Source organism: Cinclus cinclus, chromosome 2 (genome assembly GCF_963662255.1).
Source record: "Cinclus cinclus chromosome 2, bCinCin1.1, whole genome shotgun sequence".
NCBI classification, from domain to species: domain Eukaryota; kingdom Metazoa; phylum Chordata; class Aves; order Passeriformes; family Cinclidae; genus Cinclus; species Cinclus cinclus.
In genome coordinates this window covers 90,832,289-90,893,398 of record NC_085047.1, presented here as the reverse complement: position 1 = coordinate 90,893,398, position 61,110 = coordinate 90,832,289, and the positions used below count along the sequence as shown (strand labels likewise).

The following is a 61,110-nucleotide window of genomic DNA, read 5'->3' as shown; positions in this document are numbered from 1 at the left end:
GGGTCATAGTAGAAAGACAGCACTGGGCTCTGTCTTTTAGGAAAGTATGTGCAGCTACACAAGATACTTACAATACTTTGGGCCAGGAAGTGAGCTTCAACACCAGATGTGTAATTGTCCAGGCTAATTGGTAGCTTGCTTCCTGGCTATGCTTTGCAACTGCTTTTAACTAATCCTCTTCATGACAATGTCCAGGGGCATTATACCAATGACAGTTCATGCCAAAGACAGCTCCCAAGAGAGCAATATGGATGTGGGGAGCTCTCCACTCGAGACTGGACTCCAGGAATAATATTTTCACCATGAGGGTGATGAAGCACTGGAACATTCTATCCTATCCACAAAGGCTGTGAAATCTCCTTGCCTGGTGATGTTCACAGTTTGGCCAAGCAAACCTTCTGCACTGTTAGAGCCACTCTGAGCAGATGGCTGGGCTAGCTGATCTCTAGTGGTCCCTTCCAACCAACATTTTTCCATGCGTCATCAGGCTTTGAACCCTCAGATGCTTTAAGTGCTACATTGTGGGGTCTGACATACACACATGAGAGTTCATGAAACAGAAGGTGCTGCCTTGGTGAACTGCTGCCAGCGTTCACCACCAGGAACTTGGAAACGGAAAAACCCAGCCTCTGTCAGGCCCCAAAGCCTGACACCAGAGTGGACAGGAAATCTGAGGCCACTGTGCTGCAGATGGATGTAACCCTGAGCAATGTGGATATGAGACAGGTCTCACCAGGTAGCTTTGGGGCTAGTGACCCTTCCCACCTCTGTGCAGCAAGGCTAGGCACACACAGGCTGAAGGAAGAGATGTACAGTCCGTGTAACATGAAAACCTAGAAGTCAGTTGTAACTTCAGGAGGAAGCAAAGAGTGTGGTCTACTGAATCCATGGTGCAGTCCAAAATTCCAGCAGGGCTACTGGGCTAGTTAAGTAAACAATTTTTGAGGATATTTTAAGCTTTCATAGTCTTCAACAGGGACAGGGACTATATTTATTAATGTTATGACATTCAATAATTATGTAGGATAAAATAGTCAAAAAATACGCTACCTAGCAATAAACTGGAAGTTTGGGGTGACAGTTTCTTTACGGTGAAAACGGGAGAGAAAAAGTTAACAGGAGGGTGTATGTTTTACACTCAGGATACTTCCTTTAGGAAAACCTAGTGACTTTGCCAATTCAGAAAATATCCAGAAGATTCAAGGTAATCTTTATGAAACAAACTATGGTTTCTTTTATGAACCTTAGAACTACATACAGACATATGCCTTTAGGAAAGGTATATGTCTCCTTTAAATCACGATAATAAGGAAGTATTTACATAGTCACAGGTAAAAGTTCAGTGATCCAAGAGAGCCTTACTGCTTTCCCACCTATCTCAAGCATTTATTTCAGAGAGGCAATACACAGTTTAATAACAAGGCCTTTATTGATGACACAGGAAAGCAGATGTTTTAAAATAACTAATTTTTCATAAACAGGAAAGAAAATGTTACTTCCTCTTACGTAGTTACATAAAATCTGTTTAAGTCACTAATGTACAAAAATAAAAAAAAAAAAAGTTGGCATACTTTGTACCATCAAGAGGACCTAAGTAGGTGTATTTTCTACAAGAAAGGGGAAAAAAAAACAAATTTGCATGGACAGAACTCAATAGTAGAAAACAATTAAATGTACGCTATAAAGAATTTTGATTATTTGTAAGCTGAGTCCTTGAGGATAGCTAAAGAAGTAGATCCTAGCAGGATCAAACCTTGCATATTTACACTCAGAGGTGTAAAAGTAATATTGCCAGTTAATTGAAATACACATTTTCAATATTGGTCTGAAAATCAATGAAGTCTAGAGGCTAAATTTTAAATGCAGATGTTCACATTTCAAATAAAATAATTCTTGCATCCTGTATAATTAAGGCAAAGTATGTTTTCATTTTAAAATACCTTCTATATAGTTTCTGCATAAAAAATATGAAATAAAATATAAAACTATATATATTTAATGGTATACTGTTATGTATGGTCCAGCAGAATAAGGCACAAAAAGTAAATAGAATGCAAAAGCATATATAGATGTTAATGTGTTATTTTAAGTGGAATATAGCAAAATTCAAGTAGTTCTGAGTACGCTCATTTCTTGCAATAGGAATACACTTTTTATATAAGTACCTCATGCTAAGCCTGATGAAACATTCACTATGTAAGCATAATCTATCATTTTTATCATTTTATGTACGTCATTTGTATAGTGGCTATATTTAGAAATCTGATAGTTTTCAAACCATCTAAAACAAGGCTCCTTAATGAAATGACTCAGCCTGATATCCAAGCATGAATTTTTCCATGAGGCAAAGTATACTGGTTTCCTGCCCAAATCACTTGAGCTGGGCAAGTTTTGTCTGCATGCTTAATACGAAGGTTAATATTTTCACTCACATAAATGACGATACACCTAAAGTCCCTAAAGTTCGGCACATTTGCTACGTTTATTTTCACAGGTGGTGTTCACAAGCAAATTTTCTCTCTCTGAAGAATTCCACAGAGAATTAGTGTACAGAATTGGCCACCTGCATCCGTACAATGGCATTATTGGTCAGAAATCTTTCAGGTGAGCTGGTATTTATTTTGGAAGTATGGTCTGTTTGTCAACAAGTAAGCATACAAATATGGAGAACAAAGAATTGTAATGTATTTTGGGTTGATAGAAGGCATGCATCAGCATTTGTTGTCTGACTGCAGCCTCAAAGCAGCAACTCCTCCCTCCCCCTCAAGTAGTATCTATAAGATTTTCACGAAGGAAGAGGAGAGCAGACGAAGTCTTCACTTCCTTCCCAAAGTTTCAGCTAATTTCTTCAGTCTTTTCTTCAGCTCTAGAGGAAACTTCTCATAACACTTTTTGCAGACAGGCTTCATATCAAACTCAACAAATTTATTCCTAAAATAACAAAAGCAAAAGAAACAGATGAAGTTTTAGCAGATGAGATAGTGAAAAAAAAAATTTAAAAAAATCATATTAAATGTGCACAAGCAAAAAATTAAGCCCCCAATGTTTACAAATATATTAAGTTACTTTTACAAGTTACATACACTGTAGACGGTGACTACGTGCCCATATTTATTAACCATGTAATTTAGAAAGCCTTTCAAACCTAATTGTAGACCAAACAAAAGATAATGGAATAACAAGTTAGTATTTCAAGTTGCAGTTGCGTGAAAGATGTGTTGGCTTTGACTGCCATAAGTTCATGCAAAAGTGCAAAAAGAAGCATCCTTAGGACTAACCAAAGAAGAAAGGAGCAGAGGTGGTGGTGAGAAGGAAAAGAAGTTTACAAACAGATTGGCTTTTTCTTTTTCTGCTTCTCTTTATCCTTTGCTTCACGTTCCCGTTTGGCAAGTCGTCGCTTAAATTCATCTGGCATTTTCTCGTAACAGTGCTTGCAGACAGGTTTTAGATCAATTTCAACAAACTTATCCCTTTAGAGTTAAACAAGAAAAAATAAAGAATGGAAAAGGAGAAGAGTTACAAAGACTAACTGAAGGAAGACCTGAAGAGACAGCTGAAAAAGATGGAAAGTATTAAGTGGAGCAAGAGGAAGAAAGCGGCACTTATTTCCTCAATGCTGTTTACATGTTTTTCATACAGTAACAGCTACACTATAGCAACATCTACACTTTGAAAAGAACCACTGATATGTGTTGAAGACATCACACTTATCCATAAACTTACTTGAGGGTTAACTTAGTGTTGCAAGTCGAACAAGCAAAACAGTTCACACACCATGCCTTATTCAGAGCAGACACAACTAGAGAAAAAAATAAATCATTAGCCTTACCAATTTAAATAAAAAAGGATTACAAAAATTTTAAGCTTACATATTCATAAGGTGTGAAGAACAGTCATTGATTCTTGTATCAAGTATTAAGGACTGTAACAATAACATGGCCAGACTGGTGAGGCACATTTTAGAGTGTAATGAAGCAGGACTGTGAAGCATTGATACAGCTGTCTCTGAGACAAGACTATCTTAACCTATTTCTGCCTCCTATTTTTCACTTCCACTTCATCTTATATGCAAGCTCATCTCAGGCAATGGGTCTGTGAGGCCAGGTTCCAACTTAGGAAATGTTTCCAGCTGAAGAGCAATCCAGAACAATTGTGTTTATGTTTTCATTCTGTTTCATTTCTCAGATCCAGTTCAGACTGCACTGCAATCAAATGTTACACTTGCCCAGCTGAAGAAAATAGTGTGAAGCCAGCAGCCAAACACTGCTGGTAAATCAGCACTACGAAGGTAAAAAAAATGGACTTTTTATTCTCTGCATTGAAGAGAAAGTAACTATTTCCTGATTGTTCTGTAGATAAATCAAGTTCCTGTTCTTTCTTTCAGTACAGCTTTCCAGTTTTCCCTGCCAATTTTTTCCTAAGTTAGAGAATGTGGGACAATATTTTTCTTTCAATGTTCTTCTCACAGTATTTTGTCAACAAGGAGAACCAAAGCGTTGTCATGCAGAGGGTTTTTCCTGCACTATGGGGCAAGCACATCCACAGATACACAGTTATTCCACTACTTTCCAGAATAATACTAGACAGGTGAAAGTCTTAGTTCCCAAGCAACCTCAGTAATGCAGTCACAGACTCCCTCCTGAAAAACTGCTGCTACAGATATTTCTTTCACCTGACACAGAACAATACTGGATACCAAATTTGTGACAGCTGACTCAAAATTTGTGTGCAGAAATGAAAGAAATGCAATTGAAGACATACACTGAAAAGAAAGAAGTACTGTATTATTTTCAGTTCAGAAACCAAAACTTACAATATGGGTGTTGGACTATATGGTGAAAGGTTTGAATCATACAGAGATGTAGTTATCAGAAAAGTTCAATTTCTGCTCATTCCAGTAGAAATTCCTGAAAATGAGGACTCTTTCCTCTAAAGCATTTTGGATTGCCATTCTGTAGGCATAGTGCAGTCCAGAAAATGTAGGGAAAGCATGTATACAGAATGTATGTCCTACCCTATAGTTACATGACTATAAACTAGTTTATGTCGCTTTTTGAATGTTAGAAGCTTCCTCCTACTTTGATAATGCCTTTGGCTTAGATGAGGCTAACATAGTATTTACTTTGGACAGGGTAAATAGGCACATAATGTCACATTGTTTCAGGTAGAATAATTTGCTTTTGGTGTTTTATCAGAGCTAGTTATCAAAAAACCCCTCAAACCCACCCCCTTCTCCCAAAAAAACTAATCAAACAATAACAAAACAAACAAATTACTTGCAGTTCTGTCTTTACAGGACATATATTTCTAAGCATAATCATTCCTGGTTTTGTGACATTATCATAAGCCTAGATTTTCAAAAGACAGGCGCTTGCAATAGATAGGTGAATAACTCCAGGATTCAAACTGACATAAGGGGAACAAGGCATTTAAAAAAAAATCCTAACGGTGCCCACCATTTTTCAGTATCTAAATATTATTTCAAATTTGGCTCATGATCCACAAATTCATTTGTGGAGATGCCTGTACACTCCTTCTCACCCTTGCATGTGTCCTTTATTGAAGGTGGTGTGGCAGGAAGCCACTTCTATGCATCTTCCAGCATCCTTGGCCTCTGCATGTCACTATGGGGTTTCACAGTTCTCTTTGGCCATGGGGTGGTCTTCTACCATCATGAAATGATGGTAGGTTTTCCTACCATTTGGTCTCTGACTAATTTGCTCTAATTTAATTTCTGGTCAAGAGAACATCTGTTTTTGTTTTAATGAAAAAACTGGGCTGCTTCTCCCTTACTTTCACTTTTAAAGAGAACTTCCATCAAAAAGGAACATTAAGGATACAGGAAAATGCTTACCATCTCCTTCAATCACACGGTTGCAATGGAAACAAACATCACCAAAAAGCTGAAGAGGAAAGAGAAGTAATAAATTTTTAATATAATGATTTTATTGAGGGTAACTTATCAAACTAGCAAAATAACTATATTTCAGCTGATGGGCACAGTCGCTTTCCTGTTTATTCTAGTGAGATAAAGAGAATGCTGCCAAGTCTGGTTTGATTTTCCACGTACATTTTGCATCATCTCATCACAAAAAGTCTTGATAATATTAAAGATGAAAACATTTATCTACCTTTGATTCTCAGTAAGTATAATTTTATTTTGTTTCAAGATTTCTCTAATTCCAAAGATTTGAAATACAAAAATCACGTGTCATATACATATTGTTACTAATCAGAAAATGTAACATTTGGACTTACATGCATGACTAAAATAATGTATTCCTGTAACTGTAAGAAAATTTTATCTTTATTAAATAAAAAGAAAGGAAGAAAATTTCAGACAAAAAATACTGATTATTTTTTCCAGGCTTAATATTTTTCCACAATATAACAAGAAGTGCCAAAAACTTAATGTATTTTTCCTAACTGTAGTAATTAGCCTAGAAAAAGACATCCACTCTACATACAGCTCTTGTCTAGTGTACAGACTTGGCCCATCCCAGCTACAACACCATTACTATGAACGTCACAGCATTTACAGTCTGCAAGTGTGCCAGCACCAATCATCTGCCCTTCATCACTAATGACCAATTAAGAATCCATCTGTAATTAGCAGACGCCATACAACTCCCAAGTGTAATCCCTCCTCATGTATTTATGTAAGCAAGGGAGGTGAATGTGACGTGACACAGATGGCTTCCAAAGAGAAATATGTCTGTGCATCGTGGGGCTGGACTCCCCATCCAGAGGCATCGGGAGAGGAGTGGTACTGCCACGTGCAACTTCTACATAAATGCAAGTGGTCACTAGAGGGTGTCTTCTGACAAATTCCGTTTTGGAAGTCTTTATCAACCTAATGACTGAGCAACAGCATATATCACATATAACACAGACACAGTGTCTTAGAGTAGCAGCTGCAAGGAAATGCGTGCCATTCATTGGGGCCTCAAAACACAGTTAGTGAGTGGAAAATCTTCTTTAACTTCTTAGGAGAGATTAGTTGTCATTAGCTGCTCTGATCCACAGACACGTCAAAGCCCTGTAACAGCTCTACTAAAGTACCACTAAGCTTGAAGAATAACTTCATACTGACTGTCCTGGCCAGCCTTTGTGCAATACCTGCAGTTTTCTTTTTTAGTGCCACATAGATTAATAGGGAAACCTGTATAAATTAAATGCAACAGAACATATGCTAACAGCCATTACCCTCAGAGGTGCCTTTAACAAAACGTAAGAATGGTTTTCCATCTCTGTCTAATAAAGCAAATTTGTGAGTTTACCAATTAATGGTATTTTTAAAAATACACAACCTTACCTGATTGTAGTGGGTTTCACAGTACGCCAAGCCTTTTCTCTCATAATGACGATGACCCAGGAATGGCTTTTCACATTTTGCACAAACAAAATGCTACAAAGAAAATTATAATACATTTTTTTATCTCTTGGAAGTGACATTATTTTTTCTGGAAAGCAAATTAACCATGTCCACTACTTGAACATGGCTGAAGTCTACTAAGCCATCTTAAAAAACAGAGTTACAACTTTTGTTCCTACATTTAGACCATTAAAATAGTATTTCTTTTAATGTCTTCAACATTTCAATGCAAAAGTTACAAAATAAAACCAAGCAATGGATTCTCATTTTTTATCAATGAACAGAATTAGGAGTTATTAAGTAATGTGCATTATCATTATACCCTTGTGAAGAAAGCATTTCCTAGAGAAGACTTTCAAAACAACAGAAGAAATAAACAATTTATTTAATTAAAATGGAAGATGTGGAACTAAATCTTGTATGTGGCCTAGAAATATGAACTCTCCCATGAGAGTATAAATGTGTACCTAAGGATATTAAGATGCTTAGTAATATGGTTGCTACAGATTTGACTGCCTTTCTACATGTACTGCTTTGAGCTCTGAAATTTTATTTTGTAAGGACCTCACTGGGCTTCCTTTGATTATTGATTTTAGTCAAATTACAGTCAAAGCTCTCTATAAAGTAACAAGTAACTCCTACTTCACAGTGGAAGACCAGCCACAATAAAGTTGAATAAGGATTTGGAGAAGGCGTTTACAATCATTGCTGCAAACTTTGAGAATCCTTTCATTTAAATTGATCAGCAAAATCACAGATAAATATGCTATGGTTTACATTTGTAAGAGAGATTGTATAGAATCTTCTGTTTACCTCCACGTGCCATTGTTTGCCCATAGCATTCACCACACGGCCTTCAATTGGTCTCCTACATGCCCCACAGATGGGGACACCCATTTTGTCGTGGCAGGGTAAACAGTACAGTTCTCCTTTCAGCTCACGAGCATCAGCAGTAAGTTCCTTCCTGTTCAGAAGTTAAGGAATTGAGAGCATGAATAACGGCCCTCAAAAATGCCAACTCTTGAGAGTTTCTACTCTCAAAGTCAAAAGTGAAGAGAAAAAAACCTATTTGCTTTAAAAATTATGTTTATACTGCAGTAATGCAGCAGCATCAAATATAACATCATCCAACACAGTTCAAGCCTGATCTCAGTAAGCTGAGAACAGGCTGCAAAGCAAGGTGCACCAAGTCTCTCTGGAAACAGCTATTGAGCTATTGTCATTTTGCTTAAGCAGCACAAATCTGTGTGAAAGCTGCTGCATATGTTTGGTTAATATTCTGGCACTTACCACCATATTATTTTCGATTTGCCTAACTGCAACTGAAAGTAAAATCCAGTCCTCTACACTAGTTACATTTTCTTTGTACCAAACTTCAGAGAAAGAGAACTACAGACCCACATGAGCTAGGCTTATTAATTTCCCATTGCAGAATCTTATAAACTCTACCTTTTAATAATTTGCATGGTTAGATACTGGGAACTGCTAAATCTTAAAAGTGACGGTGATCACAAATACTCAACTGATTGCCACTGATATAACACTACATACTGTTACTCAAATCAGCCTTCGCTATGGAATTGTAGCTTCCTTTGAAGCAGAAATGAACTAAGAATGCATCCTACAATGCTCCATGCTCCAATGCTAATCCTACATCTCTGTATCAGTGCAGGATGTAGAAATGTGCAGTTTCATGTGCTGCAGTTGTAGAAGATGATAAAATGAGATGGGAGAAGGCTTCTAAAAAAGACAGGTTTAAAAAGAAAGAACAAAGTTTGGATGCCGTTGAACTAAAAAAAAGACATAGGCAAGATAGTAATTCAAGCAACAAAACAGAACCACTTCTCTTCCCCTGCTAGTAGAAGAGTGAGCTATGATTTTACTATTATAGAAATGGTATCTGTGTCAATATTTGTATTTTGTAAGGTACTGCCTTGTCCTGCAAGTCCAGTCTTTCATTAGTCCCCAGCAGGTCAGCTTTTGTTTGAACCCCACCAAGCCAAAAGCAGTAACACACATCTGGCCACAAGACATCCAAACCCCACCCGCTCTTTTCAGTTGTACAGGACAAGTTTTCACTTTAAACTGATGAAGCAAGTAAGCCCAGCATTTTCCTGTTTCCCTTTGCAGAACTCAGGTTACCCGCAGTTTGCACAGTTGAAATGATCAGGGTGATAAGGATCATTTTTGAATATGAGAGGCTGTTCATCAATAATGGCATGACACTTCTGGCAAATGTACTTTCCCAGGCCTCTGGCTTTTTCCCTGTTATGGCAAGTACGGCAGAGATGTCTGAAATGGCATTAAAAAAAGAGAGTTAAGTGTTGCTACCAGGTACAACAGTGCAAAATATACATCAAAAATCTCTCAGAACCTTATTTCAATAAGCTCTTGTTTTGTGTCTTGTTAAAGCAACTTCCTTGCTAAGGCAAACGAAGTTCAAAGCACCAAAATGACTGCCCGAGTTCAGGGTCATCGTTTAATTTTCACCACAGGAGTATAATTTCTTAGCTCAGCTGAGTTAAAGCTGTGTTGAAACACAGAAAACGAAGTTTCTTATAGATTCTTGCTGATTGATGTTTGACTTTCAAAATCTTAAAAATTTAGATTGAAGGCTGTATGAGCACACAGGTCCTGCTTCTGTAGATAATTCTTTATGTTGTATTATACATAAGAAGGCAATGGCCTTATATAATCCATATAATCCACTGGTAAAATATTCTTTTGATCATAGCTGGCAAAATATCCTACTCTGTGAAGGGTCCTCCTGAACATTAAGCAATTATTAATACATTTGGTGCCAAACTAGACCAAAATTGGAGAACCACGTTGGAAAAAGAAAGTAAACATTTTTATTTTAAAAAAAGGCAATACTTCTGTATCTGAATGTTTTCTTTCTTATTACATATAACACTGACCCTAAAAGGTCACTGGGCAAAGATAATGTTTGCCATGAAACTTAGTGTTGAAGCAGGCAAAAAAAATGATAGTATTTTAAGATACCCATTCTTGGTTTTGTGATGCATGATTAGACCTTCTTATCACAGAAAATACTTCAGTTGTTCCATCCAAGCTGGAAAGCTTCAAGAACCAAAACCTCTCAGTTCCGCTATTAGTTCACTTAATTTATGAGCAGTTAACAGAAGGAAGGGTGGAGATTTACCTGCCAGCATTCTTGACAAATCCAATATCAGCCAGTACTTTTTGGCAGATATCACAGCAGAAGCACTCTGGATGCCAGCTATTGTTCATGGCTTTAATAACACGACCAATAATGAACTCACCTGTAAGAAACATAACACCAGAATGTAAAACACCATACTAGACAAACTTAAAAGTAACTCACAAATGAATCACTACAATGACTACAATCATCATTCCTTTCCTTACCTCAAAATCTGATAGGACACATTGCTTTCATTATCGCAGTTCTGATTCCAAGCCCTGGAATTTGGGTTTGTTTGCTGTTTCTTGTTATGGGTTAAAAGAAAACATTTTGCTGATGGAGGACCTTCTGCTATTTGCATACAAGTCCCTCTACATGCACACTCCACCTTCTCTCTGCAATAACCCTATTTTGGTCCCTTCACTGGTTTTACTTATCTGCTCTCAAGCTGTTAAGAAATTTATGGAGTACTTAATGTAATAGGGGCTTTCTTCTGTCCTAATCAACTTTCTCCTTTCTTTTCTTTAAGAGTATGACAATTTTAACTTGACATACACATAGCAGAGGTGTCTACTCCACTAGGACCAAGCCTTTAAGGTATTCTATATTCAAGGAACAACAGAACTGAGCTTGGGTGCCTGTGGACCTCCTGCAGAAAAACTCCCATGGAGTCCAAATGCAAAGGTTCAGTGAAGCTGCAGAACAGTCAACCAACACACACAGTTTCTACCATAAGGAGTCCTATCCCATAAGACATTAAAAAAGCAGTGTGAGAACTAGTGTTCAGCATGCACAGTGTGACTGTACTGCACAGGCAGGGGAGTGATGTCCCTCATATGTGACTTAGTTGTTCTCTGTGCTGATGGACAGTGTAGCCAGGGGCTCTGAACAGTGCAAAATGTGTTGGGAGCTCAGTTTCCCAGTGCTGTCAGAGGCTGAGTTCTGGCTTTGGAGAACAGCTCCAAGAGCTGCCAAAGGGGAGCGATCAGGCAGGTAACCAGCATGCACGAAAACATGCAGCATGTGACTATGTAGCATTCCCACAAAGTCGTGGCTTTTCAAGAACAAAATCCAATGGACTCCAGACTTGTCAGGAAAGCTCAAGGCCTCATCACTGACAACAGCCCCATTGACTTTGTCTGTGTCTATTAAGTACAAGCAGTGGAAAAGCCCAGCTCTGGTCAGGACCTTGATGAGGTTTTAAGGGAGCTGGCAGTACCAGGGAGAGAGGGCAGGAGAAGGTGGACCTGTGCCAACTGTGCAGGAGAAATCCTGGAGATAGGCAGCATAGCTCCTACTAAATTGCCACCAACTCATTTCTTCCTCCTTCCCTGCTTGTTCACATCTGCAGCCTTAAATTCACAGTTCCATAGCATCTGCTTCCCTCTCCCTTGGTGTTCAATGCCTCCCTCCACAAGAGGAAAGGCCTCACTGAGATAAGTTAAAGCTTTAGCACCTTGCCAAAGGTGCCAAAGAAACAAGGACTTCCAGAGCAGTTTAGGGAATAGTCAAATAATGACTTCCTAGCTCTGGCCCAGCAAAATGTGTCACACTCAGGGGAAAAAAAAACCCACGTAAGTTATTACAGCGCAGCAGATGCACAAACATCTACATTAACAGCGGCAAATAGAAAGCAGCCCTCAGTATCATGGAGGATGGACATTAGACACTGAAGCCTGAAAGGTATTTGTTTCAAAAAAATCAGTGGGGGCCCAGCTGACCATCACTTGATAATAACACTAGATAATGAATATTATCTCAGCTTCTGCAAAGGAGGACAGCACAGGTGGGTTACAAGAGTCAAAGCAGATGACAAAGTCTTGTTGCAGGCTTTCAGCTACATGAAAAGGGACAAATGTCAGCACATAGAGATGTACAGATATAAATAATCAAGAGTTGATGAACAGTCTGTTCATTGGATCATTGGCTCAACAGCTAAATTACTTATTAAAAGAATGCAAATTTTATTTTAAAATCCTCCTGGTTTATGACCATTAGAAAGATGAAGTCCCCAGTTTCTCTGAAGTCTAGCTCATTCCTGAAGTTCAGATGCTCAGCTGAACATGAGCACCTCCCAGAGAACAGCTAAAAGGGCAGCACATCTTCCCCCAGTGACACTCCCATTTGTGATCAGTGTGAAGTATTTCACCTTAAGTTAAAACTTACCACATTGATGGCAGCAAGGGGCAAAAAGCATTTGAAAATCATGTTCACAGTACTTCCTTCCTTCAAACTGCAAACAGAAAAAGATCTGAGCCTTAGAGGGATGAGTAACATGCACTTAACATAAATGCTGTAACAGCCTGGTGTGTTTTCAGATACAATTAGGTAATAAAACATGAGGGTCTGAGCAAAAAAAGACAGACCATGAGATTCATGTGCTAAGCATTACATCTACCCGTCTTAATTCACCTGCTAGTTAGCATGTAGTGTTAATTTCTCCAGTACTGCTGAGAGCGTAAGGCATTTTCTGTCACCCATTTACATTACAAGAGATGTCTGAATTTTGACAGACTACTGAAACTGAAGCAACCAAGCACATTCTGAGCAGGAAATTAGCTAACAAACAGCCTTGGCCAGCAGGAGGGGAAAAGCATTCTTCCCAAACCTATTTGATGTCTTCCTCGCTCTACATTTCCTGCCAGAATGACCCAGCATACCAGAGGAAGTACATATGGTGGAGGCTGGGCTAGGAAGAACACCCAGGGGCAGAAATCTTCACAATTTATGGATAAGTTCAGCCAAAACATGAAGGGAAATAAGCCTTTTCCTTTATGATGCTTATTTCATAGAATCATAATTTACATTGAGAAAGACCCTTAAGATAATTAAGTCCAAATATTAAGGAGCAAAGTTCACTAAATTGATCAAATTAAATTGATTTTAAGGGATTTGAATTTTATCACAGCTGAGGTAAGTTCCACTGCAGTTCAAGCTCTAATTGAAAAAAAAAAACAAACAAAACATATGGAATAAAGAGATTCAACAGCACTGCTTAGCCAAAGAATATGCAAAAACATGTAGGCAAATATGTGCTGAAATGAAAGATGTTTAGATACCTTCAGGCATCATTATTACTAGACACAAATGCCATTGAGCATGTCAAAACCACGTAGACAATATTAGGTATGCTATAAAATGTTTGGATTTGAATGTCTCAGTTTAAACAGTGGAACAAGGAGGACAGCACAAGACTTTGCTCCTTTCTTTTTACAGCTGAAGACAAAGCCAAGTGAATAGCATAATATACTACCCAGAAAGTAAGGTTTTGTGCATGGACAGAAAATACAGAACGTGTTTCAAGATTACCTGTTGTATAATAGGAAATGACAAGGATAGAATACAATATAAATATAATAAATACTCTTGCAACTGGCAGGATGGGGATCTAATAAAACATTTCACTAGATATTTATGTTTAGAAAATTTCTGTGCCCAACCTGAATTGCATCTATTAGGAACAGAAAGACATTAACTCAGTACAGACTTTTTCAGAAGTCTCTGCCAGAAATTTATCAAGTACTATTGCAGTGTAATACTCTAAAACAGATTACTTTTTAATTTTGGCTTTTTAAAAAATAGTAATTGAAAGGTACAGGGCTATTACTTTCTCAAGGAGTAATGGAAATTACTGGTTCATTGTGATTTATGCTTGCTTCCTGCAGGACAAAATCCTTTTCAAACTGAAAAAAAAAAATTGAAAGCTTCCTGTTCTGTATAAACAGGTGATCCAGTGGGGGATGCTTAGCTTTGCATGGATTTCAAAGCCACCACATGCTGATCAGACCAAACAAACCAAACAGGTTTTCTTCCCCTCTTGTTTGCGTCAGGCAGGTTGGTTTCCATTCAGTCTTGTTTATATTTTCAACCTCTCTGCTCCTTTGTGCTGCCCTTTGTGGATGACCCAGCTGTTATTATCACAGAAAGCTTTGAACAAATCAGAGTATGTTTAAAAGCACAGTCATTTCACTACTGTATGCTGAAGGTCCGTGAGGTAAATGGCTCTGCATAAAACATCTCACTGTGAAATAACCTCCAGCTTACCTCCATGTTTTTAGCTAATTTAAGTGGAAAGTCATGCACAAAAACCGAGACTTTAGAGATTGTTTCTCTATGACAGCTTTTGGTAAAAACCATTTAAAGAACACTCAAGGTATAACTGGAAAAGAAACAAACGTGACCATCTGTTCCACCATTAGAATAGGTCTGTGCAGTGCTACCTGTAGTGAAACTCTACAATAGCAGCTCTAGGGAATACACACCTTCAGGGTGATGGAGTAGAAGCAGACCAGAATTGCTACCACTTCATACCTAACAGCAAAGAATGGAGTTTGGTAACTCTATTGGAATGTGCTTGTGCTAATTTTTGTTTAGATTGAGTGCATAAAGAACCTGCTAAAACTATGTTACTGAGCCAACTGGAACACAAATCAAATATACTGTGCCCACAGTTTCTGTGCAACATTAGGCACAAATGGAATCCAAACTATCACTTCTAACACAGGCTCAAGAGGACATCCACAAAACTCCTGTGGATGGGCACCACTTGTGCCTGTGAGTGACTTTGCTCCAGTGCCAGACCAGAGCGAGCTGTGCTGATCAGGGAGCCTGCAAGGCAGCCCAGAGATTAAGTCCTGCAGCACAGGAGACCTGACCAGTTCCACCCCCACCCGTGGAACACAGTGTGAAAGCTTATCATGGCAGTGTTTGATGGCAAGTGTGATAAGCAGCTTAATGACTAACTAGGGGAACCCTGCAAGGCTTGCAATAGGCAGGGGAACAATATTTGTCTTCCTAATTGCTAAGAGCTGGAAATCATTTCCAAGCAACACTAGCTTAACTAAACCAGGCACAGAATAAACACAAGTTCATGCTGGGCAATCAACAATGCCTGCATTTACCCACGGGAACCTGCTCAGAGAAACACATTACCTGGCCACAACTCCAAACACATCCATCTTCTCAAAGACTGCATGAAGCCAGTCTGAAGAATATATCCTTTCTGCCCATCTTCTCCAGTCACTGTTTTTTCTTGACAGTGATACAGATTATCTCAAGTCATCTGAGCACTGTCAGCCACTCCCGAGCACTCACAAACCTAAGCCCATCTTCTACTTGCTCAGGGCTTTCCTTCTTCTCACAGAATTACAAAATGGGTCAGGTTGGAGGAGGGGTCATCTGGTCCAACCTCCCTGCTCAAGCAAGGTCATCCTAGAACACACTGCATAGAATTGCATCCAGGTGATTCTTGAGTATCTCCAGTGAGGGAGAATTCACAACCTCTTTGGGCAACCTGTAAAGTTGTTTACAGTAAAGAAGCTCTTCCCCATGATGAGGTGGAACTTCCTTGCATCAGTTTCTGCCCGTTACCTCTTTTCCTATTGCTTAGCACCCGCAAGAAGAACGTGGCTCCCTTCTCTGTCAGAAAATCCTCCTCCCTCCCTTCAGATAATTATATACATTGATGAGGCCCCCTCTCAATCATCTCTTCTTGAGTCTGAACAGGCTCAGCTCCCTCAGCCTATCCAGTGTTATTTTAGCTCTGTAGTAAGTGTGGCAAGAAGTGTCTATCCTAACAGAAACTTTCCACTTTCTATGTAACATTTCTCAGACTACCCAGCCTGAAAAAAACCCCCTAGCAACATTACCCAAAACATCTTTAGCATGCAGTGTTAATTTCATTCCTGGGACAATCTACCGGCACTCACTTCTGACTTACTGTCTTTGAGAGCAGCATGTTTAAGTAAGAGAGTGCTCAAAGATCAATCATCATGAATATGAATGTTAACAAGGTAGCAGTAGGAAGCAAAATGCCTACATACAGTGTATCAAAGCATCACTATGATACTTGCCTCTGCCACTGAGATTCAGGTAAGGTCACCCAAGAGCAACAGAGAGAGATTTTAACATTCCTGAACTAGGTCCAAAAGTACGACTTTCTTTCTGCTGCAGTCTCCCCTAGAAGATAGGCTGCCTAGAGCACGATTTCCCAAACTTTTATCTTTAAGGACCATTCAGTTTTCTGAAAGAGGTCCCTGGAATGTCTCACTGATTTCTGAGTTAGAAAAAGAATGAATAAAGTATTCATTATTTAGAGAAAAAACATTTTATTGGTTTAAGAAAACTTTATTAATATAATTACAAATATAATTGTTTTAGTTTTGAAATGTTCATATCACTTTACATTTGCCTCACGTCTTAGGTAATGATGGACTCTCTAAGAGTCAGCAATTGTTAAGTATCTGGGGGGCATTCTTTTGTTTCTATTCAATTAATTCTGTCTTGTAGCTCACCTTTTGATGTCTTATGGAACATTAGAGGCTGATTTACTACAATTTGTGTAACACTATCCCTAGAGCCTTTTGATCCTCAAACAAGGTGAGAAAAAGCAAATCTCCAAGAATCCCCTTAGCCAGTCTCTTTTGCAATCCACACTCCTCCCTCAGCCTCTCTTCATCACCGGCAACATGGTTCTGTAAAATTAGAAATGCTCCTATGGAAGATAAACTATTGTGCTCTTGCCAAAGGATGACATCTGTATGTGAGAGCACAGAATTGTTCGTTTTTCATCCTGCTCATTTTCCTTTTCAGATCATCATATGACACAAATCCTGTAACTGCTAGCCTAAGATGGACTGTAAGCTACTCGAGCAGTGCCTTATCTCTCTGACAGTAATTCTCTGTCTCATGCTATCTAATCACTTTGTACTTTATGAACCAGTCTAGAGCTTTCACTACAGCCACTTTATGCTGAGCCACACTCTGATGCCCATGATAGCGGAACATAAAAGAAAATGAAACCTATACCAAAACACCCTCCTAAGCTGAGGCAAATCAACCTGGAGCTGAGAAATATTAACAGGATCAAGTTTTAACCCCTGAAAGTGTGTTAAGAACTGATAATTTCAAATGCTCTACACTGTTAAACTTAAGAGTTGATCTTACACTGGCCCTGTCTGGTTTGGATCACAGCATGCTCACATACTGATAGCGCTTTTCCAATGCCAAGCTGGACTCATTCAACTCAGCAATAAACCTCCTGTGGACCACAGGATGCTGGCATTTCCCTCTATATTACTTTCTCCTCTAAGCAGTATGTTTTGTCTGTATTTGTGGTATGATACATCAGATTCACAAATTTCAAGGAAAAAAATTGCACTGAGAAAAAATCTTCAAGAGTTGTCCTCTCAGTGCTGGTAACATTAAGGTCCACATTTAAAGAATGCTGTATACATTGATCTCCTCCAAATTAGCACAGAAATGCTCCTGGTTTTTTTCTCCCTTTACTGGGCATACTCCTTCAGATCCCAGATCCTCCCATGGGATTTTCTAAGCTATCCATCTGCCTGTAGTTATTTCTGCTATGGGAATTAGGGGTCGAGAGGAAGTATGGAGACAGGAGAGGTCCTCTGCCCCACTTACCTCATAGAAGAGCCCTTCGGGGAACTGCTGAAAGCACTGGGCGCAGACGAAGCACTGCTCATGGTACAGCTCACCATTGCTGTTGACAATTTTCTCGGCAGGGGCAAAGCCCCCCCTGCAGCGCTCACAGATGGCGTTTGCAAGCGCGTTCGCCATGTTGCTGTCATTCAAAAGAAAAAAAAAAAAAAGAAAAAAGGAAATAGAAAATTAACCTAAATAGACAACAGCACTGGTTGTGGGTCCTTCCCCCGCCCCCACACACACACCAGGCCAAACTGCATCAACCTAATGTTAAGCTGCTCAACACAATTTTTTCAATGAACTTCATGGCTTGTGGCATCTCCTCAGAAATAAAACTACCACTTCTCCCTGCTCCTCAACTCTTTAGAAACAAAATCGCTGTGATGCTCTCTAATTAATTAAAAATGCCAAATAGAAACGTTGTCACTACAGACACATTTATAGGCTGTTTTATGATTAAAAAAGACAGGTAATTCAACTTACTGTAAAAATTATGAAATACATTAAAACTACTGAAAACAAGGGCAAATATTAATGATGGACTGGCATCACACAGGAAAGCATAAACCATTTATTGTAAACCAATTCCCAATTCTAAATTATATATATAATGGCATTAGTTCAGAGCTCTAAATAAACAATGTGAAAGACTGTGCAGGATACAGTCAGGCAGATATTAATGAAAAACAGAGTAGTTAAATAATTATCCTTTATACGAGCTCTGCATTGCTTGAAGTCATTCTACAAATGTAGTTTGAAGTCATGGAATTTTTGATTGGTTTGTTAGAGTTTATCTCAGGGAGCTCAGCTCATCATGTGCCAGCTCATAGCCCACTCCAGGGCCAAGGGGGAGGGTGTGAATGCTCTGGCTGCCCCACTGCAACCCACACACAGGCCAACACAAGCTGGCAAACCCATGCCAGGGATGCAAAGAAATACTAAAACAGCAACCTTGGTTGCTTCTCAAAGGCACAGTACCAAAAAAATGGCAGTGTGGTAGCTGTCCACATCTGCAGAAGACAGTACAGCTGTGTTTCAGTTAATTAAGAAAAGAAATTAAGAAAAATGCTCTTTTGTTTTTTCCTTTGCAAACATTTTGTCACTCATATCTAGACTCTCAAAGCCGTGCCTTTCAGGATCACCCCTCTGCCCTAATACCATGTGGTAGCAGAGAGCAAATAGAGGGCGGTGGTCTAGTTTCATTACAACCTGATGTCCACTGACAAAACCACTGAATCAAAATGTATCTGGAAGGTTATTAGACAAGTGACATCATTTTAAACACATGTGCATGCATGCACACATTTCGATATAGATATCATGCTGTGCCAGTTAAGTGCAGAGCCCACATTCCTCTGCAAGATGCCAAGCCTTCCTTCTTAAGTCTTTACGGAGATAAAACCTCTGGGATCCCACCATGTTCAATAGGAATTCAATTCATTCGTCGCACACCATCCAAGGGAGCAAGCAAACACCTAGCACGTGGTTCAAAATGGAATGTGTTTTATCTATTTCTTACACTGTCTCACAGAAGAGCCCTACACAAGGTCACATCTGACATGTTATTATTAGCTGGCACATTTTTCTCTCTCTCTCTCTCTTGATCTTTGCAGACAAGGAAAATGTTAACCGAAATCCAAATATCCACTGCCTTCACAGTTAAATGAGTGGGCAAATTTCACATGAAGGTCAGATGCAGGATGGTCTAACACATACATAAAAAAGAGACCTGTGGACAAACTGCAGTGACTATACACATAAACTGTAATCAACCATAAAGCTCACCAACAGTCTTCATAGATTTTGTATGCTTTCTGTGGGGCAAAATCTCAGTCAATTTCCCCATCCTCCTTATCAATCTAAATGAAGAATAATCACAAGAGAAACTGGGATCTTTCATGATCACTTCAATAGTGCTTGAGCATTAAGGATGTTAAACACTGCTGTACATAAAGTATAATCCAAGCAAAAACATGAAACAAAGTTCAAAAACAAAAATAGTTTCCCTCTTCAGGAAAAAGTGCTTCAATTTGAAACACATCATATATGTAAAACCAGTGAAGTATGTAATACTTCTGCATTAATGAAGCAGTTTATCCATTTGCCCAGAATAACTGGCAAACAACCTGAAGGCAGAGAGACTACAAATTCCAACACCATTTTTACTGCTGATAAAAATTTCTGACGCAATTAATGATGACATTTAAAGTAACAATTCAAATTTTAGTTGACAGTTAACAACTGGCAATGTTTCAAGCAGAACAGTGGCAAAGGTTGGATGAGAGAACAGCTTGCACAGCCCAAGCCTCAGATCACAGACAATAAAATACATTACATACAATACACCAGTAATGTCACTGCAGTTACACCCCAAAGCTGAACGGAATGAACTTACAATCTTGCATAAAAGTCACAAAACTCTTTGTAGAGTTTTATTTCACTGTGCCTACGTTGCAATTTTGACACTGGTTTCTCATCTTCATTTCCTGCAGAGTTGTGAGCATCAGAAGCGACCTTGTACACAACTTCTTCATCCTCTGGGATGGGGTATGGCTGAGCTCTGTGCTGGTAGTCCATCTTGCTCTGATTGCTTTCCCGGGTGTATATAGTCTATGCTTATACTGCAAAGAAACTGTAGGCAAAGTCTGCAAAACAATGTGCTGGACTTCCCCTGGTTCCCAGCGAAGTGATTTACTTTCACAGATCTGTGTCATGTAGCTGGAGCTACTGCGTGCCCTGCTAGAGCTTCAAGTTAAAAGTTCAGTGGTAGAGCTGTGTGCCTGTCACGCTGAGATTTAGTGAGGCTGGCTGTGCACAGAGGAGAACACTCCCCTGCCAGGCCCTCATGTAAACTCGGGGATAGGGTCACTGGAAAGGGTCTTTGCTGCTGGCTGCTGACAGAACCTGCCCAGAAGAGCTGTGGTGTGAGTAACCTGTGTGAGCAAATAAATTCACCAACAAACTTTTCTGCAGCTTCTTTCTGCTGAGGGGGGGGTGGAGGCAGCGTCAAACAATATTTTATCATGGACAAACCAGCAGTGGAAAGAAAGCAGCAAGGGAAGATTCCTGTCTCCAGGTAAATATTGCTTTAATGCTATAGTGTGTTAATTACATTATAAAAATGGCTTTTAATGCTCCACTTCTTTCTTCTAAGTCATCTGTGTTGAATTTATCTATTGGTGTCCTTCCTCTTGTCAGTACTTCAGATGAGGAGTAGATGCAGGCAGACAGTTTGATTTCTGTTGTATTTCTCAGGCCATTAACAAAACTGCCAGGCATGCCATAATGGACAACATAGGAAAGAGGAAAACCAAAGCTTTATTTCCAGTGATGTGCTGCATTTAGAACAACTATCCAATGTAAGAACACTAATAGGAGTAAGATTTGCAGCTAATAATTACACTTCTTCAAGATCTCCCTATTTGAAGCACAATGCTTGTGGCAGATGTGGGATACATTGGCTTCCTGCACTTTCTAGCTGCAGACGGAAGGCTTTTGGGAAGCCCTCCTGAGTAACTAACTCTTGTGTTGAACTCAGCCTTATTAATGATCAGTTGAACTGCAGAACTGCATGCACTTTGTGCTCATGACACACAGCACACCGGTAGCTGAAGAATCTGTTATTCTGTGAGGGGGCATGAGGAAGCAGAGGATGACAAGAGGGAGAAGAGTAGTAGGAACAAAATGGAGAAACTAGAAGATCAGAGAATCATAGAATCATGTAGATTGGATATGACCTCAGGACCCACCAAGTCCAACCATTAAACTAATATTGTGACATTCACCATACATCATGTTCCCAAGTGCCACATCTACACATCTTTTAAATAGCTCCAGGGATGGTGACTCTAACACTTCCCTGGGCAGTCTGTTCCAGTGTTTGACAACATTTCCGTGAAGAAATTTGTCCTGATCTCCAATCTAAACCTCCCCTGGCACAACTTGAGGCCATTTCCTCTTGTACCAACACAGGGTATGACAGAAGGTCCAGTCAAGGCTACGATTTCTTAATATAACTTCACCTTTCCTAGGACCTTCCTACAAAGGGCCTGGATGGTGATGGTTTTTGGCCATATCTCTCACCACCAGTTAGGACAGTTTGCTCAGCAAGCATACAGCAACCCACACACCACTCTCCATGCAGGCCTGAGCTTGCACGCAGCCTTCCTCCAGCTCAGCCAACACAGTCCTACTCTGCTGCTTCTGCTGACAAATTTGTGGAATGGGTTTGGTCAGTGTCTTTCCTTCACTTCCCCTTAACAAGGAGCAACCCCCAAGGCAAGCTATTTTCCAGTGTAGGTGGGACCCAGGCAGCATGACCCTGCTTATTTGCCTGTCTGTAGGTGTGATTATTCACCCTATGCCAGAACTACCAGGAGTCACAAGCTCTAACAGGCTAAGGAGGCTGCACCCTCACCACTGACACAGCCCAGCTGCAGCTCAAACCCTATTTTTATCTGTCATGGGGCAAGCTCCAGATGAAGCAATGCTCAGCTTGTAGCCCTAGGCCACAAAGACCTTGCCAGAGTACCACTGCAGTCCTGGAACAAAAGGTTCCTAAATTCTCTGGAGCATGAGTGATGAAAATGAGCAGTGTCTGCCAACAGACATGCATGTATAATGATGCCAGTTCTTCTTTGTCTTGCATCCCAACACTTTCTGCACAGGTCAGTGCTGAGCTTCTGTGGGTATAAAAAACTTCAGTGAGACTGACTGCAGTGTACTAAAAATGATGATTCACCCAGGATTAGTGTAGGTGCACGAAGCCACTAAGATAAGAAACAGCAAGGTTGCCTATCTCTTCTTCTTATCACTATTTTCTCAACAATTTCCCAACTCTTTTCCTGTATTTTGTCCCAGATCACAGACAATTCTCCTGGGAAGATGCTGCTGCAAATTGAAAGTGCCCTGTAGAATCTTTCTTCGGGTGGCCTACTACAATTCTTGCAGTAATCTGAAATCCACAGGTGACCAGTGTGGCTGGAAGCCTCTTCTGCTGCCTCGTGTCCTCTTTGGTCAGCAAGAAAATATTTGCTTGCTACTGTGCAATCTTCTGCAGGGCTGTAGCAAACCAAGTAGTACAGCAAGTTAGTGCAGCAAGATGTCCATTCAAAAAGCCTGGATTTATCTTCCTAGTTTTTGTCAAGAAGTCCTTCAAAGTAGTAGGACTCCGTGTGTGCAATAAAACAAGATGCCTGGTTCTCCTGTCATGTTACCATTGCTGCTGGAGGAATGACTCCCAGTTTTTTTCCTTACATAAGAAAGGAGCTTGACAGGAGTTTAAAAAGGGCCTTTATGCTACTGAAGCAAAACACAGCTTCTACTGTGAAGGTCTGGTAATACACAAATCCAGAGCATCTGGTCATCTTTCCCTTTTCTGACATTTTGCAGAAGGCATGATGCCAAGATCTGAAATACATTGTTAAAAATACACTGCCTTTTCATTAGGGAGTTCTAGGTTGCTTTGAGGTGAAGCTGTCTCCATGGGGAGTGAGAAGCATGTAAGGGGTTGTTTTGCAGCAGCAGCAGCTTCCCAAGGGCATTCCCTGGGATATAGAACAAAACTTTCCAGCCTATTGTTAAAGATCGAGTGTTAGGGAGAGAGAAAAGGGAGTTGAATGTTCAACTAGCAAAGGTGGGTATGAAAGAAAAAGACAGTCTCCTCTTGGCACACTGAGGATCTGACCGGAAGCCAACACTGAGCGTAGGGAAGGTGCTGAAGGAAATGGTAGAAGAGGGAGGGAGAAGTGTTCCCCTGTAGTTACCAGAAGGGCTTTGGTAAACAATAGCAAAAATAGGTGCATTGCCTAACCCTTGCTGAAGGATGACTGCCGCCTCACTGCATGCTGCTTTCCCTGGACAGCTTTCCAATCTGGCTGCCCATGCCGGCGTCTGCCAGGGACAGACAGGGACTCTTACAGAGACGGCTCGGTGGCCAGCCAAGCCCGCTGAGAATTTCACTCCGTGCCACAAATAGCCGTGTGCCGGAGCAGTCACGGCTCCAAACAAGGTGCTCGGCAAAGGCAGCTGCTGCTCGGCAACCTGTTCGTGCCACCGAGACATTATCACTGCACCGCCGGCACGGTCGGGAGGACGAAGGGCTCACGGGGACAGGCAGGGGGATAAGTAAGCACAGTGCATCCCACCACTTCCCCCACTGGTTCGCGTGGTTTCATTCTGATGATGTATTAACACATGCCACGCAGGGACTCTCACACGCAAACAAAATACAGAACAACCTAGAACAGAAGTTTGGCTGCAAAAGATGTGTGGGCTTGCAGTGCCCTGCTCTGATTTCTGCACCAACATTTTAAAGGGCGAGTTGACCTTTTGTGGGGGTTTTTAACTGAAATTAAAAACACTCTTGGGTTCTGGTTGCTGCAATTATTTATCTCTTAAGCAATAAAATACTTTTTCATGTTAAGCTGGTCTCCTAAGGCAGTTTGAAAGAAGGTATGAATTTTTTATACAATTCAAATGTGCATTACAGGTAGGATTTTCACATGTGCTCAGCACTGCTCTAACTACTTTTTCTATTAAAAATGATGGAAAACCATCTTGAAACCACTGCAGTAAAAATCAGGTGAATTCTGAGTGCTCCTGAAAGTTTCATTCTTTTGTCTTCACCTCAAAATGCATAATTAAGCTTATGTGGTGGGAGTTTAAACAGGGAAAACAAAGAGGCAATTCTAGTTGTTTCATATCCTTCATTATCAATTTATACTAGTATAAACATGTCCAAAAAATGCTTTGGACTCTGCAAACAGAGAAACTTCACATACCATCTCTCCATAAGGAAGTAAATATAACTGGAATAGACAGGTAAGCAGCAGCTTCCCACACAGTGTTTATCAGTCATTCAGGCACAGTGAAACATCGGCCTCCGATAGAATTTGTAGAATGGGAGAGAAATATGCAACTACGGTATTTTTCTGTTATAAGGAATATTTCAGCAAAGCATTGTGTTTTCTTACTGGTGGTTATAAGTATTACCAAATGAAGCCATGCCTCCTGTAAACCAAGCAATGACTTCTGTGTACAGATATCTGATACTCTTTAAAACACTCATGTCTTCCTCCCCCACTACTGTTTTTTTTAAATGATGCACAGACAGGAAAAAGAAAGCAAACACAGTATCATATATGAAAAGCTCATGAACTCCAATGGTTTTGTGTTCCATAAGACACGTCATATTATAGATCATTCGTGAAATCTGCACCCTGTGTAGTCAAATGCATGCCTACTTCATTATGGTATCCAAATTCTGTATCCAAATTCCTCCAACTCTATAAATTTTAAGGATGCAGTTGCACTGATGCATTTCATACATTTACAGCCTCGTTTCCAATTTAAGAATAATAAAAAAGGTCAGCCACTCAATACTATGGGCTGCACATCAAATGTCCCTGAGACACTTGCTGGGAAAAGAGCCGTCTTTTCAAGCCTGAAGAGAGAAGAGCAGGTCCACCAAGCTCCAAAAAAGTGACAGGACAAGAAGAAACAACCTCAGGTTACATCAAGGGAGGTTTAGATTGGATGTTAAATTTATGGGGTTTTTTTTCATGAAAATGGGTGTCAAGCCTTACAACAAGCTGACCAGGGAAGTGGTGGAGTCAACATCCCATGAAACTATTCAAAAGATATGTAGATGTGGCAATTGGGGACATAGTTCAGAGGCAGACTCGGCAGTGCTGGGTTATTGGTTGGACTTGATAACTTTAAGAGGTTGTTACAACCTAAATGACTCTATGATTCTAAAAAGATACAGTAACATATTTCTCTTTAGGGTAACAGTTTCCCAGCACCACAGTCAGCTCATGTCATCTGTCATTGACATCCACAAAAAATCCTCCACTGAATCCTCATAAGCATAATGGCAAATGCCAGCCTTTGATTCTGCCTGAGTCATCTGCCTGCACTATGTGGAACCAATGTTTTGACAAGCTGAACACCATGACCTGAGCAGTTCATCCAGGAGCTATAATTATTACTATGACTCAACGTAACAGCCCAGCAGTCAGGAGAGATTTCTAGTACATCCATGCAGCTCCTTGTAGGGCAGAGAGAACTGCAACACCAGGCTTCCCAGCCCACAGCAACATCCTTATTATAGTCACATCTCCACTGGAGACACCATGCTGAGGACACACCTTCAGCTTTAGCAACCTGCACGTCATACATATATTTTATTACTACTTTATTATTAATAATCTACACCTTCAGCAACATAATCTGTTCTCACCTTCATTAGTTCGAGCCTCTATATGACAAAGTGCAAAGTTTTTCATTGCCTGAATTAATTAATTTTGAGCAGAAGCACAATGTGTTATAGAAAACATCTCCTCAGCTGTTACTCTTCTCTCATACACATACCAAATTGTAATTATTAGTCACTCCAGGTTTTGGTTTCACATTTTTCTCTTCCTACATTCCCTAGAGCATCACCAGGCTTTAAAACCTGCAGAGGATGGCAGACAGCTAAGCCATCTGCAGTTAATACTGCAACATGAAAAAACAGCCCTAATATTCAACTGCCAAGAGAACAACCAGAAGCGGTTTACGTTCCTAAGACTCAAGAACAAGTAATGTGTCAAGAAATAACACTAACACAAAATAGCATTTTGCCTTCATTATGACAGGCTTAATATTTAGAGTAATGCAAACTGAAGGTCTTCATCTTGTACTTTATATTTATTAGCTATTCAATGCTAGTAGCACACCTGTCAAGTAAACACAAACAAATTTCAGCAGCAGTTTGTACAAAGTAAGACTTCCATGCATTTTTCTAGCAGAAGGTTTGGCAAAGTTTTTTTACACCATTTTGCCAATTTTTTTTTTTAATGTAATGGTTTCTGGCCAAACATGCAACCAATCCTCAGGGAGTAAAGCAGCAGTGGACAGTTACCATTATAACACTTATGAGGAAAGAAGGTATAGAAGTTACCCTTAGCCAGAATATACTACTAGGATTTTTTGCTTGACAGAACAGAAGCAAAGGAAAGAGGGAAGATGACAGGGGTTTGTGCTTTCAATCAGAGATGTTCGAGCCCTGCCAAGCCTCCTTCTGCTTTGCTACACACCCTGGTATAATCTGAGGGGTAGCTTTAGAAAGCATTTTAGAAAGCATTTGAGTTTAAAACTACACAATTACTTGTACATTTCAGGCAAAATTAATAACCTGCAACTTGGTAGCTCAGGGAATTGTCCTATTCTGAAGCTGCACTGCTACAATGTCCTTTAAAAAAGTATATATATTAGGACCAGCATTGCAATGTATCAGAAATATAGGGTATGCTTCACTTCAGTTTCTGAAGTCAGTGAGAGGAAATGTACAAAACAGAAACTGAAAAGCCAAATATTGTGCAGGACAAATAACTTTCAATGCAAACTTCCTGTACTGGAACAAGAGGACCAGCCATGGCAGTTTTGAGGCATGACTCTGAGTGGGAGTCCAATAGTTGCATAGAAACAAGAGTTCAAAAGGTAGACTCACCTCGGGATCAAGAACTTTATGGTCTATGAAGAGTGCGGCATGCATGGATTTCATATACTAGAAAAGACAAACCATTTCACATTTGCTCTACCTTTGTGCACTCATTCCTTGCATGTTTTGAATCTTTAATTTAAAAAAGCACAAGCTGAAAAATGTTGCCAGGTATTGCTATCTGTGTCTGCCAGTATGTTACTTCCTTTGAAGCAAATAGTAAAAAGTTTTTAATTCATTTTTTTTCTAGCTCTGTTGTGACCATTAGGGCAGCCAGAAACAGCAGAAGAGCTACAAGGAAATATGTCACAAAAGTCAGAAACCAAATTTCTGTTACTGGCCAAAAGGCTCCAAAAGATCAGAAAAGTTCATCTATAAACATCACAGGATGAGTTAGAATCAACTGGCAAAATTGAGCAGTATCATCAAAAAAACCACTGCTCACAGAGCATTATATATGAAGCCATCATTTCAGAATTCTACCAGCAACTACCTAAAATGAGAATTTCTACAAAGCTGGAAGACACAGAGATGAAAACTGAACAATGGCAGCCTAAAGCTGCTATGACAAATCAAGCAAGGGAAAAAAACACATAACTATGTGCACTACATAATCAGATAATACACATGAAACTCAGAGTGACTTAATAAATCCCCTGAGATTGCTGGGTGCAAGGCAAGACAATAGGAGTTAATTGAAGGGAAAAAACCTGAATGCCACAAGCTCTGTATGAAGTCCCTGAGCTGGTGGCAAGCTAGGGTTACTACCAAGGGCAATTCCATAAAAGGCTCATTCTTTCCTTCTACCTCACTCCACGGGCATCGGCCTTTGGCCATCTTCAGAAGCAGCATATTTGGCAAGATGTTCCCATGCCTACAGAGCATCATGTAAAAAGCTCATGGTCCTCTCGAGAACACTGTGTCAGCTAGCTTCAGGTTTCCTAGAACAGCTCAGAGACCTCAGGAAAACAAAAAATATAAAGAAAGGGAATCCAAACTTACAACCTTTAATTTTTTCTCCCAGATATCTGCAAGTCAGTAACTTTTATTAAGTGGCAACATTGGCATAATTTAGCTTTTCTCTTCTGTATGTAAATTCACTTCAGTGTGACAGACTGCATTCAAAGAACAGCTTAATTATAATGAAGAATAATAAGCCATCATGGTACATTTTCTTTAGAGAACACCTCTGATAAGGTATTATCAGGAAACACAAAAACAATAATAAAAGAAAAGAAATGTACAATTTTCCCTTTAGTCAGATAAAGGGAAATAAGTAAGTAAGAGCAATAAGTAAATAAGAGCAGTGAAAATCATAATTGCTATAATTAACATACTAATTGAAGCTTAGGTGTTTACCCAAATCATAGATTTAGGAGGAAAAGCATTTGGTTGATGTTACACAAGCAGCTATCTCCAGTCATTTGGAGTCATGAGAGGTGATAGTCTGGGTGAAAAAGTCAAGCAAAATTGCTTAGTTGCTATGCAATCTAGGAGACAAGGAGTGAGAGAGAAGGCAAGCAAAAAAGGGTGTGTTCCTCGGGAGTTATTTTAACCCCTAGAGCAATGAAAAGTACAGTGCAAATGAATAGTAAAGCCTCTAGTCATGTGGATACCTCAAACTACAGCGCAATGCAAATTCTAGGTATCCCAATATTTAAATCTAACCATAAAGCACATATTTGCTTGCTGTAAATTACTCTAATTAATGGTACCAATTCAGTGTTACATTTACATGGACAAATCCCTTCTTCAGTTAGAGCAGGCAAGCGGACATGTTTCTTAGTTCAGAGCTCCCAAACACCTGATTCAAATGAGTATTTGTAGCACCCAGCTCTCCACTGTTCTAGCAGAGTTACTAGGGAGAAGCACATTTTTTGGTCTTAGCATTTCTTTTAAAGTTTTTCCTGCTTTGATAAGTTAATCCTTTTATTTTTTTAATCGATGTATGGAATAATTACTGCTTCACCTGCTGACACTGGCAGGGTGAGGAAGTTAACTCTCACAGAAAGCAGCCATATAAATGTTAACATTGGTGATGCTATAAAGAAACATTACCAGGAGAAATCAAATTTAAGTAAGCTTCCAGGTGCAGACAGATCTTTTATTTTCACCTTAACCTGTTCTCAGCACCCTAAAAAGCATCTGAAGGCTCAACAGGTCCCTGGTTTCCCAGACAGTCCCTGACCATCATTTTGATTCCTTCTTCCTAGGAAGAGCAGGTTTTCAGAGCTGATGTATGGTTGAAAACAGCTGTACACCTTGTCTGGCTGCTAAACGTGTGCTTTTGATGGCGGGTTGAGGGGATTTGTGATCTTGCACAACTCCCAAATGCTGTATCTCATAAAGAAAGGGAGACAGCCCTACTGTGTTGCCAATGCGTGGAATTTTATTGATTTGTTTCTTTTTACACTCACCTACAAACCTTGCTGTGCATAACCTATCCTCAAAGCTCAGCGGGATGTAACAATGTGCTTATACCTCCTGTTTCATCTGTAAGGAAGTCTTTCGGCTTGAAATTTTGGGGCACATCCGCATGCCTTCCAGCCAGAAGTCAATGTGCAGTGGCAGGCAGGAGCCTGAACAGATCTAGCAAAGATTGCCTGCACCTACTCACACACATGTACCCATCAGCTTCAGCAGCACAGAGCAAAGGGAATGCAGATACTTTAAAACTATTAATATGGAAAACATCTACAGTGCTTTCTGCAAAGAACAGAGCAGTGGGCTACGAGTGACTGACAGCCACTGATGGAAGCTCATCAATGATTATTTATTGTAAATGCTGAAATTTACTGTTTGGTAAAAACTTGAGACTAACCTCTTTAAAAGTTGTTTACATTTTTAATGGCATTTGAATGCCGATGGACTTAGAAAAGAGAGCTACAGATAGAAGCTAAAAGTGATCAAATTAATTATTGAGTGCAAGCGTCAAAAAAAAAACCCACAGAAAATTGCCTCTGCTTTTGCCAGTACCTTGTACTCTGCCTTGAGAATTAATATGATCAATTCTTTCAGCAGAATCATTCTGTTTTTACAAAAACCCATGGGATCAGAAGGGGAAAGAGCAAAAATAGCAAGCATACTGTTATTGCTAAGTGACTTCTAATGATTAATCATAAATATATGCGTACAATTTACTTTGCATCCTGTTCGCTGCAAAAAGCAAGAAAGACTAGATCAGCATACAGTCAGATTTTCTTACATGCTGTTTCTAAAGACAAAGCAAGACAAGACCTACAGGAGATGTAATTTTTTCCCCACTAAATCAATACAGCTGAAAAAGAACAGTCTTCAGAACAGTCTCTTCTGAAAAACAGATTTTTCAGGTTGTATTTAGTTCAAGGATGGCTGCATCTGTTGCAAATAGGAGAGAGGTGAAGGTGCTTGGCATCCTCCTGCATTTTGAACTCTGCACACAGGGAACATCCTGTATAATTTAAGTTTATGAGCTGGTGAGTCTACTCAAACAGGCGAGGTCTGCATTCAGCACCCTGACCTCACTGGAGCTCTAAACCAAGCACATTTTTGTACTGTGCAAGTTCAAGAAAAGGATGAGCTATCCAGACCACCTTTTACATGGCACAGACAGTCTGCAGCTCCCTAAAAAGTAAAGCACCAGTTGCATCTCTAGCAGCAGATTAAAAGGCTGCCAGAGAGGTTATGGGGTTTGCTAAGTGATGCATGGAGTGAGACAGAAAGAGAAGCCAAATTTCCCATCCCCACCAATGTGCTGTGCTGTGCTGTCAGGACAAATTAAACATGATGCATTATATGACAAACATATGTTCTGGTACACATTTTGGAGTTTCAGTACATTGTTTCCCAGTGCCCTATTTATTAGTAATCTCACCCATTTTAAGTACAAATGACACTGATATTCCCCGGAAAGAAAAAAGGCAGAATTTAAATGACACTGATATTCCCAGGAAAGGAAAACAAGGCAGAATTTTGGCACCAAGCCCTACTGAGCTGCTTTGTAATGCCAACACTTGGCTATGTCTCAGCTGCAGTTTGCAGGTACACAGTTCCCTGTCCTACCAAGCACATCTGGCTCCTGCTGTGATGGCTGGTCCCAGTAGATGAAATTAAAGGTTTTAATTTTTTTTAATTTCTCAAAAGGTGACCTGGGGACACTGGCATCTTGAGTACACTTTGGCCCAGGATTAGAAGAGCACTACTTGAACTGAGAAAGCAGGTTTCAGTGAACTGTTGCTTGAGGGCTGATATTATTTAACACATCTGGATTAATATGTATGTAAAACAAAATACAAAGGCACTAGAACAAAGAACTGGAGAGAGATACTATGGGAGGGCACTGAAAAGCCAAGGATGGCAAGATATATTTAGCAGACATAAAAGAAACCTCTTGTCTTTCTTGTGGACTTTAGATACTCTGAAAGTATTTGCTAAGGACAGGCATCTAAGTGGCACTGGGAGAATACATGGGAAAAAATAGAGCTTTCCACTTTTAGAAAACTAATGAGCTTTTCCTCTTTGTTCCCAATTACTCTTTGCCCTGTTGATATGTCATAATTCTGCAGTTATAATGCCACAGCCTTTTGTCATGGAGAATGCAGTAAAAATGACAAATAAGCCTGCCTTGCAAAACACTTAAATATCACAATAACGGGTAGGAGGGAGCAAGGTTTAGTTTGAATAAGAACCAGCTTAAGTTATTAGCAAACATAAGATAAGCGCTGGTTGCAGCTATGGTTGTCTCCCTGCTCTAAAAGCATCATCTGACCATGTTCTATTCACCTTACTGTACCTCCAACACTCTGCCCTCCACTGATTCACAAGCCCCCGATTCACTATTTCCTCCAATTTGGATTTTATTTCTCAAGACCAACCCTCGTTTCATGCATTTCTCATCTCTAACCAGAAGAGGCTCAGGAGATTAAAACACTTCCACTGTTGCAGTAAACACACTCCCTTCCCCCTATCAAGTCCCAGAATGGTCTCATTCCCATCTTGGATGTACACAGCAAAAAGAACAATACAACCATACAGAGCTAGTACTCATTTTTACATATATGCTTAAAAAGAGGCTTTATCTTCCCCAAATAGATCTATTTTTCCTCACTGGTAGTTTTTTGGGGGTTTTTTGCTTTGTGTCTTTTTTTGTGTGTGTGTTATTTTGTTTTGTTGTTGTTTTTTGTGGGGTTTTTTTGTTTTGTTTTTACAAAAGAAACCAAATGCAAAAATGTCAAGAATCTCTGCACATCTCTTACTCTTTTTTAAGTCTGGTTAGTCTTCCAACTGTAGTCATATGACTACAACATATATACTGCTAATTCTATTAAAAATCCATCTCAGAAATCAATTTTGAATTAATACTACAACGAGATACCAAACATGCATACCAGACCTGCAAGTAACACATTCCTAGAAGTGATATATTTGTGACATCCCATGGCAAATAATCTTTGTAAATTACAGTCATATATTTTGCCACAATTAAGGTCCTTGGATGTATCAAAAGAGTAAATCCCCCAGATCTGAATAACCATTCTTCTGAAATTGCTAATGCAGTTGACAAAAACACAGTAGCAACCTTTCAAATTACACAGCACTCCAACCAACCTGATGAATATCCGTTAACAAGTAAAAATAATCTAAAAAAAACAATGAGACAGGCATTAGGAGATAGGAAGCACTTCCTCTCCATGGAGGCTTTTGTTAGCAGATACACAAGGTTCCTTTGCAAAGGAGCTTGAAGTGGGAATGGATCGCTTTCATGCTGAGCACACTTAGAAAAACAGCATTTTTACTTCTTTTATTTGGGGGGGGGTGGGGGGGGGGGGGTGTCTGACTTACTCAGCTTACAAACATATCTTGAATCTTTCTGCTCCAAACAGAGGCTTTTTGCAAATTCATTGTTAATTTTTTTCAAAAGGTTCACAGCATCAGGAAGATAACCCCAGACATTAAATGGCTTTCTGATTTTTGGTCACCCTTGCTGAGTAAGGTCAAGCTAAGCGGCCCTGCCGCATTCTTTCGTCTAAAGCCCTTTCTGCAACAAAGAACCCCATGAAGAAAACCAGAGCCCAGCAGCCACCCCAGCTCCACAACACCAGGGACTGTGCCAAGACCCAAGAGGCAACACAACCCACAGAACCTGGGTGACCCAGAACTAGCTTCAAAGCAGACAAAGTTGTCAGGCTCCAAAACGTTTATTTACTCATGAATGCTGGCTGTCAGAAGGGATCCCGAAGCAAACACGGCTAACATTTGCCCTTTCCAGAGTCAGGGAAGGCTTCACACCATCACCAGAACCACAAGGTCACCTTATGGCTCCTGTTATCTCTCCTTCAGGCATTTTTCTGTCGTGCCTCGGGGCTGCTTCTCGATGCATGTGTTTTGCAGTGACTTTCCAGAGCTGTGGCTGCCTTTTGGTTGTTAAAACCACCGAAGCAAGCGGGCAGCAGAGAAGGGCTCGGTGCCCTGGCAGCACCATCCATTTGCACTCACCTCAGCTTCTCTTCCTGTGACCCGGGCAGGACACTGTCAGGACGATCCCGTCTCCTCCTGTACAGACCTGAATGTGACAACTCTTTCAGCTGCAAGGCCGTCATATTCCCCTACCTGGAGGAGGGTTGGTTTGTTGTTCTTTTGGTTTTTTTTAAGGTGAGGGGGGGTGTTCTGGCTTTGGGTTGGGTTTCTTTCCCCCGCCTCTCGCAGCTGTGGGTGCCGAGGAGATGCCTGCCAAGATGCCCGGAGAGCAGCGGCGGGGCGGTGTGTCGGCACACCTGCGCCCGCCGAGCCACCGACCTCTGCAGGCAGGGCCGGGCAGGGCAGGGCAGGGCAGGCACCCGCCGAGCTGCTTCCTGCTTCTTCTAGGTACACACCCTCCCAAAGAGCAGCACATTTCCTTTATCACTTGATCGCACCTGAGGGATGTGTGGGACAAGCTCACCCCCTTCCCTGCAACTTCCCTCAAACTCTCACCGCCCCGACAGGCGCGACCCTGCCCCGTGCTGGGCAAAGCAGGCGGCTGTCCCAGAGCCTCCGCAAAAAGCTACGCATCTCTGTTTACTCTTTCCTGTTCTAATTTATGACAAAAGGAAAGTCATTAGAGCAATGAAAATTCAGAGTTACTCAAGCACTTTGGCAAGCTCTGACGGGGAGGTTGATGCAGCAAAGTGTGCCTCAAAGTAACTTGAGTAACTAGCATTTTAATGCTCCTTTGGAAATGCAACAGCACTGTGCATTTTTCTTTTTCTACCTTGAAAACCAGAAGAAAACCACAATGTAATTTTCTTCCTACTCTCAGCTATCAAAACACAACTACTATACCAGTTTGTCACATTTTGTAGTGATGGAATGTCCTGTGTAATTGTAAAACAGGAATGGAAGTGCTTGAAGTTTCCTGCAAGGCAGGAAGGCGGTTAGCAGGGAATTTTGCAAGCTCTGTGTCTCATTTTACTAAGTAAATTTTTAGCAGTAAATAAAAAACTTCATTTCAGGAGGCTTCAAAAAAGCTTACCGCTTCTTGATAAATGTTTACTATTTCTTTGACGTTGTTCTTGACGCATAAAAACAAAAACTTAATTCAGAGATTTTACTTCTACGTGGTGAGTGGGGAAGGTGTATTTTTAAAATTAATTTGCATTTAATAAAGGCCAAGAAACCTAAAAATTTGCAAGGACTGTTTTGACTATAATAGGAAACAAGTTCTATGTGGTATGAATTATAGAGTTCATTATTAAAGTGTTTATTTTGTAGCTGAATATATGTAAGAGTATTTTTGAATTTCTCCAAAGGAAAAACTATAACATAGGTAATACTGGGTATATCATATGACACCAATTTTGTTGAGACTGAACACAAACTTGGTAATTTTATATAATACTTTCAATATGCTTTGGTCTGGAATGTCATCAGCACATAATATTAAACATCACACAATGGAAAAGTAACAAAATTGCTTTGGAAAAGGAATCATGTAACATGCCAAATAGATAATGGCTGCAAAAATTCAAAGTGATTTTTATGATGTTAGAGGGTTGCACATACTGAACTGTCAACGAGCTATACACATCTGAGCTCCTGTCCTCAGAAAATTAAAGCAAGAACAATCACAATATTTGCCTAAACATGCTGCATTCCGGTTTCAAATGAAGCATTTAAAGTTGCTTCTCAGTACACAGTAGAATAAGCTTAAGCATAATTAAATGCCAATTCCCAATGAAATAAGTAATCCAATGAAAAGTTAATGCTGTTATGAGTGGAGCTTCAGGATGGCAGATGACAGATATTCATGGCACAGCAGCTTTTATACGTTACCAACAGTCTATACTCTGCTTTAAACATCTGTGTACAAATGACTTACTTCTGTCCAAGTGATCAATTTTAAATAATAATCTAAAAAGCGACGAGTCCATTTTTTTCTGTGAAAAAGCTTTGTAAATTATGCAAATTGAACTATTACCTACACATTTGTTCACAGATTCTTATTCACTACAGTAGCTGTCTGTAGTGCCATTGAGCATATACTGAATACTTTTGCATTAAACATGACACAAGACAATAAAAAATAAAAAGGACAATTCTTCACCCACTTTGCTCATGCACGTTGCATTAGCCTGAAACATCAATCACTTCATTATTTTATTCATTCATTTAAACATTCATTTATTTATTCAAGCATGAGCAGCTGCTGTGCTTGGGCAACAACTTTTACTCAAATGTCCTCAGTACCAGAGCTGCACCAAGACAGAGCATGCAAATTAAAGGAATACAGCAAGTCCAGACACAAAAATGAGTTGTTATACAGATCAAATAGAAAGGAGGGCAAGATGGTTAGGTTTCTAAAGTAAGACCAGAGACTCAGCTCCATTTCACAGGCCTTTTCAGCAAACTCCAACAGGGATCTATGCTGATATAGAAAACACTTTCTTGGAGAGCTTCAGAACAAGCTGAAAGCTTTCTACAAGAAGAAATGCAAACTGGACTGGTTTTTTGCCCTGTGGGATTGCCCATGAATCCTCACAAGAGATGAGGTTTCAAATCTGAATTTACCCAGTCAAACTTTAAGTTCTGAGTATCAAATACAAGTTATAAGGGTGTTTTTTGCAGACATGTTGCAGAACACAAATGTTATTTCTCAACTACCTCCTTAAATGCTTCCACAAAGCAACTCAGATAGACCTGGCTCTCCAAGAAGAGCTTCCCCAGCGAGTGCCTCCCGCTCCCCACACCCCTTTTTACCTTCTAGCCCCTATCTGCTGTTTATAATTCTTTTTTTGAGAGATTACATTCTTCTCATGTGGGATGGGGCCACTTGGACCTTTCACATTCCATCAGAATTTTTGAGGACCAGCCAAATTACCACAGCTTTTCTCATTACCACTAATGCACTTCTGGTATATCCAGTACTTTTAAAGTTTATTCTTCATTTTCCAGTGTGTGACTCTTCCCTCATGCAACTGACCATCCTCCTGCCCCCAGAGAAAGCCAACATTGCTACTGTGATGTGATGGATAACCATGGTGGTACCTAGCTTTCAACCAGAGGAAAATATTCCCGCATGTGCAACCAGCACAAGGTGGAACTGAGACAGAAAGTACTCAGTCCTTCATTCGTCACAAGCAGTAAGTAACTTTTTATTATGTGAGACAAGGCTCACGGTCGAGTTTTCACGCAGTCCTACACAGCATTTATCTAGATATTCCAGGCCTCCAGTGCTCTCCCTTACATTTCTGTGAAAGTACTGCTATTCTGGTGACTCTAGGTATTCAGCAGAATTTTACAGTTTAAAAATCTTTTCAGATAGGTTATGCCTGGCTACTTTATATTACATTGAAAGGGATGAGAACAGCAATTCATGATGCTAGAAAACATGTAATTGAACTTAGGAATAACAATAAATGTCAAGTGCTTCAAATTCAGGACATTTCTTCATGAGCTTGTATTTACAGAAAACATACACTAACTATAGAAACCAGAAAAGATGAAGTTTTAGGTCTCTTATTCCACAAAGAGAAGTCAATGTGTGTCATCTGTTATTTCCTCTAGTGGCACATTCTTGTTTTTCAGTTTTTTTCAATCTTTGAAAAAACTACCAAATTTCAATTAAATTTAGTTGAAGATTTTCAAATTGATAGAAAAAAACTGTTTTCATGGCAGCACAATCAGTCAAAACAACAATCAGAAGACTATTCTGAAAACATTACAGGAATGCCTGTAGTGTGCTCACAGTTACTAGGTGGCTGCATATTCAAAAGGGACCACATTCTTCCATCCCCTCACTGCTCACCCAGCTTATCACTGAAATCAGTTTCCAGAGGAATATGTACAAGAGTGATCACTTTCTAGTATTTCTTGCAAGCTTTGGAAGAAAGTACTTTAAAGTGAAGAAAAAGGCTTACACATCAGCAAAGGACTCGCTGCAGAAAATGAAGGAAGGTGGCAATAACCCTTCTGCAAGGGTTCTGCAAGAATCCCTGAAGCACCCAAGACAATATGCTAACACCAACAAAGCTTCACACCTCTCTGGACCTGAAGAATGAGCCCCCACAGATGGGTTTGGGTGTCAAGGAATAGTGCACCACACTGTGAGTCCCTGCTGGGACAGGCAGTGATAAAATGAAATGCACAGACAGGATACCAAGCACAAATGCTAAGGACACACACCTTGAAACTAAAATTTCAAAGCTTCATGGGAGTCTAAACTGTTGATTCAAGGAGTTAAATAATTAATCACATTTCCCTCCTTGTCTACTGTCACTCCAACATCCATTTTGATGTATCCTCCCATGTTCCACTTAGTGATGAATCAATCCTGAAGCATGCAAATTTAATCTGTGGATTAGGCTATGTACTGAGACATTTGATTTATCTATGTCACACTACAAAGCAGAGTTTTGGATTTATGTCCATGCTCCAGCTGACCAAGCAGGATTGTTGCAATTTAACAGTATTTACTAGGTTTTGTTAAACCTCATCTACAAATGCCTGTTCCTGCCATACAATGTAAAGTAAAAACCTGTATGATGGTTGCAACCTGGTCTAGTGCAAGATGCACTGGCCCATTGCAGGGGAAGGGAGGGGGGGTGGGTTCAAACTAGATGCTCTTTAAGATCCCTTCCAACCCAAATCATTCTATGATTCTGTGGTGTGCCCAACACTCTTCAGAGCAGTGATGCACTCAACCCATTGAACACCTCTGGGATTTGATGGGGCAAAGGGAAGGCAGGGTTATTTTGGTGAGAATAGGAGGCCTTTTTGATGCTGGCAGTACCAAAGGCATCTCCACCTCCATGGCTGGTGGCCCACAAGGTTTCAGGCAAGCATGGCAGAGATCCCTGCTCTCATTATTCTATTCCAATAATAATAAATAATAATAATAAAAAAGCAGTAAAAGCAAACATGAGAAAAATCTTCTGTCTGCCTGAAAGTGGAGCAAGGTATTTTGCTTTTCTTTTCCAAGCTCTCTGCACATGCTGCTCCATTAATTCTTGAATTCAGCAGAGAAAAAAACCTTGCAAAAAGCACACTTTTCTCCAGAAAGCAGAAAACTGCTTGGGCTGAGCTTTACAATACCTCCCTCTACTGGGAAAATACTGCCTTGTTTCTCGTGCCAGTATTTCCTCCTACAGGCAGAGGGAGGAATGGATTAACTAACCCACACACACTTCAGTCATACAGACCGGGGCCAAACTGAGAGTACAGACGAATGAGAGACCAGCGGGGGAAAATGCAGGTTGGCATTATAGCCAGAAATTTATGCTGTTAATCACCAGATGATCCATGCACGAGTAGGTGTGCAAAGAAGAAAGCGTGACACAGCATGAATCACTTTTGTCCTGCCGTTTGCACATAAGCCTCTTAAAAAACAGGAGTGACAAACAAGCTGGCAAACAGTTGATGCTTTAATATGGGTACCATTACTCATATGGACCCTGTATAGGATGGGGTAACACCTAAAAAAAGAAAGGAAAAAAAAAAAGCACACCAAAAAAGGGGAGGGAAAATTTTCTAAGACCCTAAGCTGAAAAGTCTTATCTTTAAAAAAGTTTACTTCTACTTGCACTCTACTGTAGATATGTCCAGAAGGTTTACTTTATTCTCTTGTGATGAGATAAATTGCCTCTAGAAATAAGGGCAAAAGGTCCTAGGTGCCAGCTGGCTTATTGGGTGGTCAGAAGTTTCCCAATAGATGCTACAAAAGACTGAAGAAATCTCCAAGTTAAAAAAACAGAAGCAGATATAGAAGGAAACTGCCCAGAGAGCTGCTGTCCCAGATACCCCAATGAATTACCTGCTCTGGCAGTCAGGTTTGTGTTCCAAAAGCCAGCAAGCTGTTCCAGGGGTGCAGAAAAGCTGACTGAGACATATCAGGTGGGCAATTGCTGAGCCCTGGTTTGGGTGGAGAGCTAGTTGGGACATCTCAAAACAGGTCCCAAACTGACTTTGCCCTTTCAGCAAAGGAACAGGACTACTAGGAAATCTTATTTTTTCTCCAAACATCACTTATCAGGGTTAAATAAATGAGAAAAAAAAATACAGCAGCCTAGAAAAAATGCTTTCTCTATTAACTACCAGCAATTACTCTCCTGGACCCTTTGCCTTCCATCTTACAAGTACTCTTCAAATTCCTAACACTCCGTTACAAGTAGAGAAGGAAAGGTTCTCACCAAACACTGAAATGAAATACCAAGGAGAGAAGACAGTAAAATCCCTTGACAATGCTGGAACATATGCTGGTAACACTGACAACATGCACATGGCTTGAAGGTACCACCACCTCCTGGCACACAAACAAATACAACCATGAAGGCAGTAGGTGACACTACAGCTCCAAGGGCTGGTGTTTTAGAAGGACAATCCAACTGTGAGCTCTCAAGAGGGCACCAGAGCCTCTGAATGTTTCTGGTTGTATGGTGAGGGATGGTCAATTTAGCAGCTCAGAAGAAGCCATGATCCCGACTGTACGCCTGTGTAAACACACCAGTCAGCCACCTCACACAGTCTCTACTGCCCAAAAACCAAGGCAGGGGAAAACACATTACAGAGGAAAGGGGAGGAGGCAGTAAGGGCACAGAGAAAACACCTGAGACAGCACAGGTCAGGCATACTGAAAAGTCATTTTATACTCTGACCAGCATTTCCAAGAAAGGTAGAAAATGGTGGTTCCGTAGAGATTATCACCTTTAAATGCTCAGAAACCTGTATATAAGAACTAATATATTCTCTAAAGTAAAACACAGAAAGTAGATCAGGTGTCTACAAAGAATGAAGCTGAATACATGTAAAAACACTTAAAAATTGAAGGCAAGACACAATTTTTAGCAACTCAAAAAAATCTTAATTTTTAAGTATTTACACTTTGGTTTTGAAATTATTAAAACTTGTCATTCATATCCAAGCAGAAAAATCCATACTGAGAAAAAAACCCTAACAAACTACAGTGCAAAATAAATGAAAGTAATTGAACCTGGACATTCAGGATAATGCAGAACGAAAAAGCCATTTTCCCCCCCTTCCCTTAATGCTCTAAAAAGTACTTTGGGATTCAGCATAAAACAAAAAAATATGACCTCATATGGATTTTTCATAATATTTTAAAGCACATGAAAAACATACCTAAGATTCTTAAATCAGAGCAAAAGCCTTAAACCAAAAATGCACAGCTGCCCTACTGTAAAAGCTTTGCTTTTCTGACCAAGTTACTGACTTCTGAACACAACCACACCAGAAATTACACAATTTCTGTAAAAGGTGGGACAAATCTTTTCCTTCCACTGGAATTACAGCTTTGGGTTCAATTATTCTGTCAGAGTGTCCTCTTCCTCAGTCAGCAGAAAATCCGTGTATCTTCAAACTGACCATGAATCCTCTGTTCTGTGTGGGGACAAAATAGCGTCCCTAAAAACACTCACAGTGAGCAATGGATAAAAACTACTGCCAATACCAGATTACCTCTGCGCATTTCCAGAACAACAAAGGAGCGTGCTAGAAGCTCTGTTACCATGCTGCTTGCTGTTAGTAGCAATAAAACCCAGCAAGTAAAACTATTATTCGTCCTCTTCCTAATTCTATTTATCATCATTCCCCTGCACAGCTCCAGCTCCCAAGAATTTCCCTGTGAATGACTAAAAGTCCATATAATTCATAGCCAGACTGCTGGCTCAGAAGGCAGCACAATGTACACTCCAGCAGATACCTCAGCCAGACCCTCAGACCCTCAGCCCCAGTGACTAGGTGGACACTTACTGTCAGTCTGTAGCCTCACTGGCAGCACGTTAACAGTAAGCAGCCTTTCCCATATAAAGTTTCACATCAAATGCCCACTGTTTGTATGTTTTCCCTGTGGTTATTACTGGTAGTTGTGATAAAAAAAAAAAGAAGTGACCCAGTAAACCACTTCCTTCTCTGACCCTGTAACAACCTGATGCTGTAAAGAAGAGGATAAATCTATCAAAATTCACAGTTCAGCTTCACAAATTGTGTCATGCCAATTCTCCATCTCAAAACCACCAAGGACAGAGAAGGAAGCAAACCTTCTACCTCATAGGAAAGGCTAAAGCTTTCATTATACCATCGGTGTATGGCACAGAAGAATAAAACCGTAAGAACAGCACGACAGCATTCCAGGTCCTTTTATGGGAAGAGCAACCCCTGGAATCACTGATGAGCAGGAAAGAGTAAAGCAGGGCCACTTCAACATATCACAAGCATCTCTGTCAGTGCTATGTGGAGTGGGAAGACCACATCTCCCCACCTCCCTACCTGTTGAGAAAGAGGAATTCCCTCTGATTTTCTTCCCTGAGAGGAAGGCACACAGTGTCACACACTGCAAAGCTACTGCCATCTCTGACAATCTCAGCACACGACAAGAACTAACTGGAGGCAAAAAATAATCACCATCTCACAGAGCAATTTGAATCCCTGGCACACCTGAAAAGCCTCTGGCAATCCTTTGCAGGTTAAAGCAGGAATACCCTTAAAACATTTCCCCGCTAGGTGCTACACAGATCAGCAGCAAGCGAATCCTGAAACCTTGCTCACCATCAGTGACAAAGAAATGGGGCCACAACCTGATCTGTGCAGGGGACATGCAGGATGTGCTGCAGGCAGAACTGTTCCCCATCTCTGTAGGGAAGTACAGCTTCAGGCTTCGGTCCCCTGACTGCCAGTGTGCCCTCCAAAATGGTCACACAGGAAAGTTTCCTTACCACCTGCTTTCACCATATACACAAAATAATGCTATGCCATACCAACAGAGCCTCATTTTGCTCTTGCTTCATCATGTCTCTACATCCTGTTTCTTGCTCCTATTTCTGTCTTCAGGCCACTTAACATTATCGCTAACCCTTTTCTGTGGACAAATTAACAATGTAAGTTATCTTTCCAAGCTGCTGTTTCCCATACTGTCACATAGTGTTTCCTCATTTGAACTTCTTATCTCTTCCTGCAAAGATCCTTTAAGTACAAAAGCAGCAGTAAATTCCATAAACTGATCATTGGACAGTTACCCTCCCAGGCAAAAGAATGCACTACAGCTTTGTAATGTGGCAAACGTCAAGGTTGCTCTTGAGGATGAAGAAATTCACAACACACCATTTATACAGAATGAGAGGCCTTGGCTGCTACTGCAATTCATGCCATTTAATATATTCCTCTTACGCCAGCAGTTCCATTTCTATAAAAAGGCAAGGACACTCTGTTGACTCATGATAACTGTAAAAGCTGCAACACTTCATGGTTAATGTGAATAAGCATCCATTAAAAGGGAACTAGGAAAACAAGTATTAACTCTTCAATTAACGTTTTAAAGCATGTTTGAGCAATTCATTAACCAGTTGGCCTGGCTAAACCACGTTTTTCAGTTTTGTTCACATCACAATAGTTGGTGCTTTCCAAAAGAGTCATGCTAAAAGAAAACTTGTGAACAAAATTATGGTCAATGAGAGCAGAACAAGACCAGCCCCAGAGAGACTGTGCTCATAGGCACTGACAGATTGTTGCAGTCTGTGGTTGTCCAGATCAGGCCTGATGGGAAGTGCAGGGCAGAGTCAACACAAACAACTCTAAGCAAAGTCACACAGTTCAGCCAAGCCCACCAGCTGCTCCTGGCACCAGGGCTTCCTGCGAAAGGGGTCAGCAGATGTGGCTCTGCAGTCATCACGAAACTCCTGAGGTAAGAGAGAGGGGGCTGGACGGGCACCAGGCGTCGAATTAGACAAAAAAGTTAGTCTACAATCAAAAATTAACTAGGGAATGGAACCACTGATTCATTTCCACAGATGAAGAGTATTTTTCTTTGGTCCTCTAGCAGGCCAACATGAACTAGAACTGCAGAACACAGGTAGAACCAAATCCCCAGAGCTGCTCCAGGATGCTCAATACTGCAGCTTCTGGACAAGTCAGTGTCCTCTCTGCTCCAGGCAACAAAAGCCAAGCCACCCTCTGCAAGGAGACCTTTGAGATGCCTGCATTGCCAGGAGCTGGTGGAGAAGCCAGACATTCACACCCTGCAGTTGTCTGCTTCATCACCCCCTGAAATCACCATCTCCCAGGCAAAACAAGCAGAAGGAAATATGTACTCATGCCTCAGCTGTTCCAGTGTGCCGAGGGTGTATACAAGAGATGCCTGAACTGACCTAGGAGCTCACTGCCAAGTTCCTTTTTTCTCCTTCCGACGCTCTTCCTTCCCCCTCCCCTTACACTCCTTCCTCCCTCACCTTCACCCCAGCTGCAAGGAGCTTTAACCCATGTCCTCCTCTCTCAAGCACTCTCTCCCAGCCACCAAAATGGGAGAAGGCTGGGTTGGGGGGGGGGGGGGGGGGGGGAGGGGGAGCGGGTTAGTGAATGCAGCTGCTGTCGGGCAAAGGACCAGTAGGTGCCATACACAGCACAAGGGAGGAAGACGCAGGGAGTATCCCTCTAGCTCAGCAGAAGCGAGGTATTCCCTCACGATGTTCCCGGGCCCAGCCCGGCCCGGCCCGGCCGCGCTCGCACCGGCGGGCGGAGCCCGAGAGCCGCGGCCGGGCCCGAGCAGCCGCCTCTCCGCACGTCCCCGGCCCGCGAAGGAGCCCCTCCCTGCCCTGCAGCGCCCTCCCCTATCCAACCCACATCGCCACGCTGGAAAGGCAAAGCCTGCTCAAAACACGGGGGAAAAAAGCCCCAAACGCCCCTGGGGTTCCCCTTGCAGTCCGTCCCGTCAGTGTCATCGCAGCTGCGGCTCAAAGCAGAGCCCAGGCGGCCAAATGCTAAAAGCAAATCTACGTAAATCAGAGCTGGACCTCCCTCCAAACCAGACTGACTCAAGTTCAGGTAAAAAGTCACAATTGCAGCCGTTCAAATAAGAAATTTTTCACTACGATGGCGGCGAAATGCTGCAACAGGTTGCCCATAGAGCCGGTAGCTGCCTCGACCCTGGATCAGACTGGACGGGGCTCTCAGCAACCTGATGGAGTTGAAGATGTCCCTGCTCACTGCAGGGACATTGACTAGATGGCCTCTAAATGTCCCTTCCACCCCAAATTCTACGGTTCTATAAAATGGCACCAACTGAAATAGTCTGCTCTCAAATGATGAGAGGACAGACAGCCATTTGTCTTCTCTTGAACTCCCTGCAATATTTAAATACAACTTTTTCAAAAGGGTTACTGCTACACCTGAGCCAGGCCTGGAGCAATGCCCTAGGATGAACCACACTGCTCATTTGAGGGCTTCTTGCTAGGAAGTGATGGAAGCTCCAGATTCACTGCCAGACCTGTGCTCCTCACCAAGTGTCCTCTCCTGGGGCCAGTGGCAGTGGCAGAGCTGACTGAAGCAGGAGCAGACTGAAGGGATCTAAGTGCTGCTGGCCACGAGCAGATGGCACACCTGGCACTGCAGGACTGGAGTTGCAGCAGCTGATCAGATTGATGTTGGAAGCTGTCAAAAGCTTCCCCTCCTCTAAAATGCTTATGAGTAACAGGAGAAGGGTTTCCACAAGACTGCTGCTGTTAAGAAGTAACACAACATCCCTGCCATTAAGCTCAGCCTCCTCCTCCGCAGTGCCCATGACAGGGGAAGACAAACGGAATGGTGACATAATGCCCAGCACAACTGGATGGATCCTTGCAGCTGCATCCTGATGCTTAAGGAGATGCGCACACCTTGTTGCATGGACAGCACAGCCATGGGCCAAACTGACACAGTCATTAAAGGTCTGTCAGGACATGAGTCCCATTTCAGGATCTCTGATTTCAGCTACCTACCTCACTGTACCTGTCTCCTTTATGACACAAGAGCACTGGAGGAAGAAATGCTGCTTTAGAGAAAAAAAAAAGTTATTTTAATTCCTGGGAAGGGCTATTATATCCTTTCTATATCACTCACAAAGCCTACAGATGCACTAAGATACCATCAAAATAGATTTGCCATCCATGGATCCAACCCTGTTCCTAGGTTTCAGTAAAGAGGCATGCACCAGCCAGTACATTTCAAATCTTCAAGTGCTGTGTTGCTTTAACAAGGCCCTTCTGTTATCCTCCTCTGACAGGACAATGACTCTCAGGCTTTTCCAGTAATAAATAGAGTCTCTTTAAAGTAATCTAGGCTGACCTTTCTGTATATTTAATGCACAGCATTTCCAAAATAAGATCTGTTTTTCTATGCAGGCACATCATACAACATGATAGGCATTTTAATAAACCTCCAAATGGCACAGGTCATTTGAATTCTCTTTAGTGAGCACCACTCTTTTAACTTATCTTCATGCAATTTCAACTTCTTGATTGTAGCACCTCTTTTCAGACTGCCAAGGTCATTTCTAACTAATCTCCTCTATCCCTAAAGGCTCCTCCAAGTCAAAGATGTCCACAAACTTCGTAAGCCAACTTTCAGCTGCAGCATCCGAGTCACTGATCAAGTTATTAAATGCAAGTGGTAAAGGAGAGAATTCCTGCAAGCTGCAATCAGGCAGGCTCTGTTTAGGGGGGTCCTGTTGGTAGCTCTGTGTCAAAACATCCGTTCCTGTCCAAATTCTTCTTTTCACACAGCTGCACATCTCCCTTCCAAAACCAAGCACTGAGTCCAAGCTAATATGCCTTGCAAGGGGATGATGAAGGAACAGGAGGACGCATCAGCATCACTTATGCAAATGATCCACAACAACAAGAGTGGTAAGAGTGGACAAGTGGATACACAGAAGAGAATTTGCAAGGCTTGTGCTCTAGCAAAGTCAATTACTGTTACTCAGATTCTAAAGCCTCTTGTTTGCTTATGAAATTTTGTGTGAGACAGCATCAGCAGATACACCCCATTTATTTCCTCCTTTCTGTTTACAAGGCATGCTCCTCTGCCAGACCTGGAAAATTGGCTGCTTTAAACTATCTGTTCTTAGAAGTCCATGTGGCTCTTTTAATGCTGTATTATTCAGTAAGTGCTTATATATTGACTGTTAGTTGCACTCATGACTTGCTAGGGTTCAAAGTTAGGCTGACTGAGCTTTAATTCTCCAGCAGCCTGTTTTTGCCACCATTTTCAAATACAAATACTGTGGTCAATCTTCTGGATGTCTTCTGGGGCCTCCTACACAAGCTCTGAAAAAGCATCCCTAATAAGCCTAACAGCAGTCTCTGAATCATCCCGTACTACTGCTGGCACAGTGTGCACAGTATTAAGCCAAAACATTAGAGAAATTGTATCACACCATGTTGGACATTAATGTTACCAAAAGCATTCTTCCTCACCATTACTAATGTATGTTATTATCTTTAAGGGTTAAACAGGAGCAGTGGCAGCCAAGGGAAAATGAACAACATGCAACCAGGAAGGTTATGCCTGTGCAAAAGTACAAAAGGACCAAAAAGACAAATCTCTTGTGAGGAATTCTTTACACATTTCAGCCTGGATCTGGCTCCATTCAGCTCCAGGGTTTCATTAATGTTCTCCCTTTTCCCTGGGGTTATGTGAAAGAGGAAACGAGATAACGCCCAATCCGTCCTTATGCTCCAGGCCTTTGAACAGCACTCAGCAGTCACACTGACTAACACCATCGGTAGCTGCTTTCCTCCCAAACTCGCTGGCAGGGGCCCAGGGATCTCCCCTCCCAGGCGTGCTGCCACCATCCCGAGGCCAGCTGGCGGCCGCTGGCCACACTGCTTCCATTCTGTCGCACCTCCCTCCTGCTACTCACTGTTTCACCCATCAGGAGTCACGAATATAAATTACTCCTTTCCCCCTCTCCTCCCAATGATACCAAGTAACCTGTGCTTGCCATTGTCTCACCAGGGCATTGCAAGGGCTTGCTCCACTCCCCAGCCTTCACAAAACGCAGGCAGAGTATTGGCTTGCGAAGGAAGCCCTGCATCCTCAACACCAGCAGACATTAACTTTGTCCTTGAATCTCAGAGCAAACTCGGGATTCTCTGGATGAAGGATCAGTCAAGGTAATGTCTGTCTGGACTTGCCCACCTGGCCAGGGCTGGACCACAGGGCAGAAGAGAGAGCTGGGGCATAAATTCCTGCCCCAACCTGAGTGAAAATGCACTGCAAAGACTGGATTTCATTCAAGCGTGGTTTGTTCAATGCTCAGACCAAGAAGCTGCACAGAAGTATGTTATCTGTGGCAATCCTCCATGCAGCTATGAACTTCTAGATTACTGATCAATTGTAGCACTATAAAAAGTTCATAAAGAAGTTTTACGTTTAAGAACACTATTAGAGGAATAAATGTAGGCATCAGCAGAGGGAAAAACAAGTCATTACATACCAGACCAGTGAAGATGAGTTCAGTGAAACAACTTAATTATTTGGAGGGGAAAATACAGTGAGTCATCTTTTAAAACTTCAAGTGTTCTCAGTACAATCTCTCACAAGACTCCAAAGAACTTTATAGACTCAGAAAGAGTCTGCGGGCTCTCCAATTCAAAAAACCCACCTATGAATAAGTGTTTTGATTATTGGACTTCCTTCACATTATTAGCATGAAGAAATGTGTGTTCAACATGAAACTGCCTTCAAGTTTTTTATTACATACTAGTTGGCCTATTTGCATATTTTTAGGAAACAGATATTATTACCACATACGTGTGGCACTAACAACTTCCATGCTCACTATTCACCCTCCCACCTCACCCACTATGCTGCTCTCTTCCTGCCCTTCTCCCACCCTATTTTGGGAGACAGAGAAAATGAACAGTGTAAAGACTTGTATAAGAAAGAATTCATCTACTCCAAGCAGAAGAATTTTATAAGCAACTAGAAATGTATGCAACATTTCTTTCTGAAGGTCATAATAGCCTGAAGTACTTTTATTCAGACAGCCCTTCCTAGTCCATGTGTCTGTCTTGCCTATCACTGCAATAAACCTCAAGAACTACTCCACCCCTTTAGGTCAAGAGCAGTGAGATCATGGATCTGCAGAAATCACCCTCGTGATATCACCCAGTTCCCCTTCTGTCACCCAGAGGGATTGCCAGTTCCTGCACACCCTCCCCTCCTTTGTCAGCACTCTTCTCTTCCCTCATAAGTGGCTTATCCAGCGACTTTCCATATGGGTGCTTTTCCAGCAGCACAGTAGCAAGGTCCAGCATTGTGTGCAGCAACACAGAGGCCCAAGTGTGTGCTCCCTGTTGTAAGGAGCAAAAATATATCATTCAGAAGATAAAACCAAAACAACTTACCTGGAATTATCCATCATAAAAATCATGTCTTTGACCTTACAAACACAAACTTTGGCATAACTACTACCAGGAACTGTGAAGAATGCCAGTTTGTAGGAAGTCAATGCACATATTTTGTACATATTTTAAAGCTCTTGCTATTAATTCTGTTTGATGTGACAGTAGCTATGTAATAACCTTCCAAGCTGACACCAGCATCTTATTCTTTTTTTTTTCCCCCTGAAAAATAGGAACACTTTACAGCAAAGCAGGAAAGTCTTACATGCAAGATAAACTAAGGTGCTCCTCCATTCTGCTTGCCGTAATAAAACCAATCATAAAGGGGAAATAAGAATACTTTTATTATAAATCACATTTGATCAACCTACTGCTTAGTACTGAATAATAAATTATAACTAATTAAACGTCAACACTTTTTTTGCTTGCAATTCCACCTGTGGAATATTAGACATGCTATAATTTCAGAATTGTATTCCCCTTGGCAGCTTCACCTGATTTTGCTTATTTTAGGTAGGAAGAAGGGGGTGTCAAGGCAGTCTGTCATTCCCCAGATGACTGTTTACCTATCAGTCCTCCACTGGCCACCTCCCTCTCCTGTGTACAGATCTGACTCTACAGTGTTTAAGCATTTCACAGTCCTTATACTATTTGTCCTCAAGCACCCCTGTAAGACAAGGTGGTGTGGAACTCAGCTTGCAGCTCTGGAGCTGGGACAGAGGCAACACAACTTATCAGAGATTCAGGAGCAGGAGACTGTGCAGCAGCACAGGGGACCAAATCCTGCTCTGGACTTGCATCCTTGCCTCAGACCACATGAAGTCTGGAAATACAATCTAGCAGAAAGGCTGCTTAGTTAAAAATTAAAAGAAATGGAGCAGTCTAACTTGAGCAAAAGGGAAGGATTCCAGGGCTCTCAAGCAAAGCCCTCATTAACAGCACAGTCCCACCTCAGCTTTGAAATTGCAGCCTGTTTGCTAGCTGGGCTGAGGGTCTCTGGCATTTAAGAGCCAGATCTCAAAGCACTGGCTGGGGACACAGCTAGACAGGGGATGTCCATCTGTCGGTCTGTCCCACTTCTCTTCCTTCTCCTTTTTCTGAGTTTTTTACACTAGGCAGTCGGAAGAGGGGGAATCGCTTCCCTTGCACCAGTGGCCCACTTAAGTGCTCCTATGGGACAAATTCATGTTCACAACTCCATGCAGGGCGATGCTGTAGATTCATCTGAAGACAGTTCATCTGTCATGGGAAGCAAGATCATGCTCCTGCAGCCCACCAGAGGCCATCCTCCAAAGTACCTTGGCAGGCTCCTGTATTTTCATTTTTGTAGAGGGCAGGGAATTATTTCTCTTAAAGAAAAGGAGCGGCAGGACAGAAGGAATCCAGGCCCGGAGGCACAGTGGGGTGGATCAGTGGGAACACTGCTCAAATCACCTCATCTCCACATTTGCTGGACCCTGCCAGTCCTGACAATTATGGCACCACACTTGCTACCCCTCAGCCTCAGTCACCCCACTGGCTGGCAGTGCCCCTTTCCTTCCCTTAACCGTCCTCAATAAATGGAGCATCAGAAACAGGCATTTCACTTTAGAAGAAGAAAACAGCTCTTTTGCCTGCACTGGGAAACCAGCCAGCTCCCATTCAAATCAAAGGGAAGGGATCACGTGGATACATTTCAATTAATTGCACTGGCAAGGTAGGCTGCAAACAAGGCTTCCCTTTCAGCCAGACCCCTTCATTTATGTCTTCTGGTGGGGAGGTGGTGGTGTATACAGCCAAATTACCTGGGGGATTCATCTCATTACACAGTGTCTGAAAGCTGGAAGGAAGCTATATTTGCAGAGGGCTGAATTTAGCAGGGCCATAATCTGGTGGCAAATAAGGGGGAAAAAAAAAAAAACAACTAATTTTCCATCTGCTAGAGCTGTGGTCTCCAAATTATTTTGATTGCATACTTCTATCGCTAAAAAAAAATAAGCTCATATCCCAATACATGTTAATTTATTTTCTTATAAATTATGTGCAGGCAGTTCCAACATCGCAACCTCTCCAAGGAGACTGCAAGGGTTGAAGAGCTGGTTACAGCAACTGTCATCTGCTCACTGGTATTGGCCCATCACACAGGCTCTTATACCAGTATCACCATCAAATACTCCAGGGCAACTTTCAGGCAGCATAAGTCTCAGGAAGGAAAAGAAAACAAACGGAAACATAACCAAAAGAAAAACAGCACAAGGCTTCTTGGGAGCAAGAGTGTGTGGTATTTCTCAAGATTTTTTTTTTCCCTTAAAAGTAATTTTTAAAGCCTCTGCGGACACACACCCTTCATGAAAGAACATGAGGAAGCAGCATTCACAGAGATTCTAAAGGCAACCTAAATATGGGTCACATATGTGTTATGCATATAAAAAAAAAACATGTTCAGATAAATAATTACTATCATGGGTTATCCTTAAAAACCTGATAAAAATAGAGGTCTGAAGTCAGTACTAACCTGCAGTGGGGTTTTGGCATGTCATTCATGCTTCCTCTAACAACAGGCATTCCCATTTCAATTTTTTATTTACTTCTGCTATAAAAATAGCAAGTAATCAAGTAATGAAGTACATCAAATACTCAGCATATAAATAAGTAAAATGATCAACAACATCAAGTGTGAGGTAAGGTACAGGTCATTTTTATTTGTGTGGAAAATAGGGCACACTTAGAAGAACAAGAGCAGTTACAGAGCTATTATTACAATTATATGCTTATTTTTTTCTTTAATTTATTCCCTTATATAAGTTACATGATTGTATCTCAATGATAGCAATAGATAAGGAAAATAAGTCTTAAACAGACATGTGCTTTAACCTGGAACTTTCACAGCCAATCAAAACTTATGAACTGATTTGAAAATAGTGCTGCCATAATTTGCCAGTAGTGCAGCTCAAGAAAGTTTGCTGCACATCCTTCAGAACAGCCCTCGCCACTCTAATTTGAGCATAAGACCTAGCAGAAGAAATGGAAATCCCCAGATGTTGTGTCTGACAAAAAGTAAAAGTGAATTCTGTGTACTAGATATTCCAAAAGAAAGCAAAATTTTCTTTCCTGCTTTCTAAGTAATAAAGACCTGCAATGATGTCGAGCTATTCTGAACACAGTCCATAACAGAATTCATTCAGGACAGCAAAAAACTGCCAGCCTACACCATCTTTATTTTACTACTGTTTTTAGATCATGGTAATGGCTGGTAACATAATTACTAATCTTGATGCATTAAGAGAGTACCAAATTAAATTTTAAGAAGTTTGCTTGTCTATCAGACTCCTGTTTTGGTAGCTCTGATCAGCTACTGAAAAACGAGGCATCAGTTCAAAGTAAAGAATAAGCCTGGGGGGGGGGGGTGGGGGGGAAGACTTTGAATATTACTCCAAAAAAATCCAGTAGTTCTTCTGACAGAAAGAAAAAGAAGGGGAAAAGCATTTTCATCTGAATGCACATATGGAAAAACAATTTGGGTTCCTTCAGATTCAGGGGGAGAAAAATGCAGAGAAGTTTTAATTTTTTTTAAAAAAAACAAAACAGCTCAAGACAACCACACTCGGCAGCAAGGAGCTCAGCCACAGGAGTCCAGCTCCTCACATCCCCACAGCATCCCCTGTGTGCCCTGCTCCCTGCCAAACCCTGAAGACCATCCCATCACTGCCATGCTGTGAAACGTGAGCAGGGACAATCAGGAGCAAAGTAGGGGTTTTTTTGTCATTTGCAGTTCCCCCATGACTGTGAACATGCACTCAGGAAGAGACAGTTGGCCAGATTGGGGCCAAACACACTAATTAATGCTGGTGCTGCAACAACTGGAGATTTAAAATACAAGAATTTCCACCTTGACATGAGAAAGAACCTCTTTACATTGAGGGTGGCAGAGCACTGGCACAGCTGCCCAAGGAGGTTGTGGTATCTCCCTTTCAGGAGACATTGAAAACCCACTTGGACACATTCCTGTGTCACCTGCTCTTGCTGACCCTGCCTTGGTAGAGGGTTTGGACAAAATTCTCTCCAGAGGTCCCTTCCAACCTTAAGAATTCTGTGATTCTGTGATTTATGGGACATATTTATTACTAATTTTTGAGCTTCAAAGAAATGTGAAAAGACACTACCCACACTAACTATTTAAAATGGAACAAAAAGAGAAAAACAACAACAACAAAAAAAGGGTAAAAACAAGAATTTAGTAAAAGATGTGATGTCAGGCATGTACTCTAATTTCAAATCTTATCTTTCAGGCTGGGTGTCTGGCTGTTCTGTGCCACTTCAAGTTACTTAAAACTTCTTGTAGTCATTGCAGATGAAGCTGCTCAGATGGGATTTGCAGGGAATCTTCTACCCACAGCAGGAAGTGGATACAAAAGCAGCAATAGGCAGAGACAGTCTGGGGAGAAAAAGCTGATGCAGTAAGAGAGGACTTCAGATGGGATGGAGGGAGGGAGGGGAAGGCAATTACCATAATTGGTATTTTGGAAGCCACAGCCCATAATGGGAAACAATGAAGTTTCATCCTGTAAAGTTCAACATACCACCAAGTCCCAATATGTTCCAGATTTATTAGTGGTTAAGAGTAGATGCTTTAAAAAAAGCACAGGAATTCCAGTAAATGAATTCAAGACAGCAAATAAAGCCAGAGAAGATGACATACACCAGTATGATATGAAATACAGTATGTGAAATGAAAGTGAGGCTCAGAGGAGCACCTTCAAAAAAATGTTTTGGGGAAATGTTTCTGAACTTCTGCTGACATGAATGAGAACAGCATCAGATGCACAGTGGTTCCCAAAATAGGACTTGCAACCCAGTGCCTTCTCTTCCTGGGTTCATTACAGTAAAACAGCTTTTTAATTATCCAGATTTAAATAATCCTGAACTATTCTGCACCTAAAACTTGAAATTAAATCAGATTTTCTCAAAAAAGTGCTCAAAGTGGCCCAAAAATCCTTTTAATTATGCTTTTTCTGACTTACAGCCTAAAAATATCAAAAGATATTAAAAATAAAAATTAAATCAGCCCTCAGCTTTAATCACCAGTGCCAGGAACCATGGAACAGCAACTATATACTGGAAGAGGCAAAAGGGAAGAAAGAGAAATGAAGATAATTTTTTTTCTTGTTGTCAGAACAGCCACAGGATTTCTCACTGCATTCCATTCACCTAGGAAGATCCTAATAAATATGTCATTTGTATGTGGATAAAGTACAATAGAAATGCACGGTTTTATTAAATTCAAAGGAATTTAGACAGGCCAACCACGCCAAATGTCACATACCGACCCAAAGGGAGGGATGAATGTTATGGGCAGGGCTGTGCTATGCTGCTGTCACCTCCAGACAGGAGCTGGAGGAGAACACCCTACTTTTGGGCTCAGAGCAACAGTCTACTCAGGAAGGTTGCTTTATCTTCAAGCTAATCATTAATGTATGCTTGGACTGCTCAAAGGAACCTTCCCAAACACAGAATAATCAGTCCAATCAACCTGGAAGTCAGAGTATAAAAACAAAGGATTCATAAACCAGATACTACTAAGGAACAACAGGGGCTGTTTTTCCCTCATAAGGTAGGAGATGAAATTCCAGTTCAAGAGTACCTCATTGCTGATGTTCTTAAAAGCAACATGTTTGGGAAAGCAAAGGCTACCTTTGTTTTGTTTGCTGGTTGTGTGTGTTTGTTTTTAAGCTTTCATTTTCCCAAACAAAAAACAACAAAATCTGTATTCCATTCCTGGTTTGCTCTCTGACCTTCAGCAAATTGCAATCTCCTTGAATCACAGTTCAGAGACACAGTTTATGCACAGCCTGTTTCAGAGCTTCTTGGCTGGGTTCAAACATGCTGCAGCAGGATGATGCTGAGTACCAGTCCACTAGAAACTTTCCTACCTTGACCAGATATTTTAAAAAAATTATGGCAGGTGACCTGTCCTGCTATAAAACCATGAAGTTACCCTTAGTCTTCCAACAGCTGGCACAGACATCATTTGTGCCTGCATCTGACCATGTTAGTCCCACCAAGTGGCATCACACAGAAGTGTAAGCCCAACCCTAAGATGCACTTAAACTTACTAGTGTGCCCCTGAAAACTACCAATATTTTTATCTTTCAGGAAGTGGGATAGGAATCAGAGTTCCTTATAGCCCAAATGAAATCTGCTGGTACTGTTAACTGGAATAAAACATATCTAAAAATGCTAGCCCCTTCTAAAAATTCCATTGCAGCAGAATTATCCTTCTCATTTTACTGGCTTTTAGCAATCATTGTAAATAAAGCACTCCCTCTCCCACCCCCTTGACTTTTGGGGTGCTACAGCAGGAATGCTGCAGTGTGAAAGCAAAAGTAGTCCAACGAGCTGTTTAATATCACATTTACTTGATACTGCAAGGACAGCAAACCTGTTCTAACTAACATTGCCTTGCAGCTATCCTCTTCAGAAACGTTTATAAAGAAGATAATAATGGGTAGCTCTGAGCATCCCAACCAAGTGCTCAGCACTCAGCAGAAAGCATCACCATAAATTAATTATAAATGAAAAAAAAAAAATACAATACTCACAGACACTATGATTTCAGCAACTTAATGGATAAATCATTACAGTTGCCCAAAATCAAATCTAGCTCATAGGGAAGAGGGGGATGATACCAAATTAACAGAAATACTGTTTTTACCATTAAACCCCAATGTGCTGTGCTGGTCACTGAAAAATACTTGTATAATGGCATCTAAGGCAAGAAGCATTGAGCAAGTGGCATAAATTCTTAGAAACCACCTCAGAAACTTCAGTGACTTAGATATTGTGTTATATTCACTGTCCTTTAACCTCTTCAGCACAGAACTGCCTGGCCACAGGTAATTCAGAGCCCTATAGCTTGTAGGATGCATCATAAGTTATTAAAATCCTCTTGACGAAGCTGATGTAGAAATGTCAACTCCCTGCTGCTCTTTTATTCATGTGTATCATTCACTAACCACTGTTAAAAGACACAGCACTTCTCCCCTGCTCTCTTGTTCTTTTTGAATGGGTGTTCTCACTTTGTCAAAATTTAACTAGTGCAGAACACCACCAGCCTCCGAGCGGACCCATATATCCCCAAGAGAACCCCTGACCTCGCCTCTGCCAGAGGCAGAGCCTGGCTCTCAGGCAGGTCACAGACACAGTTCCATGGACACCAACCCCACTCCAACCCCTACCCACTTGCAGCAGTAACTCCACTGCCAATCCTGAGCTCAGCCCCCTCTCATGAACACAACCCACTTGCTGTAAAATTCACACCTCTGAGGGGTGTGACTGAGAACTCACAAAAGTCCCCTTCAACAGGAACTTCCTCCTTGCTTACCCATCCATAACCACTTTGTCTGCACCAAAGAACAACATGTAGGCCACCACCAAGTGGCTACCGGCCTAAAATTGTAAATTAAATTATACCAGTTAGCAGTACACTGGGTTAATACACAACTTCTTAACACTCCACTGCATAAGACTGCAACGAAACTATCATTTGGGCTCTGACCCTATGAACAAGCAGATCTATGGTCACAGTGACTCACTCTGCTCTTCCGATTTTTGTTTTCTTTTCACACATTTACATTTGCATGGTCATTTGCCAAACTATGCAAATCCAACTGCAGCAAAAAAAGGTATCGCAGAGATCTGTTGAAAAATGCTTTAAGTAAAACTACAGGACCATATATATATATATATATATGTATACATATACACACACATATATATATATATACACACATATATACATATACATATAACAATGATAATTTTTAAATTAAATTCAGGTCATTTGTATTTAAAAATAGCTGAAACAGCCTTAGTTAGTATTTATAAAAACAAGGTATAAAGTATACAAAATATACTTTGTTAGGTATCAAATCCAGTGTATGACAACTTCACCTGAAGGCATTTATCTATAGGCACAGGGATGTGATGCTGACCAGGCATGCTGGACCCATCTGTCTAATAAACAGCTGCTCTTCTTTAAATATGAGAAATCAGAGATTAGGAAAACATCCTCCTCTTATGAGGCTGTCCTTACTGCACCATCCATACAGAACAGTGTATACTACTATTACTACTAATAATAATAATTCAGAACAGTGATGTTTTTTTCCCTACACCTCAGACAAAGCAGCAAGGTTTCAAAGCTGACAGAACTAGTTTCCAAGCATTAGCAGGTATTTTGTCTTATTTAGCCACTGATGTTCCACTAACTGAACCTTAAGACTAAATCAAGCCCCATTAAAGAGGGCAGTGGACTTTCAACTGGCTTTGAGGAAAATGGCTTAAGACTTGTTGTCTTAACTTTATTAGTTTAACACACTGACCTCTAGAATTTGCAGATATCAGAAACATTAAAAAGTGAGAGGTCAAACATATGGTTGTTTCTTCGTCCCTACCAACATGCTGAAGATAATCAAACTGGTGCAGAATTCTCCATTTATATGCATACAGTTTTGAGGAATTGTCACAAAGCTTCATTGATCCATTTCTATTGAAGTTAATAACACACCCCTGCAGATTTGAAAGGAATTTGAGTGTGAATTAGGGGTCATGTAGGCAGTAACTATGCAGAGAGCTCTAGTGAAGGAAGCAGTAGCACCCTGGCCAGCTAGCTAGAACTGAGCTCAGTTTGGCTCTTTGTAACTTCTGAATAAGCCAACAATCCCCGAGTTCAGCAGTTTCCTCTCTTCTCCCCCCATACGTAAGTTATGAGTGCAGTTGGTTCACAGCACAGCATCACAGCTCTGTGATGAAGAGAAAGCCAGTGTTGCAGTGCAGGTTGATGAACTACTATAGATGTAAAAGCGCACATTCTTTAGCACAGAAAATGTGGAATTTACAGAAGCAAAGAAACAGGATACACCTGAGTTATTAGGAAATCAAACATTGTAGTATGCCACAATAAGGTAATAAAAAATGATAAGGTACATAAGAAAAAAACTCTTCTGGTGCTGAGAAATGACACGAGAGGCAGAATTACCACCTGGTGAGGTGGCCAGGAGGGCTCTCACACCCATGTTACTATGCAGGCTGCCAGCTACTGCCTTCTGTTTGCATTCTCCCGGATGCTGCTACTTGTTTCCCTCAACTCCTTTGTTACTAATACGGAGCAAACAAAGCCCATGAGGATAGGCAGGAAGGCCTGTAAACTTTACCACTCATTGAGCAACCATTTGGGACTCTTTCCCTGACTGAGCTGAGCCATGCCACACCATCAGCTTCTCCTCCTGTACGCAGCATCCTAACGAAGGGCAGGTACACCTTCCCAGCATCCAGGACAAAAATGTCTAATGACCATTTGTGAAGGCAACAAGCAGAATCAAAGCATCTCTTGCCACAGTGCTTTCAGTGCCACACCATCATCTGCTGAGGTTTTAAAATCTTAATTCCTGACTATGCATTTCTTGTCTTGGAAGAAAGACTTCAGACCGGGCACCCTGTGTTTGCTTTTATGCCTGACCAGGCAATTGCTAATAATAACTTGGAGACAACACCCTATTGCAACACCTGCTTGTACACAACGAACACAGTTAAGGAAAAAAAATATGGCAGAATCACTTAAAAAAAAATCTGTATTTTCTCCTGCCACTCTTCTTATCTGTGTGGCTGGTTTAAATATCTTACGTGCCAGACAGATGTATGTTACAAAAAAGCTTATAAAGAGAATACAGAACACAGATGCACTCAACCCTCACATAAGCCACGAACTTGCGGGTGAGCCCAGGTCCTGCTAACTGAGGACACGTGTTTTACACTTGAGTCCGTGGCTTCAAGGAAACTAAAATTTAAACTGATAACTTGACCTGAGTGAACTCAGGAATTTAACTTAAGGGCTCGGCGTGAACATGACTCTATTGTCTCCAGACTAAATAAATTAATTTGATTATTTTTATTTAGATACATTTCACTGTCTACCAATTTCTAAAAAGCAAGTATGTTGCTTTAAAACATTGTAAATGTTCACTTTAATATAACAATACTTGAAACAAATATGATTTCTTTGTCCTCCCTGACTTCTCTTAATATCATAAGGAAAAAAGCATAGGAAGAAGTTTTCAGTAAATGCAATTCTGTTAATGACCTTGCAACACTTCCACTCGACTACTAATTCAGCACCAAAACATGAAATATTGGATACTGACAGCACCAATGCTCTTGCTTTATTAAAATTTAAAATCAACATGAACTTTATACCATGAGATCCCTGTGGTATAAAGAAAAGTGTCTTTTAAACTATGGATTTCTTTACAATTAATTCAGGTAGACTCTGCTTTTCTTGCATCTCCAAGACCAGCTCCAAGAATATTACTATTTAGACCATGAACACAGAGCCAATATATTATTCTTTCCAAGTTTGAAAAACCTTTTGACTTGGAACTAAGGCCCTGCTCATTCTGCATTTGCTTTCGTAAGAAAGGATTAATGGTAGCTTAAAAAATCTGGACTCAGCAGCTTTTGACTATATTCCCTTCCCACTGTGGCAGGGACAACTAGCAAATACCTGGCAATGCAAACCAAGGAAGGAACATTACTCAAAATATAAGAGAAAAAATCCTCTGCTTGACATTTGTACCATCAACACTCTTCATGCCTACACATGATAGACACTAGAAGCTTTCAGTGGTGCAGCTCTTCCCTCTGGGAGAGCAGAGCCCTTCTTCCCCCAGAAAACCTCCAACACCACATTACCACCACCCCAGTCATCCTAGTGATGGCCACAGCTGCTCTGCTGGGCACACAATGACTGAGATCCCATCCCATCCCATCCCATCCCGTCCCATCCCGTCCCATCCCATCCCGTCCCATCCGTCCCATCCCGTCCCATCCCGTCCCATCCCGTCCCATCCCGTCCCATCCCGTCCCATCCCGTCCCATCCCGTCCCATCCCATCCCATCCATGAACTCTGGTGCTTGTTTTTGTACATGCATGGAAGTAACACTGCTGCACATTTTTAATTGTGTGCTATTGGACTTAACAGAAAATCAGTGATTGAAATCAAGCCACTACACAGCTAAACATTACCAAAATCTATCAGGTAAAAATTATTAGACCATTTTTACCTCAGATGACACAAAATACTCATTATGTTATCCTGCCTTCATTGGGAATCAGTCCTGCCTCAAACTGCCCTGAAAAGACACCAGTACCACACAATCACATTAAATTTCTTTAATGTCTCTTTCAAGTACAAGTTGACAAAGCTATTCATAAATTAATAAATAGCCCAAGGTGAGTAGAAAGATTTCTCATGAAACCTGAGCAGTAATGCAATATTACTGTTCCTGGATACTTTGCCATTTTATCATGAGCTAGTAATTCTCCCAAGGGTGATGTCAAGGATCCTCTTAACTGTACTCTTTGCCTGTCTCTGCATACTAATGATAAAAATATTGATTTTCACATTTGTGACTCAGATGCAATTTGACGCAAGAAGTCCAAATTATTTCCCCCTTGCAGTGCATAAGCAATTACAAGCACAGAGAACTTCACTCACATCAAAATGAAGCAGCCTTGTTAATAGATGACACTAAAAACAGTGCTTCATGTGCTCTGTACTTTTCAAAATGAAGGCCTGGTCCAGCAGCAGATTTTAATACAAGCTGTGGAGGGGATAATAGAATTGTTTGGGTTGGAAGAGAGGTCTGCCTTGCCTGCCTTGGGCAAGGACATTTTCACCTGGTTAGGATGGGTCTGAAGAACAGCAGCTGCAGGGTGAGATTTGCTTTGGATATGAGTTGACAGCAAGGAGCATCCCATCTTTCCTTGAGAAGCCTGACATATCAAACATCCCACCACCTCTGAAAACCCTCGGATCCTGTCCAGGTCCTGCTGAGCAAAGTTTGATAATTCCTATCCTGCATATGACAATAAGGAAAATGTGGCTTTCAGTATTAGAAAAGTTTGGAAATTTTGACCTTTAGGCTTACACCATGCACAGCCACCAGCAATATTGCAGCCCTCCTCCCTCACTTCATCTGATCA

At 41.0% G+C, this 61,110-nt stretch overlaps 1 protein-coding gene across 5 annotated transcripts; it reads right to left on the bottom strand.

The window, feature by feature from the left end:
- Positions 1-1,406: 1,406 nt before the first annotated feature.
- LIMS1 (LIM zinc finger domain containing 1) lies at positions 1,407-41,753 on the bottom strand. 5 transcript variants are annotated; one of them, XM_062487931.1, is made up of 10 exons: positions 41,689-41,753; positions 17,964-18,123; positions 12,708-12,774; positions 10,539-10,659; positions 9,518-9,667; positions 8,189-8,339; positions 7,316-7,408; positions 5,855-5,903; positions 3,724-3,799; positions 1,407-3,470 (listed from the first exon to the last, which is right to left on the bottom strand). In XM_062487931.1, the coding sequence occupies exons 2-10, from the start codon at positions 18,117-18,119 to the stop codon at positions 3,323-3,325; spliced, it is 1,011 nt and encodes a 336-aa protein (XP_062343915.1). In that variant the 5' UTR covers positions 18,120-18,123; positions 41,689-41,753; the 3' UTR covers positions 1,407-3,322. The 5 variants fall into 5 exon arrangements, with proteins under 5 accessions (XP_062343915.1, XP_062343914.1, XP_062343912.1 ...); XM_062487930.1 differs by lacking the exon at positions 41,689-41,753 and adding an exon at positions 33,943-34,200 and having other exon boundaries at positions 1,407-2,931; XM_062487928.1 differs by lacking the exon at positions 41,689-41,753 and adding an exon at positions 20,380-21,312.
- Between the last annotated feature and the right edge of the window lie 19,357 nt (positions 41,754-61,110).

Bases quoted from the DNA above. Each gene is read 5' to 3' on its own strand.
- LIMS1 (XM_062487928.1), bottom strand. From the start codon at position 20,561: ATGGACTACCAGCACAGAGCTCAGCCATACCCCATCCCAGAGGATGAA. The intron at 8,340-9,517 runs GTAACCTGAGTT...ACTTCTGAACAG, and splicing joins TTCAACTGTGCAAACTGCGG to GAAGGAACTTACTGCTGATG. The intron at 5,904-7,315 runs GTAAGGTTGTGT...TTTCCTCTTCAG, and splicing joins GTGAAACCCACTACAATCAG to CTTTTTGGTGATGTTTGTTT.